The sequence below is a fragment of the Zingiber officinale genome, chromosome 3B (genome assembly GCF_018446385.1).
Source record: "Zingiber officinale cultivar Zhangliang chromosome 3B, Zo_v1.1, whole genome shotgun sequence".
Classification (NCBI taxonomy): domain Eukaryota; kingdom Viridiplantae; phylum Streptophyta; class Magnoliopsida; order Zingiberales; family Zingiberaceae; genus Zingiber; species Zingiber officinale.
In genome coordinates, this window is record NC_055991.1 from 125969164 (window position 1) to 126041252 (window position 72089).

General features: G+C 39.3%; 2 protein-coding genes and 1 long non-coding RNA gene across 3 annotated transcripts; 2 read left to right on the forward strand and 1 right to left on the reverse strand.

The window, feature by feature from the left end:
• Window positions 1-14287: 14287 nt before the first annotated feature.
• Window positions 14288-18459, reverse strand: LOC122055204. Its single transcript, XM_042616580.1, has 2 exons — window positions 16256-18459; window positions 14288-16117 (listed from the first exon to the last, which is right to left on the reverse strand). Exons 1-2 carry the CDS (start codon window positions 17456-17458, stop codon window positions 14291-14293), a joined length of 3030 nt encoding a protein of 1009 aa, XP_042472514.1. The 5' UTR covers window positions 17459-18459; the 3' UTR covers window positions 14288-14290.
• Window positions 18460-33190: 14731 nt separating this feature from the next.
• On the forward strand, window positions 33191-35705 carry LOC121968587. The gene is made up of 3 exons (XR_006108225.1): window positions 33191-33943; window positions 34030-34871; window positions 34946-35705. It is a non-coding gene; the product is annotated as an uncharacterized LOC121968587 (long non-coding RNA).
• Window positions 35706-38142: 2437 nt separating this feature from the next.
• On the forward strand, window positions 38143-38967 carry LOC122055205. Its single transcript, XM_042616581.1, has 2 exons — window positions 38143-38373; window positions 38677-38967. The coding sequence occupies exons 1-2, from the start codon at window positions 38143-38145 to the stop codon at window positions 38965-38967; spliced, it is 522 nt and encodes a 173-aa protein (XP_042472515.1).
• Window positions 38968-72089: the final 33122 nt, after the last annotated feature.

Here is a 72089-nt window from a genome sequence, read left to right on the forward strand (position 1 = left end):
ATAAAGGAAAGGGATGGATGACCTAGGGGAGCTGCAGGAGAGGCAAGGAGGTGTGTGTGGCAGTGGCTCGGCTGGGACGAATAAGACCTGCTATAATGTTTTGTTATGTTTGACGGGAACCATTGTATTTATGTTACATTCCAGTATAACTCTATGACATTTCCGCTGCTTTAAGTTATAAGAAAGAATTTTTGAATATGTATGTATCCTGGAATGGTTAAGTAAGTAAGTAGCCCCGTCCCTTTGAGTAGCAGGGAGGGCGGGCGTTACAGTTTGGTATCAGAGTCAAATTAGCCTTCCCACTGCACACACACCGAGTCTCTTTCTGCAGCTCCAAGTAAGAAATTATTTTTATGCTTAGTAAGATTTCGTTACAATGCTTATGCTCAGTCTAATTATTTTTTTTCTATGTCTATGCTCAGTTTATCTGTTTATTTCTTTATGATACTTATGCTCAGTTTATTTACTTATTTTATGATGCTCATGCTCAGTTTATTTAGTTATTTCTTTTATGCTTATGCTCAGCTATTTATTTATTTTATTCATAATGTTTATGCTCAGTTTATTTAATTATTTTTATTATGGTACTCTAATAGTATGCATGATTACTTATTCTTTTAAGTCACAATTTTAGTTTAGGTTGCATGATGGTAGGTTAGGGATGATAATAACACAACAAACTTACAACTAATTAGAAATGACATTGACCTTTCGTTAGTCCGGTTAGGAATGATAATAACTTACGCTAGCTATGTTGTCATTAATGAAGATAAGGATGACTAGAAGACTTAATACCAGAGCAGAGGAAACAGCGCCTCCACCTGATTTGATGCATGTAGTTACCGAGCTCCAGCGTCAAGTTACGGAACAGCAGCAAATGATCACTGCTCTGCTAAATCAACAAGGAAATCCTGTTACTCCACCAGGACACCAGAATGTAGTACCAGTAATACCTACAGTTGTTCCAGTACCACCAGCACCTGCACCACCGGTAGGCCCAGCTCCAGTGGTTCGTCAGGAGGCATATTTGATACAATGGCAGAGACTGAAGCCAGAAACTTTCTCCGGAAACTGTGAACCATGGGACGCACTGGCCTGGTTCAAGACGGTGGAAAGCATAGTAGAGTTACTGGATTGGCCTGAACACGAGAAGGTTAAATGTGCATCATTCTGCCTTACTGGAGATGCCAGAATGTGGGGGACAGAGTAAAGGCGAAAAGACAAGTAAATCAGATGATGTGGACAGACTTCGAAACAGAATTTTTCGAAGAATTTTTCCATATGCGAGTCACAAATAAACACTATGATGAATTCACCGAGTTCCGGCAAGGTGATCTATCCGTCAATGAAGCCGTTAAGAAATTCAACCGCTTAGCACGCCTGTGCCCAGAGTTGGTCAGTACAGAGAGAGAAAGAGTCAGACTTATGCTGAAGATGCTCAGACCTGAGATAGCCTTAAACGCAGCCGGCGGAGTTAATAGACCGCAGACCGCCGAAGAATTAATCAGCAGCGCCCTAATCACGGAACACTATTAGAAGGAAATGAATGAGGGCAAGAATCAGACTCAGTCAGGGGGACAGAAATCACAAAGTAACCGAACCAGCTGGAAAGGAAATCATAGTGGTAAGAGGAAGCAATGGGGTGAATCCAAGAGTGGTACAGCCAGCAAGCAACTCATGTTCCCCCAGTGTACTACTTGCGGAAAGAAGCACCTAGGGGTATGCCGTATAGGTACAAACAGATGCTACAACTGTGGAATGGAAGGACACATGGCTCGGAACTGCCCTACCCAGATCCAAACATCTATCCCTCTGCAGGTTCAGAACAAAGGAGTGCTTCCACAGCTACACATGATGCAAGTTGCAATAGAAGGCCCGCAGATAAGTCAAGGGAGGCTGGAAGCTCCGCCAGTAGCGACGGATGCCAGAATTTTCTCCATCACCAAGGAGGATGCGGCCAATGCTTCCACAGTCGTCACAGGTCAGCTGCCTAACTTTAGTCAGTATACTAAAGTCTTATCTAATACTGAAGGCGAATCAATAGTCAAAATTTTTGAGAAGCCGAGGAACATTACGCGTCGCAGGGTCGAAAACATGTCCGGACAACTCTCCACTTTGACCTTAGCACCGACATTGTTCGACAATATATTAGAGAAGCAAACTAGTGACCAAAGTCTCCAAAGAATTAAGCAAGAAACCTTAGAGGGAAAGAATGACGGGTTCCGTATCGCAGATAGTGGAATATTATACCTCAAGGACCGATTATGTATCCCTGAGGATCCCGAGCTGCGAAAGAAAATACTGGAAGAAGCCCATACAACACCCTACGTGATGCATCCGGGTTCCACTAAGATGTACCAAGATCTGAAAAAGAAATTCTGGTGGTCCGGTATGAAAAGAGATGTGGCTCAGTATGTCAGTACCTGTTTGACTTGCCAGCAGGTTAAAGCAGAACACCAGAGACCTGGAGGATTACTGCAGCCAATCCGAATTCCAGAATGGAAATGGGAAGATATATTTATGGATTTCATCTCGGGTTTACCCAAGACAACAAATGGCTACGACGCTATATGGGTAATCGTGGACAGATTGACAAAATCTAGCCACTTTGTAGCAATTAAGATGACCTATTCTGTTGAGCAATTAGCTCAATTATACGTCAAAGAAATTGTCAGATTACATGGGATTCCTAAGACCATTATTTCTGACCGAGATGGTCGTTTTGTTTCACATTTCTGGGAATGTGTTCAAAAAGCCCTTGGCACCAAGCTATTGTTCAGCACTGCCTTCCACCCCCAGACGGACGGACAAACAGAAACGGTAAATCAGGTACTAGAAGACATGCTACGGGCTTGCGCCTTAGATTTCAAAGGGAGTTGGTGTCGATATTTAAGTTTAGCGGAATTCGCCTACAATAATAGTTATCAAGCTACTATTGGAATGACACCCTACGAGGCCCTGTACGGAAGGAAATGTAGGTCCCCTATATGCTGGTACGAGGGTGGTGAAAAGAAGGAGATGGGAGTTCAAACAGAATTTATTGACAACACCACCCGTGCTATACAGAACATCCGCCAAAGAATAGAAACAGCTCAGAGTCGACAAAAGAGTTATGCAGATAAGAGACGAAGGCCATTAGAGTTCAGTGTCGGAGATGCAGTGTTTCTCAAGGTAGCTCCTATGAAAGGAGTGATGAGGTTCGAAAAGAAAGGAAAACTAAGCCCACATTATGTAGGCCCATATCAAGTTCTGAAAAGGGTGGGCAAAGTGGCCTACGAACTAGCGTTACCTCAGGAGATGTCTGCTATCCACAATGTGTTCCATGTTTCGATGTTAAAGAAATGTATTCCGAGCATGGACCAGGTGATTGAACCGCAAAACGTACAAGTACAAGAGGATCTAAGTTACGTAAGTCGACCGGTACAGATATTGGATCGAAGTATCAAAAGACTAAGGAACAAAGAAGTACCATTAGTAAAGGTTCTGTGGCAAAATCAACGGTTCGAAGAAGCCACATGGGAGCGAGAAGATGATATGAAGCAGAAGTATCCGGAATTATTTTAAGTTCGAGGACGAACTTTTATGAGGTATGGGGAACTGTAACACCCATGGAGTACTTAGAAAAATTTTAGATATTTTTATCATGAATAAAAATAGGCCTTATGTGGAATTTGCAAAAATAATAAAAAATAAAAATAGAACCAAAAAGAGAGATGACCAAGGCTTGAACCTTGGATCTCCTACTAGATATATACATGTGTTAACCAATAGACCAAGAGAAATTATTGTTAAAGAAAGAAGTGACAATATAGTTAAGGGTAAGAAAAGAGATTTTGTTTCATTGAGAAGGAGAAGTTAGAGTTGCCCTCTCCCTCTCAAAAGAAAAGAGGATTTTTACTTCCTCTTTTCATTAAGGAAAAGTAAAAGAAAGGAGAAGGAAAAATACATTTTCCCTTCCTCCTCTCATGATGAATAAAAGGGGAAATTAAGAAGAAACTTCATTTTTCTTCTCTTCCTCCTCCCTCCTCTTCCTCACCGTGACCAAGGAGCCTCCCTTACCTCTCCTTGCCGAAACCCAAAAACAAGGAAGACCCCTCTCTAGGAAGGCTCCACAAGCAAGATCCCTCTTTCCTTAAGCGAATAAGGATGTAAGTATTCCCTCACCTGTGGTACAAGTTGCTTACGGTTTTCTCGAAAGACTCAAACTCTTAGAATTTGAAATAAAAGAAGAGAAGAAACCATGCTTATGAACTTGATAGGTTATGATATGATTTTAGTTAGAAAGGAAATTATGTGTGTGATGTTAAGCTTGATCTTCTTATTGAGATGTTTATTAACTTTCTCTTTCTTTTTATAAGTTTCAGCCATGATCAAAAATATAGGGTTCATGAGGCTTAAAACCTAATCTAACTTGCTCTTAGGTTTATTTATGATGTGTTATAAAAGTTGCTAGAGATTCATGTTCATATGTTATCTAGAGATTTTGTTCTTGCTTGAAGAAGGGTTCGGCCATGATAGAAATATAGGGTTCATGAGGCTTAAAACCTAATCTAACTTGCTCTTAGGTTTATTTATGATGTGTTATGAAAGTTGCTAGAGATTCATGTTTATATGTTATCTAGAGATTTTGTTCTTGCTTGAATAAGGGTTCGACCATAATAAAAAATATAGGCTTCATGAGGCTTAAAACCTAATCTAACTTGCTCTTAGATTTACTTATGATGTGTTATAAAAGTTGCTAGAGATTCATGTTCATATGTTATCTTGAGATTTTGTTCTTGCTTGAAGAAGGGTTCGGCCATGATAGAAATATAGGGTTCATGAGGCTTAAAACCAATCAAACTTGCTCATAGATTAATTTATGATATGTTATGAAATTTGTTAGAGATTCATGTTCATATGTTGTTAGAAGCTATGTTTTGCTTGAAGAAGTTTCGGCCATGATGGAAACATTAGGGGTTATGAAACTCAAAACCTAATTTAGTATGATCATAGACCTCCATGTGATATGTTATGAAATTAACTAAAAAGATTTATGTCTACATGTTGTTCATAAGTTTATTTCCTAGTTGTGAAGTTTCGGCCAAGATAGTGATTTAGGGTTTCATAAAGCTCTAAACCTAATTTAGCATGTTTATAAGTTTCCTTGTGATATGTTATCAAATTGGCTAAGTATTCATGTTAAGAGATTTATTAGAAGTCCACTTCTTGTTGCATGATGTTTTGGCTATGATAATTTTTAGGGTTCATGAAGCACAAAAACCTAAGTTAGTATGCTCATAGGTTCCTTGATGATATGTTATAAAATGGGATAGAAACTTGTACTTATATGTTGCTTAGGAGTTCATTTTCTACATGATGGAGTTTCGGCCATGATGAATCCTTAGGGTTCATGAAGCTCCAAAACCTAATTTAGTGTACTTATGGACTTCTTTATGATATATGATGGAATTAGCTAGGTGTTCATGCTACATGTTGTTTAGAAGTGTACATCCTTGGCTTATGAAGTTTCGGCCATGATAATAATGTAGGGTTTCACAAAGCTCAAAACCTAATCTAGCATGCTCATAGACTTCCTTATGATATGTTAACAATGTGGCTAAGTATTTATGTTCATGTGTTGCTTAGAAGTTTACTTCTTGTTATGATGTTTCGGCTATGATAAGGTGTTAGGGTTCATGAAACTCAAAACCTAACTTAGTATGTTCATAGACTCCTTATGATATGTTATAAGATTTGCTAAGTATTCATGTTGTATGTGGCTTTGGAGTATTCTTTTGTTATGAACTTTCGGCCATGACTATAACTTAGAATTCAAGAAAGTTTTTAACTTAAACTTAGCAAGCTATGAATTTGCTTATGATATATTTTATGTTAAGTGTGCATGCTTTATGATAAGATCAGTAACATGTTGATTATGTATGTTATGAATTATGCATGATATGATCCTTATGATGATTATGTGCTCAAGCATGTATGATTTCAACATGTTGCATGCTCATCTATGTAAGCTTATGAACCAAGCATGATAATGGTTTTATATGATGGCCATGTGCCAAGAATGCATGCCTTATGATATGATAAGAAAATGACAAAGAGTTGCTTCCCTTAAGTTGAGATTAAGAGCACTCTTCATGTTAAGACAAGAGCATGACCTTATGATGATATGATGTGGCAATTATGATGATATGATATGCATGACATGTACTTTACTTTGTATGGCTTGTACCAAGGGTGGGCTCCATAAGCGCCTCTAGACCGACGGACTATGAACGGGTCTAGTAAAAAGGGATGGACTCCTTAGTACGCCCCTAGACCGACGGACTATGAACGAGTCTAGATCCCTAGTAGGTTTGGGGCTAGCTACCCTGTTCTAGGGATTGCGCGTATTTATGTATGTATGTGGTACAAGCCGGACCCTCATGATGATGATATTATGTTCAAGTATTAAAAGATATGTATAAAGACATTTTGCACTCAACATGACATATGTTTTAAAAAGGCATTTTGCATAATGCACCCATTCTTATATGATATGTTTCTTTCTATGTTCATGATATGTTATGCTTCCCATGGTTCACCTCATATGATTACTTTGTTTATGATATGTTAGAAACATGATTCATAAGAATATGTTATGATAAGAAACCATGCTCACATAGTGATGATTATGTTATTGTTCATTGATGATATACTTGTATGATTATGCTTGAGATACAGATTTTTGTGAGTAGGAAAGAATCTTATTGAGCCCGTGTGCTCATAGCTTACTTACTTGTACCACAGATAAAGGCAAGGGATGGATGACTGATGAGCTCTCTAAATAGATGTCACAAATAAACTCCCAAATTAACAATATGATCGAAAACCCACAACTACACAAAGCAATGTTTTAGTATAAGGCCCGAGTCGAATTTTCGAGGATTATGCTAGAACGTGCTTGTTTTGGATTAAGAACACACTTTTTGGGTTTTCTAGATATAAAATGGGGATTTGGTATTAAAATGCAGCAGAAAACAGAATTAAACTTGCTGACAAAAACCATTACCTACTGCAGAATTTACTTACACGTACTAAAATTCAAACACTTAACACTTACTTGCACTAAATAGAATTCAACCTCATTACTACAATCAAACCTTGTTTATTCTACACGTGCACAAAGCAAACTAGAACTCTAATTCTTAGCTATCAGAAATGGACACCAGACTAAACTTCCACATCAGCTAAACCTTCCTACTGGGACTGGATGCAGAAAGTTGACAAAATTTCACTCTTCATTTAACTAAATGCAGTAACCAGTAGTGCAGATAATAAACTCACTAACTAAACAGCTATCAATTAACTCTAACAGAATTCACAGTCACAAACGCAAGAAATAGAATTTCAGCAGTTTTTTGCTACACGAACAGAACTAATCAGCAACAAAAACAGAACTAAGCATATCAGATTCATGTAGCAAATGAAACTACAACTAAATCCAGACTATAAACTATCAGATTCAGAAACAAATCTGCAGGAATAAGAAAACCTAAGCTAGAAACAAACTGCAAAGAAAACTAAACATCCCTACACCCAAATCTCGGACCAAATTCGTCTTCTCCTTGCCGTCACACAAGGATCCGCAGAGAACACTCCAACAGAGATCGGTCTGGAGTCCTCAAGCTTCAAAACGAACTCAGATTCACTTGTATCAGCTCACAAACTTCAGCGAGATCAGTTCTGAAATGGTTCTCTGCTGCGTTTTCTGGAAATGGCGTCGAGAGCTGACGAAGAAGCTGGGAACGTTGAAATGCTGTCGGAAATGGTTCAGAATCACTGGAGGACCACCGCCAATGATTCCGTGAAGGAATGGAATCCCAGATCAGAAGAACACCGCTGGTCTGAGCTGGAAATCGCGCCCCACAGCTACAGTACTTCGCCTGCAAAAACGCTCGCTGGAGAGGTGCTGAAGGTCGGAACCCGGTTGCTGGAAGCTGAGGAACTCCACGCCGATGAGGACAAGGTTGCTCGAAGATTTGGAAGAAGGAAGGGAGCTTCGTCCGCGCCGTCACGAAAACTGGCACGATGAACAGTAGCGCGAGCTCACTGTTCACCGTGCCAAAAATTGCCTTTTATACCTAGGTTTTGGTCCAGCTGGGGTTTGACTCGAATCCAAGCTCAATTGGGGTCAGTTAGGGCTTTGGGCTCCATTTGGTTGAGTGAACCATGCCTCCACTTGAATCATGAACCCATTAGTACCCTACAAGACCAAATTCACATAATGAAAAATAAATCATGCATAAGATGGAAAAACCTCATAAAGCTCATAAAAACCTTGTTTGGGGAAACATGATCAAAATTGGAATTAAACATGTGCAAATATATAAAGAATACCAAATATTAATCCAAAATTAATGTATCAATTCATAACCTATCAAATCCCCCACACTTATTCTTGCACGCCTCGTGCAAGTGAGCCAACTAAAATAACATCTAAGATGGTACTTCCTACTCCCAACTATTCTTGATCATGTCCAAAAGAAAGTAAAAGGAAGTTATATGTAAGTATCAAGTTTCATAGACTCACACATTCATGACCTCTATTTTCACCTTGGTTCAATACTTAGTAATCTCATCCATCATGAATAAAATGAAAATGATAGCATTTCTAATCCTCACAAGGTAATTTGAAGTGGCTCTCATCCTAATCTCAATTTTGCAATGGTGGAGATCCCTCAAGCTACTCATAGCAAATCCACTACCATAAGCTTGCTTCTCATCTAATTGCCCTCCATCACACATATTAAGATGCACATTCATGAGAATTCACAATCCATTGGAAGAAAAACAATTTAGGATGTAAATGGAAGAATTAATTCTGTTAGAGCAAATAAAAAAAATAAAGTTCAACTCAAGGTAGAAGACATGGAATTAAAATGCTATGTGATGTTCAATTTCAGCCAAGCATGAAATTCTGCATTTTTTTTTTCCTGTCACTGCTTCTTGTTGCTGATTTGGTTTTTGCAAGCACACCAATCTGCACTCTTTCTTTTACTTAGCTCCATTTCCAGTGCAGATTGTATCCTCAATTTTCAGAAACTGAACTTAATAACTAAAATTCTGTTCCTACAACTCCATTCATTTCCTGTGTATGAATCTGTCCTTGGATTTTCAGATTTAGATTCAATGTCATTTCAGCCAAAATTTCCTAACTGTTAAGCCTTGGTAGTTAGCTTATTTAATAATAGATCAAGATGGCTTAACTCCATTCATTTCAGGCTTGAATAACCAAAAGTTTGGCACAAATCAGCACATTACCTGTGTCACAAAACTTTTCTGCATTTAAATCAGAATTCAGTTTCTTTTTCAGATATTCACTTCTTTTCTCTAAGCATCCTCTTCAACAATGGTACGAATTCAAGGCTCCACCTCTTGTTCTCCAATGGCACAAAAATTTCAGCTTGGATTTACTTTTTCTCACTGCATTAACAGTCCAAAATATCAAGCTGCAGTTTTGGTTCAATCTCCTTCAGTTTACAGCTTTATCTTCCCTATTTTGGTATCCAATTCCTTGCCTTAAATCTTGTAAACTCTGAGAAGAAGGACAACCATTTATCAAAACTAAATAGCAGCTGAATTTCAGATTTTCATGAATAAAGAACTTTGTACTCCATTCTGCATTACTGATTTTCAAATTTCCTTCAATGCTAGACTTTGTATCAATCTAACATGGTTAGCCACAAAAAATTTTCAATACTCCTTCCTCTTGTCTCAACAAACCTTTTACAATGCATATCCAAAGACCTTTCATTTTCCAGTAGCCCTGGCTCATCACAATTCTCATTCCAAATTGGCACAAAACTGCCATTTTTCTTGCAATTCTGCACCTTCTTTGTTTCTGCACCCTATGCATTCTATCATTCCAGCACCCTCCCCTTTTGATTTTCAATTGTTCTTGATACTAAATTTAGTTTCACTTCCCAACTTGAGAGCAATCATTGTCTTCTTTACTCTTCACATTCACCAAAATTCAACCTTTCAAGTACTATCAAATGTCTTGCCATTTCCAAATTCCAGTGATTGAATTAAATCTTTGTAGAAGTTATTGATGCTCAAGTTTCATTTGTTACTTCGTGTTTTAGCACTTCATCTGAGCTTAACTTATCCTTGAGATCATTACTAAATTCTTGATGCTCCATTCATTCCAAAGTTTCTGGATTTACAAGGCTTTTAACTCTTTCACAGCTTCTCACAGAATTCTGAAATTCAGGTTTGAACTCTTGATATCTTCATCTTATGCTACTGCTTACTCAATTCAAGCTTCAACAATTATCTCCATAAAGCTTCACAATCACTTAATCAAACAATAGCTTGATTTCCATCTTGTTTCAGCCAATAACACCACTTAGAAGGTTGCTGAAAATTCAGAATTTCAGCAAGTTGCTGCAACTTCAGAAAATTTGTAAAGAATGAGAATTTCAATTCATTCCAAAGGTTTCAAGGCTGATAACGAAAAGGTTGCACACTCCTGATACACACTCTTTTGAAATCCTGTAAACTCTATTCTGATTCCAACATTGTCCTTGTTGTTTAAAGTACCAATTGATGCCCTTTTCCTTCAAGTTTTCAAACTACAAATGAACTAAATTATGCTGTCCAGATTCTGTTCTGAAATCATGCTGTACTGCAATCATCCTTCCTTATTTACAGATGCCATGAAACAAGCATACCATTCATCTAAATCCTACATTCTGAATCTTGATACAAACTGATACAAAATTCCAGCACTGCACTTGAATCTCTGCAGATTTCCTCAGCTACTCAGTTTCCAGAATTCCAAGCTGATCATAATACTTCTTCTCACTCTCAAGTGTATCAATTACTGAAACAATGTAACACAGCCAAATTAATCCACAGAGCTTCTTTAATTTCTGCAGAACTCCATTTCAAAACTAAACACCTCCCCCACACTTACTCTTTTGTCCGTCTCGGCCAAAATAAAATCATCACATATCATCCAAGATAACCACATCCAAAGAAATAAAACATGAGAAAAGATCAAAGATATGATGATTTATAACAAGGAGAATAGCAAAAACAGGTGAGGGCAATGTGATAATGGAGTAAATTTCATAAAACATGACTCAATACTGCTCTAGAGGTATAAATCAGATTTGAAGCAAGTTCTAGAGTGAAATAAGCTACGAATGCATCACTTAAAATAGGCTCAAACCTCACTAGGTAAATAAAAGTTATCATACCATTACATCAATCAAGAATCCATCACTAGTATCAACCTCATGCAATCCTAGAGTTCAATCATGCCATAAAGTCTTTAAACATGATAATCAAATTTAACATTCCTTTTCAAATCCCTTAAAATGATACAAAGAAATGTCAAAAGAAGGAAGTACCATTTATTCCTAAAAAAAAAAACTAACAAACTCAAAGAAATGGTAACTATCATAAAACCTAAATTCCAAAACTATAACTATGCAAAAATAAAAATTACTAATGTAACTCAAAATTTATTTATGCAAGAAAATTCTAAATGAAACCGAAATTTTACCTAAACAAATAAGAAAACTACCTACACCTAAAATTTATTAATTTGCAAAGAAACAAAAGATAAAGTGAAACTCCCCTCTAAATCGGGTAGATAGCATCAACATGTTCCATTTCCTCCACCACCAAGCCCTTCACTTCTTCATGAAACTTTTTAAGCCTTTGTCCATTAACTTTAAAAACCCGACCAGTAGACAAATCCTGGATCTCAACCACTCCATAAAAAAAAACATTAGTAACACAATAAGGTCCTTCCCATCTAGATCTCAACTTACCTTTAATCAATTTGAGACGAGATCGATATAGAAGTACTTTGTCACCAATTTGAAACTCTTTCACTTCAATTTGTTTGTCATGAAATCTCTTGGCCTTTTCTTTGTAAATCCGTGAGTTCTCAAAGGCTTCCAATCTAATCTCTTCAAGTTCTTGAAGTTGCATTTTTTTTTTCTTCTCCAACCGTGTCACTATCAAGGTTGCATGCTTTAACCGCCCAATATGCCCTATGTTCAATCTCCACAGGCAAATGACATGCTTTTCCATACACAATCCTGTAAGGGGACATTCCAATAGGGGTTTTGAAAGCTGTCCTATATGCCCAAAGTGCATCTTCAAGTCTTTTGCTCCAATCTTTTCTATCCGGTCTCACAGTCTTTTCAAGAATTGATTTCACCTCCCTGTTAGACACTTCTGCTTGCCCATTTGTTTGCGGGTGATAGGATGTAGAAACTTTATGTGTAACCCCGTACTTATGTAGCAAAGCCTTCATGTGTCTGTTACAAAAATGAGACCCTTGATCACTTATGATCGCCCTGGGTACTCCAAACCTGCAAAATATGTGAGACCTGACAAAACTAACAACAACAGAAGAGTCATCAGTCCGAGTGGGAATGGCCTCCACCCATTTGGAAACATAATCAACTGCCAATAAAATGTAAACAAAACCGAAAGAGGCAGGAAATGGACCCATAAAGTCAATACCCCAAACATCAAAAATCTCACAAAATAATATGAATTGTTGAGGCATTTCATTTCTAAGTCCTATGTTCCCAGTTCGTTGACACCTATCACATGATCTATAAAAAGCATAGGCATCACGAAAAAGAGTAGGCCAATACAAACCACATTCTAATACTTTCCTAGCAGTTCTTTGTGGTCCAAAATGTCCTCCACACTCAAAAGAATGACAAAAAGTGAGTACAGACTGAAACTCAAAATCAGGTATGCATCTCCTAATGATCTGATCACTACAAAACTTCCACAAGTAAGGATCATCCCAAACATAGAATTTTGAATCACTTTTTAATTTATCTTTTTGAGCTTTTGAAAATTGTTTGGGATAAACATATGCAACTAAGAAATTCACTAGATCCGCATACCATGGAGACTCACCCTGCAGCTGTAGAAGCTGCTCATCCCTGAAATCATCATCAATGGCCGAATGGTCCAAGTCTCCTTCAATCCTGCTCAAGTGATCTGCAATCAAGTTCTCCTTCCCGCTCCTATCACGTATCTCTACGTCGAATTCTTGAAGCAGAAGCATCCATCTGATTAATCTAGGCTTTGCATCAGGCTTCTTGAGGAGATACTTCAAAGCTGCATGATCAGAAAAAATAATCACATGAGAACAAAGAAGATATGATCTGAACTTATCTAAAGCAAAAACAATAGAAAGAAGCTCTTTTTCTGTTGTTGTGTAGTTTGCTTGAGCTGAGTCCAAAGTCTTGGAAGCATAGCAAATAACATGGGGTGCTCCATCCACTCTCTGTGCTAGTACAGCTCCCACTGCATAATCTGAAGCGTCACACATCAACTCGAAAGGTAAGGACCAGTCTGGGGATCTGATAATAGGTGCTGAAGTAAGAGCCTCCTTCAATCTGTCAAAAGCTTCTCTGCACCTCTGATCGAAATCAAACAAAACATCCTTCTGAAGTAGCTGAGATAATGGTAGAGCAATCTTACTGAAGTCTCTAATAAATCTCCTGTAGAATCCTGCATGACCAAGAAAAGCTCGAACCTCCCGCACGCATGCAGGGTAAGATAAAGAAGATATAGCGCTAACTTTAGCAGGATCTACTACAATGCCCTTCCTAGAAACTATATGACCTAAAACAATGCCATGCTCTACCATAAAATGACACTTTTCAAAATTCAAAACCAAATCCGTGTCGATACATCTACTCAAAACTCTAGACAAGTTATCCAAACATGCATCAAAAGACGAGCCATAAACAGAAAAATCATCCATGAATACTTCCATGCAATGCTCTAATAAATCACCAAAAATACTCACCATGCATCGCTGAAAAGTACCTGGAGCATTGCACAAACCAAATGGCATCCTACGATACGCGAATGTCCCAAAAGGGCAAGTGAAGGTCGTCTTCTCCTGGTCCTCTGGGTCGATGCAAATCTGAAAATAACCAGTGTACCCATCAAGAAAACAATAATGGGATTTACCTGCCAGCCTCTCCAACATCTGATCAATAAAAGGAAGTGGATAATGATCCTTTCGGCTTGCTTGGTTCAGCTTCCTATTGTCCACGCATACTCTCCAAGAATTCTTCACTCTCGTGGGTACCAGTTCGTTCTCTTCATTAGCTACCACTGTCACCCCTGACTTCTTCGGAACCACGTGAATGGGACTAACCCATTTGCTGTCAGAAATCGGATAAATAATGCCTGCCTGTAAGAGTCTAGTCACCTCCTTCTTTACAACATCCAAAATCAATGGGTTTAGTCGTCTCTATGGCTGTCTCACTGGCCTCACATCCTCCTCTAAGTGAATCTTATGCATACAAATGGAAGGACTGATCCCAGGAATATCTGCCAAAGTCCATCCAATGGCCTTTTTATGCTGTCTCAGAATCTCTAACAATCGTTCCTCCTGATCAGATTCCAAATTCTGAGCTATGATGACAGGTAGCTGCTGATTTTCTCCCAAATATGCATATTTCGGATGTTGGGGCAATGGTTTCAACTCCTCTTGTGTCTGCTCCATAATAGGTGATCCTAGGGGTAATGCTGCTGAGCAATCCCCTACGCATTCACTTGAATTGACATCAGATTCCACATCTAAAACATCTTCCAATAATGCAACAAATTCATTCACTGTACCAAAATCAGAAACCTCTAAGTCTGAATCAACATCTGACAAGAATTCCATGCCATCCAACTCCTCTGAGATATCCACGCTAAGAATAGAATGATCCTCTCTAGGATGCTTCATAGCCTCAAAAATGCTGAATCTAACCACTGTGTCTCCTATCTCCATAGAAAGAGTTCCTGCATGCACATCAATCTTCGTTCTAGCAGTCTTCAAGAATGGACGTCCAAGAATAAGTGGGGCCCTATTCGCAAGCACATCTCCCTCCATATCTAAGATGTAAAAATCTGCAGGAAAAATTAACTCCCTCACTTTTACCAATACATCCTCAATCACTCCTGCTGGGTGTGCTTGACTACGGTTGGCCAACTGAATCACTACACCTGTAGGCTGCAAAGGTCCAATTCTTAATGACTGAAAAACTGATTTAGGCATCACATTAATAGAAGCTCCAAGATCTAACATTGCATCCTCAAAAATACAATCTCCTATAACACAAGGCACGGTGAAAACTCCTGGATCTTCACACTTCTGAGGAACTGGCTGAAGTAATGCTGAGACATTCTTTCCCATACTTATCAATTCATTCCCCTTTAATTTCTTTTTGTGCACACAAAGATCCTTGAGAAATTTGGCATATTTCGGAATTTGTTTGATCATGGTAAGCAAAGGCACATTCACTTCAACCTTGCTGAATAATTTCACCAATTCTTGATATTCTTTAGCCTTTTCTTCCTCCATCTCTTTCCTTGGTTGTACACTTCTTTGAGGGAAAGGTAATGGAATAGAATGCTCAACTCCTTGCTGGTTTAAATTTCTATCCAGATTCTGTCCAGAATTTTCTAGATTATCTGCTGAATTTTGAGCTGAATTTGAATCTGCTGTTGGAGTAAATTCCAAGCCGAAATCTGCTCCATCAATTTGATCAGAATCTGAAACTTCTGGTTGATTGAAATGTTGCTGATCAAATCCAGTAATCCCATTCTGTGCAGAATCTGGCTGCTCTGAATTTGCTGGAAAATTCTGGAAATTTTGTGAACTCGAAGCTGCAAATGGCCTGGAAATATTCTGCTGTGCTCCTGCTGTAAAATTCGGATTTGGGTCTAAAATTGTTTTACCACTTCGAAGAGTTAATGCACTCACATTTCCCTTAGGATTTGGAGTCGGTTGTGAAGGTAATTGCCCAGATCCTTGATTTTGCATCTGATTAATGTTGCTAGCAAGCTGCCCAATCTGCCTTTCAATGTTTTGCAATGCTGTATCAGTCCTCTGCTGATGTTGCTGCTGTTGCATCATTTGCTGTTGCTGTTGTAGCACTTGCTGCATCAAATCCTCAATTTTTGAGCTGCTAAAGTTCTGCTGAGGTTGCATTGATCTTGGGCTTGTAGAAGAAGGTAGTGCAAGCTGAGATTGGTGCTGATTCGCACTGCTTGGCTGCTGGAAATTCTGCACAGGTTGCTGAATTTGCTAGAAATGGTTTTGCTGATTCTGTGCATTCTGAAATTGTGGCTGAAATGCAACATTCGAATGCTGAAAATTCTGGAATGGTTGAAATTGTTGATTTTGGTTGAAGTTTTGCTGAAATTGTGGCTGCTGGAAGTGCTAATTTTGCTGAGAATGAACTACTGGATGGTTCTGGAAATAATGTTGATTCTGCTGATGCTGAAATGATGGCTGTCCAATCTGATTTTGTGTTGGCTGCTGATAAAATGTGTTCCCATACCTCAAATTAGGATGATCCCTCCATCCCGGATTATAAGTTGAAGAGTTGAGATCATACTTGTGTTGCTGAAATTGAGGTCTTGAAATGGCTGCAACGGATTCATCTTGATGTAGATTAGGACAATGATCCGAAGAGTGATCTTGGCTTGAACAAATTCCACACAACTTCATCATTGGTAAAGGAAAATTTGAAACATGACTTGAATTTTGCAACGCCATTTGCTTCACTAGAGAGGTCAATTCTTGCAAATTGTTTCTGATTTCTTGTTGCTCATTCGAAACCAAATGAGTTTCATTAACCACTCTAGTTCCAAGAGCTCTACTCCCGAATTGCTGTGAATTTTCCGCCATATTTGAAATTAGCTCTCTTGCTTGATTTGGAGTCTTATTCACCAAGGCGCCTCCAGCTGCTGCATCTATCATGCTCCTATCCATAGGAAGTAGGCCCTCATAGAAATATTGAACAAGAAGCTGATCACTAATCTGATGTTGTGGACAACTCGAACACAGCTTCTTGAATCTCTCCCAATAATCATAAAGAGTCTCTCCCACTACTTGCTGAATACCACAAATGCTCTTTCTGATAGTTGCAATCCTAGAAGCTGGGAAAAATTTCTCCAAAAATGCTTTCTTCATATCAATCCAACTAGTAATGTATCCAGCTGGAAGGCAATATAACCAGTCCTTTGCTGCTCCTGTCAAAGAGAATGGAAAGGCCCTCAACTTAATGTCTTCTTCTGAAATCCCCTGTGGTTTCATGGTAGAACAAACCACATGGAACTCATGTAGATGGCGGTTGGGATCCTCTCCTGATAACCCTTGAAATTTGGGAAGAAAATGAATAAGTCCTGATCTGAGTTCAAAATCTCCTGCCAAATCTGGATAAGTGATGCATGAGTACTTATAAGCCACATCTGGTGCGGCAAGCTCTTTCATAGTTCGATCCCCTTCTGTTAACTGATTATCCATCTCTGAAATTCTGCTCTCACAAGTTGCTGCTGACCTAGCTTGTCTCCTTAAAGCCCAAAAGGTTCTCTCAATCTCCGGGTCAAGTTCAAGTAATGTTGCAAAGGAAGACCTAGTCATGCAAGCCAATAAACAATCAAAATTTAGTAGTTATTCAATAAAATCAGAAAAATCAGCAAACTAAAGCTGAGAAAATTATTCACAATCCAAAACAAACAAACAATTCTAGCAAAGTTTAAAGTTCCCCGGCAACGGCGCCAAAATTTGATGAGCTCTCTAAATAGATGTCACAAATAAACTCCCAAATTAACAATATGATCGAAAACCCACAACTACACAAAGCAATGTTTTAGTATAAGGCCCGAGTTGAATTTCCGAGGATTATGCTAGAACGTGCTTATTTTGGATTAAGAACACACTTTTTGGGTTTTCTAGATATGAAATGGGGATTTGGTATTAAAATGCAGCAGAAAACAGAATTAAACTTGCTGACAAAAACCATTACCTACTGCAGAATTTACTTACACGTACTAAAATTCAAACACTTAACACTTACTTGCACTAAATAGAATTCAACCTCATTACTACAATCAAACCTTGTTTATTCTACACGTGCACAAAGCAAACTAGAACTCTAATTCTTAGCTATCAGAAATGGACACCAGACTAAACTTCCACATCAGCTAAACCTTCCTACTGGGACTGGATGCAGAAAGTTGACAAAACTTCACTCTTCATTTAACTAAATGCAGTAACCAGTAGTGCAGATAATAAACTCACTAACTAAACAGCTATCAATTAACTCTAACAGAATTCACAGTCACAAACGCAAGAAACAGAATTTCAGCAGTTTTTTGCTACACGAACAGAACTAATCAGCAACAAAAACAGAACTAAGCATATCAGATTCATGTAGCAAATGAAACTACAACTAAATCCAGACTATAAACTATCAGATTCAGAAACAAATCTGCAGGAATAAGAAAACCTAAGCTAGAAACAAACTGCAAAGAAAACTAAACATCCCTACACCCAAATCTCGGACCAAATTCATCTTCTCCTTGCCGTCACACAAGGATCCGCAGAGAACACTCCAACAGAGATCGGTCTGGAGTCCTCAAGCTTCAAAACGAACTCAGATTCACTTGTATCAGCTCACAAACTTCAGCGAGATCAGTTCTGAAATGGTTCTCTGCTGCGTTTTCTGGAAATGGCGTCGAGAGCTGACAAAGAAGCTGGGAACGTTGAAATGCTGTCGGAAATGGTTCAGAATCACTGGAGGACCACCGCCAATGATTCCGTGAAGGAATGGAATCCCAGATCAGAAGAACACCGCTGGTCTGAGCTGGAAATCGCGCCCCACAGCTACAGTACTTCGCCTGCAAAAATGCTCGCTGGAGAGGTGCTGAAGGTCGGAACCTGGTTGCTGGAAGCTGAGGAACTCCACGCCGATGAGGACAAGGTTGCTCGAAGATTTGGAAGAAGGAAGGGAGCTTCGTCCGCGCCGTCACGAAAACTGGCACGATGAACAGTAGCGCGAGCTCACTGTTCACCGTGCCAAAAATTGCCTTTTATACCTAGGTTTTGGTCCAGCTGGGGTTTGACTCGAATCCAAGCTCAATTGGGGTCTGTTAGGGCTTTGGGCTCCATTTGGTTGAGTGAACCATGCCTCCACTTGAATCATGAACCCATTAGTACCCTACAAGACCAAATTCACATAATGAAAAATAAATCATGCATAAGATGGAAAAACCTCATAAAGCTCATAAAAACCTTGTTTGGGGAAACATGATCAAAATTGGAATTAAACATGTGCAAATATATAAAGAATACCAAATATTAATCCAAAATTAATGTATCAATTCATAACCTATCAATGACCTAGGGGAGCTGCAGGAGAGGCAAGGAGGTGTGTGTGGCAGTGGCTCGGCTGGGACGAATAAGACCTGCTATAATGTTTTGTTATGTTTGACAGGAACCATTGTATTTATGTTACATTCCAGTATAACTCTATGACATTTCCGCTGCTTTAAGTTATAAGAAAGAATTTTTGAATATGTATGTATCCTGGAATGGTTAAGTAAGTAAGTAGCCCCGTCCCTTTGAGTAGCAGGGAGGGCGGGCGTTACACTAACTTCATCCATCAAGGGCTGGAAATCACGTTTCTTCTTCATAAAATTCCCTGACCCTATTTCGTGGCCCACGGCCTGGCAATCTTCTTTCCCCTCTCTCCCTGACATAAGGGAGCTCCATCAACAGCCAACTTTTCCTGCATACTCTAATAAATTGCTTGTCCATCGTTTCTTCATTCACAAATGGATATGTAGCGATCTTTTGTGCCTCTTTGGCTTAAGCCCCATTCAAAAGAAACTATGCTGATCCTTTGGTAAATTATGATCCTCTTCCCCTTGCTTTTTTACTAACTAAAAGACTTTCTGTTCTATGCAATGGGTGCTATATTTGAGGCTCTAGTTGAAAAAAGAATTAATTTATAAGAGGAGGCTATTCTAGCTAAAGAGCAAGAACTTCATATCGAGTGGGGCTTGCCCCCTGTTACCTCTATGGATGAAGCCCCCACCAACTAGGAAGCTGCTTCTAGTTCTGTGGCCATCTTTGAGGGAATGCTTGCAATTTTACCCCCCTCATCAGCCTCTATTCCTCCGCCAACACAAGAGGAAACACAAGAAGCTGCTCCCAAGAGAAAGCGTTCGGGGCGCAAATTGACTATGGCTCCCTCACCCAAAAGACGAGTACCTTCTACCTCTAAAGATGCGACTCACGGGGATGTTCAAGCTGCCTCCCCTGAGCCTACATTATCAACATTATATCCTTTTCTTACCTCACACTCTACTCGACCTCAGGGGGACGCCTTAATACCTAGAACCACTTTGGAGTCTGAGTTTGTTATTGTTGGTGCAATCGATCTCTAGGATTTTGATGTTTGACAATGTACCTAAGTCTAGTCAGTTTGACCAAGAGTTGATTCAAACAAGACTTGATGTTTGAAGAGAGAAGTCTAGTCAGGACTAGATGACTAGCAAAAGTAAGTCCTAACCGAAAGATAAGTAGATGAGAAGTCTACTAAGTGAAGTTAGACCCTAGTGAGTGAAGTTAGGTAGTGGAAGTTCTGGTGAGTGAAGTCAGACCCTAGTGAGTAAAGTTAGGTAGTGGAAGTCCTGGTGAGTGAAGCCAGACCCTAGTAAGTGAAACTAGGTGGTGGAAGTCATGGTGAGTGAAGTCGGGCCCTAGTGAGTGAAGCTAGGTGGTGGAAGTCCTGGAGAGTGAAGCTAGGCAATGGAAGTCTCAGTGAGTGAAGCTGGGCAACTCTAGGGGGAGGTAACCCTAGGTTATATGTGATCGACTGGTTTTCGATCAACCGTACGTGGCCGATCGGACCAGCAAATCTTGAAATTTGTTGACACTATTTTAATTTACTATTTTATCTATTTGTACTAACTCAGTGTTGCAGGGAAGTCCAGATAACCAGATATTTGGCGAGAAGTCCAGCTATGTCAACGGGCCGACCGAATAGCTGGCATGAATTCTAGGCGGGTCGACGGGCTGACTGGATGTCTGGTAAACTGGTAAGTTAAGGAAAATCACTGGAGGAGAGCGACCAAGTGAGGATGCATCCAAGTTGAAGGGACAGTAGGCGTCAGTCCAATTTAGGTCTATTTGGGATTCCTAAGCTGAGACCTTGACTAGTTCCTGGTCTTGGGAGGACATGAATTAATTAGTACTCTTTAATTATAATTATGCTAACACTTGTCTTGTAGGTTTATTGAACTAACATTATTTTGTAGGATAAAAGAGGAAAATTTGTTGGTTGCTACTCGGAAAACCTAGAGGTTCCACTGTACAAAATTTTTGTACAAAGGTCTGAACCTTTTCCTACCTACCATGTGTTCTTTTAAATTAAATTTTGGATCGCCTGCGGAACTTAACACGTTTGATCCAAAACTTAATCTATTTGTTCTTTTAGGTTTTGACTTGGATCTCCTGCGGAACTTAACACGTTCGACCCAAATCGCCTTAAGTTATTAATTCTATTAAATATTAATTTTCATAATTGGTTCCCAGTACTGACGTGGCGAGGCACATGACCTTCTTGGATATGAGAGCAACCACCACCGACTAGACAAAACCTTTTATAGAAATCTAATATTTAATTTCCTAAAATAACTTTAGGTTAACCGAAAAGAACAATCAAATCACAAGGAAAAAATAAAACAAAAGAACACAACTTCGAAAAATATATTCGAAATACTAGAATCGTAAGCCTCTTGTATTTGGTATTATTTCCATAAATAACTAGTATGATGCGGAAAAGGAAAAACTACTAGTTATACCTTCTAGAAAGACCTCTTGATCTTCTACCGTATTCCTCTTCTAACCTCGGACGTTGTGTGGGCAACGATCTACCAAGATGAGAAACCACCAACCACCTTCTTCTCCTCCTAGCTAGGTTCGGCCACAACAAGGAAGCTTCACCAAGGAAGAAAATCAAAACACCAACCAAGCTCCAAGAGATGCTAGCTTCCTCTCCTTCTTCTTCTTCTTCTCCAAGTAGTATCCAACCACCACAAGAGCTCCAAGCAAGAGATAAGTTTCAGCCACCACAAAGAGGAAGAAAAGTAGAAGATGGCCGGCCAAAATAACTTTCTTCAAGCATGAAGAATTTCGGCCACCACCAATGCTCCAAGGGATGCTAGAGACGAGACTTGCTTTCTCTCCTTCTTCTCCTTCCTTAATCCGGCCACCAACAAAAGCTCCACCAAGAAGATAGGTTTCGGCCATCAAGAGGAGAGGAGAGAAAGGGAAGGGCCGGCCACCATACCAAGGAAAAAAGAGGGAGAAAAATAATAGAGGTTATCACCATGAAGGCACCCTCACCCCTTCTTTTATATTCCTTGGCCTAGGCAAATTAGGAAATTTAATTACAATAAAATTTCCTTAATTTTCCTTGACATGAATTAATTTGAAGTATTAAATAAAACTTCCTTTTTATCCATGTATTGGCCGGCCACAATCAATAGAGAAAAATTAGGAGAATTTCAATCAACAAATTAAAACTTCCTAATTTATCTCCGGAAATTTTAAAATTAAAATTTCTCTTCAAAAATCCTTTCATGGTTAATAAAAGAAATTTCTATAATTTTATTTTTCAATATGTGAATAATTCTACAAAGAGAAAATAAAATATCTTTCCAATCTACAAATAAGGAAAGAGATCTAATCTCTTTCTTTAATCTTTTGTAGATCCTTTTAAGAGAGATATTTTAATTTTAATTTTCTCCAATAAATTATATCTTTCACATAAGAAAAATTAAAATTAAAATTCTTTTTATTTTATTATGGCCGGCCCCCTCTAGCTTGGGTTCAAGCTTAGGGCCGGCCACCTCATTAACCATGCTTAGGCCGACCCTAACTTGATCCAAGCTAGCTTGGCCGACCCCCTTTAGGTGGGTATAGAAGGTGGGTATAGGTGGGTATAGTACTCTATAATTAAGAGGCTACGATAGGGACCGAGAGGAGGAATTGATTTTGGTCTCCCGATAAAATTAAGCATCCCGTGTTCGCCCCGAACACACAACTTAATTTTATCAATAATAATTCATTCCACTAGAGAACTATTATTGAACTACCGCACCAATCCCAAATTACATTTTTGGGCTCCTTCTTATTATGAGTGCGTTAATCTCCCTGTGTTTAAGATATCGAATGTCCACTAATTAAGTGAGTTATTGACAACTCATTTAATTAATATCTTAGTCCAAGAGTAGTACCACTCAACCTTATTATCATGTCGGACTAAGTCCACCTGCAGGATTTAACATGACAATCCTTATGAGCTCCTCTTGAGGACATTATCAACCTAGTATCTCTAGGACACAGTTTCCTTCTATAATCAACAACACACACTATAAGTGATACCATTTCCCAACTTATCGGGCTTATTGATTTATCGAACTAAATCTCACCCATTGATAAATTAAAGAAATAAATATCAAATATATGTGCTTGTTATTATATTAGGATTAAGAGCACACACTTCCATAATAACCGAGGTTTTTGTTTCTTTATAAAGTCAGTATAAAAGAAACGACCTCAAATGGTCCTACTCAATATACTCTGAGTGTACTAGTGTAATTATACAGTCAAGATAAACTGATACCTAATTACACTACGACCTTCTAATGGTTTGTTCCTTTCCATTTTGGTCGTGAGCTACTGTTTATAATTTATAAGGTACTGATAACATGATCTTCTGTGTGTGACACCACACACCATGTTATCTACAATATAAATTAATTGAGCAAATACATTTATCATAAATGTAGACATTTGACCAATGTGATTCTTATTTCTAGATAAATGTTTATACTAAAAGCTAGGCTTTTAGTATACACTCTAACAATCTTCCACTTATACTAAAAGACTAAGCTGTTATATCTGCTGCCATACATCTGATTCCTAACCCTTCAACATGTCCATCAAAAGCTCTTGCCTTAAGGACCTCGGTGGGAGGATCTAGGGGTCATCACCGGATGCAATCTAGGCGGCAACAACTTCTCCTCGTTTATACGATTTCTCGTATTGGGTGGTACTTGCGCTCTATTATGTTTACTTGCCTTATAGACTTATGGTTTCTTCGAGTTTGCTACTGCACCAACATTATTACAATAAATTGTAATAATCTTTGGACAAACCAGAAATCATATCTAAGTCTATCTTGAGGTTATTAAGTCATTCATCTTTTATGGTTACCTCAAAGGCTTGCCATATACTAAGCTTCTATGATAGAGACCAGAAAAACACCTATGCTTATCACTCTTCCATAGTTATGACTTTACCTCCTAAAATAAACACAAAACCCCGAGGTTGACTTATTATTGTCCCTATCCGATTTGGAAGTCAAAATCCATGCAACCCACAAGGACCAAATTAACTGCCTTGTAAGCTAGCATATATATTCTCTAGTGCCTCTAAGGTACTTCAATATATGCTTTACTGCAATCCAATGTCCTTGTCCAGGGTTACTTTGATATCTGCTAACTATGCCCTTGGCAAAACAGATTTCTGATCTCGTGCATAGTATACATTAGGCTTCCGACAGCCGAAGCATAAAGAATTGCCTTTATTTCTTTTATCTCCTTTGATGCCTACAGAGACATATCTTTAGATAAAGTTACTCCATCCTGAAAAGTTAAGAAACATTTCTTGGAGTTTTGCATGCTTAAAACGAGCAGGGATTTTTATGATATATGAAGCTTGGGATAAGTAAAATATTCTTTTCTTGTGATCACTTATTACTTTGATCTCAAGAATATACATTCTCCCAAGTCCTTTATATCGAATTATTTGGACAACCATACCCTTACTTCTGACAACATTTTGATATTGTTTCCAACTACCAAAAATGTTATCTACGTATAGTACAAGAAATACCACCACGCTTCCATCACACCTTTTGTATACACAAGACTTATCCGGTTACTAAATCCATAGACTTTGATAAACCGGATGTTCTAAGACCTTGAAGCTTTGCCTCAGTCCATAGACTGATTGAGCTTGCACACAAGATGCTCTTAGCCCTTTGTAATGAACCCTTCTGGTTGCTTTATATGGATGCTTTCTTCAAGACTTCCATTAAGGAATGCTGTCTTGACATCCTCTTGCCAAATAGATAAAAGAATCCGGATAGACTTAAGCATGGCTACCAGTGAAAAAGTTTCCTTTTTCATCAAGCCTTGCTTTGAAAGTTACTACCTTCCTGTCTATCCCTCTTTTCCTATTATAGACCTTTTTACACCCAACGGCTTTTACACCATTTGGTGATTCTATAAGCTTCCAGATTTTATTAGAATACATATATTCTAATTCTGTTATTCATTACTCTTTGCCAAGATGCTACATCTTTATCTTGGAGTGCTTCATTATATGACCGGAGATCAGGTTCATGTCCTCCAGGGATCGAGTCCAAAAACTCTCCCAAAACATGAACCTATTTAGGTTGCCTAACAACCCTCCCACTACAACAAGGCACTTTCTGTAATTGTGTATCATTTGTGATACGTGTTGCAGTTTCCTTGTGGTATCTCATCTTGTACAGTTGGTACTAGATTAGACATATCTTTTATTATTTCCTTAAGAACAAATTTTCTTATGAGCACATGGTTTATTACATAGTCCTTTTCTAAAAATCGGTCATTGATGCTAACAATGACCTTCTGATTTTTAAGACTATAAACCTACTTTCATTTCTCTAGGATAACCCACAAACAAGTGAATTCCTGTCCAACTTATCATTGTCTCTCTTCTGCATATGTGCTGGACTACCCGAATCCGAATATGCTTGAATATTTAGCTGCATTACAATGATACTGTAGAGAGTTCGCCTTGAAGGTACTATATTCACTCGTTCCAGTATATCCTTAAAATGATTTTGGTAATATTCTAAATAACTCATCAATCTACTTATTTCCATAAGAGTCCTATACCTTCCTTTTTCTACACCATTCTGTTGGAGTGTACCAGGTGTAGTTAGTTGGGATTGAATCCCTACTCTTGATAAGTGACTCCTAAATTCTCCCAAGAGGTACTTGCCACTACGATCTTACCATAGTGACTTTTACTTTAACATTTCTCCGCATCAGCCTTGTACTCTTTGAACTAATCAAAGTACTTAGTCTTGCGGTACATTAAGTAAATTTATTTGTATCTTGAATAGTTGTCTATAAAATAGACAAAATATTCAATACTACCTCTTGTCTGGATAGTCATAGGATCACACAAATCAGAATGAACCGATATCTTTGACTCCATACCCCTTGGACTTAAAAGCTTCTTGGTTATTTTCCTTCCAAGTAAGACTCGCAGGTTGGAAAGATTTCCACTACCAATGAACCCAAAAGTTCATCAGCTACCAATAAATTCTACTCAAGTATAACTTAGCTTTAGATGTCAAAGATATAATTGGTTCATTTCCGAAGGTTGCTTTCTCTTAAAATTAGAAGATGTGTTATTAATTTCCATTTGTTGCATCGTGGGAGTTATTGGATTATAAATTGTCAATCATCATACCAGAATAGATAACTTCCCTATTTTTCTTGATAATAACTTTGTTATCAAAATAGACACAATATCTATAATAATTTAGAAACTGAAATCATGTTCTTTCTAAACTTGGTACGTAAAGACAATTACTTAAAATCCATATTTTATTCTTATCAAAGGATAAACATCTCCCACTGCAACAGCTACCACTTTTACAGTAGTGCCCATGTGGACGGTGATTTACCTTTCATTTAGTTGTCTGGTTTCCTGGAACCCTGCAATGAATTGCAGACATGATTAATGGCATCTTGTATCTACACTCCAGGTTCTGGTAGATAACACCACTAGACATGTTTCAACTAATGAATTAAATACACCTAAATTGTTCTTAGTTCTAAGAAGACAGTCTACCTTAATGTCCAAGTCCTATTTCCAATCATTACAATTGGGACTACTAAGTCTTTTTCTATAGTATGACTACTAGGGATTGACAAACATCCAAAGAATCACAAAAATATTTGGTCAAGATCAACTCCTTAAAATCTCCATGAATTTTGTGTATACAAAATCGAAGAGGAGATTTTATTCATTAATTTTATTATCTCGTCAACTTTACTTTATGACGAATAAAATTAATAGTTGATTTATCTTTGATCAAATATTTGGTCAAAACTCTTTGAATTTAAAATAACATTGATTCCTCAAACAATATTATTTAAATTCACCAACACCTCAAACACCGTGAATTTTGCATGCCACGTTAGTGTGGACGTATACAAATTCATCATTTGTAAGAGGAGGGTTTTACCCATTGACTATCTTGTCAATATAACTTTTTGACAAATAAAATTACCTCAAACACCATGAATCTTGTATGCCACGTTAGTGTGGACGTATACAAATTCTAACATTTGTAAGAGGGGTTTATTAATTTTATTATGTTGTCAATCTAGTTTTATGACAAATGAATAGTTGGTTTTCCTTTGGTCACACAAGTGATAGTAGTGACTCCGTTGGGGAGGATACTATTAAATGTGTCTAAGTGTATACCATTACTTGACACTAAGTCCATTAATAAGATTATGCCCCTTCCGTTGGGGAAGATCACACGCTCTTAATTAACTTCCTATAGTCATCCAAAAATGGAAGTCTATTCTAGTGATCCACAAACAAGCTCATCCGTTATGGAGGAAGACACTCAGAGCCAACGCGCAAGCTTGTTTGCATCACTTACAAACCAGTAATGGAGACCATGGGATTTATTTAAAAATCCCTCTCCCACTTAGTTATTTATAAACGAGGAATTTTAACTATACTAGTCTACTAGTCATGTATACTAAAATGCACACACAGTACAATATAAAAGCAATAAATAGAAAATCTAATTTTCAACTATTATGACTTTTATCTATTGTTGTCCTCCGTGTGTCACCAACCCTAGCTGCTGCCATCTTTGGCCACCGCCACCGGGTCTAGTTGTCGCATCCATCTTGCTCCTTGCTCCGCTGCGTCTCTGGTCCTCAAAAGGTTCCACGCCTTGCAAAATTCGATCTGCGACATATATAGAATTTTTACATTTTTCGATCCTATATTCCTCGAAGGAATGTACATGTAAACTAGATCGAACATAAAATAAAATTTACATCCATCGATCCTATATTCCGTAAAAGGAATGTACATGTTTCTAGATCAAAAAATAAAATCCTAATAAAACTAAATACAGTTCCTGCTGTATTTTATAGTACAATCATGCACACACAATAAAATGCCCTTGACATGTCCAAGGGTCCAATCACACACATAATAACTATAAGCCATAATAGTTGGATCCTGCATCCACAAAGTTAGCACATCCTACTATTAACCTGCCTAAATTATGTATGACATGTGCATAATTAAACTAATACCAAATACACAGAGGCAAATCCCTAGCTCTGATACCAATTGTTGGTTGCTACTCGGAAAACCTAGAGGTTCCACTGTACAAAATTTTTGTACAAAGGTCTGAACCTTTTCCTAGCTACCATGTGTTCTTTTAAATTAAATTTTGGATCGCCTGCGAAACTTAACACGTTTGATCCAAAACTTATCTATTTGTTCTTTTAGGTTTTGACTTGGATCTCCTGCGGAACTTAACACGTTCGACCCAAATCGCCTTAAGTTATTAATTCTATTAAATATTAATTTTCATAATTGGTTCCTAGTACTGACGTGGCGAGGCACATGGCCTTCTTGGATATGGGAGCAACCACCACCGACTAGACAAAATCTTTTATAGAAATCTAATATTTAATTTCCTAAAATAACTTTAGGTTAACCGAAAAGAACAATCAAATCACAAGGAAAAAATAAAACAAAAGAACACAACTTTGAAAAATATATTCGAAATACTAGAATCGTAAGCCTCTTGTATTTGGTATTATTTCCATAAATAACTAGTATGATGCGGAAAAGGAAAAACTACTAGTTATACCTTCTAGAAAGACCTCTTGATCTTCTACCGTATTCCTCTTCTAACCTCGGACGTTGTGTGGGCAACGATCTACCAAGATGAGAAACCACCAACCACCTTCTTCTCCTCCTAGCTAGGTTCGGCCACAACAAGGAAGCTTCACCAAGGAAGAAAATCAAAACACCAACCAAGCTCCAAGAGATGCTAGCTTCCTCTCCTTCTTCTTCTTCTTCTCCAAGTAGTATCCAACCACCACAAGAGCTCCAAGCAAGAGATAAGTTTCAGCCACCACAAAGAGGAAGAAAAGTAGAAGATGGCCGGCCAAAATAACTTTCTTCAAGCATGAAGAATTTCGGCCACCACCAATGCTCCAAGGGATGCTAGAGACGAGACTTGCTTTCTCTCCTTCTTCTCCTTCCTTGATCCGGCCACCAACAAAAGCTCCACCAAGAAGATAGGTTTCGGCCATCAAGAGGAGAGGAGAGAAAGGGAAGGGCCGGCCACCATACCAAGGAAAAAAGAGGGAGAAAAATAATAGAGGTTATCACCATGAAGGCACCCTCACCCCTTCTTTTATATTCCTTGGCCTAGGCAAATTAGGAAATTTAATTACAATAAAATTTCCTTAATTTTCCTTGACATGAATTAATTTGAAGTATTAAATAAAACTTCCTTTTTATCCATGTATTGGTCGGCCACAATCAATAGAGAAAAATTAGGAGAATTTCAATCAACAAATTAAAACTTCCTAATTTATCTCCGGAAATTTTAAAATTAAAATTTCTCTTCAAAAATCCCTTCATGGTTAATAAAAGAAATTTCTATAATTTTATTTTTCAATATGTGAATAATTCTACAAAGAGAAAATAAAATATCTTTCCCATCTACAAATAAGGAAAGAGATCTAATCTCTTTCTTTAATCTTTTGTAGATCCTTTTAATAGAGATATTTTAATTTTAATTTTCTCCAATAAATTATATCTTTCACATAAGAAAAATTAAAATTAAAATTCTTTTTATTTTATTATGGCCGGCCCCCTCTAGCTTGGGTTCAAGCTTAGGGCCGGCCACCTCATTAACCATGCTTAGGCCGACCCTAGCTTGATCCAAGCTAGCTTGGCCGACCCCTTTTAGGTGGGTATAGAAGGTGGGTATAGGTGGGTATAGTACTCTATAATTAAGAGGCTACGATAGGGACCGAGAGGAGGAATTGATTTTGGTCTCCCGATAAAATTAAGCATCCCGTGTTCGCCCCGAACACACAACTTAATTTTATCAATAATAATTCATTCCACTAGAGAACTATTATTGAACTACCGCACCAATCCCAAATTATATTTTTGGGCTCCTTCTTATTATGAGTGCGTTAATCTCCCTGTGTTTAAGATATCGAATGTCCACTAATTAAGTGAGTTACTGACAACTCATTTAATTAATATCTTAGTCCAAGAGTAGTACCACTCAACCTTATTATCATGTCGGACTAAGTCCACCTGCAGGATTTAACATGACAATCCTTATGAGCTCCTCTTGAGGACATTATCAACCTAGTATCTCTAGGACACAGTTTCCTTCTATAATCAACAACACACACTATAAGTGATACCATTTCCCAACTTATCGGGCTTATTGATTTATCGAACTAAATCTCACCCATTGATAAATTAAAGAAATAAATATCAAATATATGTGCTTGTTATTATATTAGGATTAAGAGCACACACTTCCATAATAACCGAGGTTTTTGTTTCTTTATAAAGTCAGTATAAAAGAAACGACCTCAAATGGTCCTACTCAATACACTCTGAGTGTACTAGTGTAATTATACAGTCAAGATAAACTGATACCTAATTACACTACGACCTTCTAATGGTTTGTTCCTTTCCATTTTGGTCGTGAGCTACTGTTTATAATTTATAATGTACTGATAACATGATCTTCTGTGTGTGACACCACACACCATGTTATCTACAATATAAATTAATTGAACAACTACATTTATCATAAATGTAGACATTTGACCAATGTGATTCTTATTTCTAGATAAATATTTATACCAAAAGCTAGGCTTTTAGTATACACTCTAACAAAATTACCTTCAGGTGAATAGTACCCGAAGGTGCCTTCCATGGCTACGGAAGGTGCCTTCGTAATGTTCATAGAAGGCGTCTTCTGCAGGATAAACTTGGACGTTGTCACGGATAAGAGCCGAGCCATTTGGGATAGAGTTTGACTAGTTGAAGGAGCCTTCCACGTCTATGGAAGGCGCCTTCCACAGCCTATATAAGGCAGGCTCGACCAACCAACAAAAAAAAAACACATATTCGAGCTACTACGTGTCCTTTTGAGGCTCCGACTACTCTGAGCTCCTGCTACGACTTTGATGCGGAGCTACTATGTCCGACAATTGCTCCGAGGAGTTTCGATCATAGCCGACAGACTGACATCGACACGAGCACTTCAACATCGATCTCTAAGTGTCGGTAACATTTATTTTGTGTATTTAATTACTGCAAAAAGGACAAGTGTAGGGTGTTGCACTTGTTCTAAATTTCTTTGTATTCGATTTCCTCTTCCGGATGTACCAAAAGAGATTTTTAGTGGATTATCCATCAATAAGTCCATGGGACTTGGGTCTTGGAGTAGGAGTCGCCAAAGGTTTCGAATCAAGTAAAATCGCCTGTGTTTTCTTGTGTTATTTTCTTTTTAAATTTCTGTTGCGCATACTCATGTTCTAAAAATGATAAAATAAGTTTTTGAAAACCACGTGATTCACCCCCTCTCACGTGCATATTCGATCCAACAGTTATGAACTTTCCTGAACAATTTCCTCTACCTCCACAAGAGACTCTGGGTTCTCCTCTTCTTATTTTCTCCCCCCTTCAATTCAAACTTGTTTATCTTCATCATCCACACCTTCCTCTACCCTCCTTATATTACTAGGAGGTTCTCTCACAGCTGCTTGGGCAGAGACCCATCATCAAATTGAAAGACTCTCTTCTGCAGAATTGGTAGATCACTTTTCTCTCGAGGAAACTAAGTTAAAGTAACCCTTATCTTTAGCACATTTTAGGTACATTATTAACAACTCATGTTATGAAGTGATGGATCACCAATATGAGTGCAGCTCATCAACTATATGATTTGGCTTGGGAGAATGAGCTACCAAAGCAATAATCTTCCCAGGCCTCCTCTCACCAAGCTTCTAAGCGAATAGCCGAGCTATCTTCACAACTCCAGGAAGCTCGTGGGTTAATTCAAGCCAATTCTGAGAGCTTAGATTAGTGGAAGAACACTGTGGGTGCCCTTGAATCTCAACTTTAGTCAAAGCTCAACCTTCGGGATGAATTGAAAATCAAATTGGATGGAAAAATTGTAGAGAATACTCAGCTGTCTTCCCAACTACAGACTTTAAAGGACATTCAAGCCTCCAAATTAGCTGCCAAACCTTTGGAACTAAACCTCAAAGACACTAAAATAAGTTCTCTATGCTCATCTTTAACTGGAGCTCAAGTGGATGTATCCACAAAAGAGGTTGAACTAAAAGCTTCTCAAAATGCTCTGGTAATTTACCAAGCGGGCGAAGACGATCATTTTACTAAAAGAAAACGACTGCTTCTTGAATCGAATGAGTTCAATAAACCCATTGCTGCATCCATCATCAGTGCCTTTACCTATGGAGCAGAAGGGGCTATAGAACAGTTGAAGGAGAAAGAGTATTTAATTTTCGACCCTCCTGCTAATTTTCTTGATTGTCGGAGGCTACTCAAGAATAGACCTCCCGATCTGTTTCCTAAGTTGCTATAATTTTTCTATGTTTAATCGTCAAGATGATATTATTTTAAAGTTTAAAGTTTGTTTAAACTTCTCTTTAAAGTTTGTTTGGTTAAGTGTGTTTTTGTTTTGTCCTATCTCCCACTTTCTAATTATTGATCGAGTTTATTTATACCACACATATCCAAAAATGATGAAGGATCACAACTCATGCTATTTATTTACTTAAGAATATTAGTAATCCACAAATATTATAACTGTTTAATATTCATTAGGTTCTCTGTATCTTGAACATAGTCTTGGTAATCATGATAATACCTTGGGCAAACAACCCTTTACCTCGATTATCTATATTGGTTTCCTACTGGTGAGGTGCTGACTTCCTATTGGTGAGACATGTGCTTCTAATACCTTACAAGTACCTATCTTACTGCACCCACCACCTTATTTACTCGTCCAACAGCTCCCCACTAGTCCCACCTTTCCAATTGCCATGATCCAACACTTCTTCTTAAAATGCATATTTAATAATTTAATAGAACTTTTAATCAAGATAATAAAAGAGGAAAAACTCTATCACCTCATCTTCTTCCTTCAGTTCGAGTACACTTCATTCTTAATATTTTGCCCTCTTCCTCTTCCTTTGGTTTAATCCTTCTTCCCAGTAATGTCAGGATCTAACTTGTGGTATACTCAATGCTCTTCTACTCTTTTCGATACACAGGTTTATAAACTGTAGGCAAACTATGGTGTTCCCTCCTACTTAGTTCTTCCTTCCCCAAAAGATCGTCCTCATCTTCCTCCCTCAAAAAGCATCACAGTTTTCTCGGAACAACTTTTCTCTAATTTTTGATTTTCCCTTCACCCTTATTTTATTGACATTAACTGATATTTCAATCTCCCTCTTCATCAACTCCTCCCTTAATCATTTGCTATCTTGAGTGGTTTTGTCATTGTTTCTCACCTACTAGACGTTCCCTTATCACCTCGTCTGTTCCATAATTTCTTCTTTCCTCTTCAAATAGAGGATAGTCTTTTTAAATTCCAAGCACGCCCCAAAGCTATCTTGTTTAACAGAATTCCACCACAAGGAAAATGGAGGGACAAGTACTTTTTTCTACGCCTCCCATTTCCTTCCCCATATCCTATAACATGGCAACAAAGCCTTCCCCCTCTAGGCAACATTTCTGTAGATACTACCCTTCACACTTTTGTAGGGAAATTCAAAGGTGCAAAATTTGATCTGTCTGCATTGATCACAGAGGGCTTACTATATGCTTTCGGACTTAGCCCCACAGACACATGACCAAGCGTATCCTTTGGTAAGTTTGTTTTTTTTCATGAATGTTTATTCATCATTTTTTGGTAACTTGTTATGAGAATTCTCAACCCTTATTTATTCTCCTAGTCGAGGCCATCCTTCCAGCCTTCATGTATAGAAATAATCAATTGACAAGAACAGTTTTAACTAAACTGGGAGAAGACTTATTGGAGGAGCGTCGCTTAAATCAAGCTTCCTCCTTGCTTGGTTTACTCCCTTTAAGTGAACCCACTAAGGAGCCTTCCTCTAGTTCATCTGAGCCAGACAACCCCTTTATCATCTGGAGTAAAAAGCCTCGCACAGGATATTTGGGTCCACCTCTGTCCATTGTATCTACTGTTGAGTAAGTTCCCATCACTTTATCAGAGGTCTCTTATATGCGAGGTAAAGAACCAGAGCCTCCAACACATACTCCTATTTCTGCACTTAATATGATGAGGCTAGGCCTTTGTATTCCTATGTCTCATGCTATTCCCCCAATTACTTTTGATGCAGAGCCGACACCAGATCTCCCCACAACCTCACCATCTATTCCACAAGCTTTCATTTCTCCTCTAACAAAACCTCGAGCCAAAATAAAACCATGTAAGAGGTCAGCTGGTCCTACATCTAAAGAGTCTTTGCTTGAGTAAAGTCTTGCATTAATTGAATCTACCTTACCTGTTCAACCTCCTTTGATCCCTTCTTTTCTTCCCGGGTCATCTCATATTCTTCTTCCAGAACCTACTGAATCTACTAGCTCCACTTGCCTTTTCAAGCAATCCTATAGGTTACCCTCTCAACAAGGACTAGATCCTTCTTCTCCTTTGGCCTATGGGATACTCAAACTAAAAGGCTCTTTATCAGAATCATGGCTCCAAGCACAAAAACAGATGCAAGCCAACACAATTGCTGAGCGTTTAGACGAGCATACCCGTAACACTACCGCTGTAAGTTTTTGATGAAATTATATTAACCTTTTCTTTTTTATCACAAAATGTAATTATGTTTCTATTCTATCCAGTTCTACGCCTAGCTATGGACCTAGAGAGAGCTAACAAAGTCATGAAAGATAAAGTGGAGGAGTTATCAACCACTTCCACTGTTTCTAATCATGAAATTGTTCAACTACGAGGGAAAGTGGATTCACAAGCTAAGCTCGTTACAACCTTGGAGACTACTTTACAAGGTTGCCGCCAATCTCTTCAGTCTCAAGTGACTCAGAGGGAGAATCTAGAGCTCACATTACAATAGACTGAGTCTACTCTTCGAGTGGAGATGGCTTTGAAAGACGAGGATCTCTTAGATTTGGGTCTCAAGACTAAACTTATAGAAGAGCTACAATCCTCTCAAGGTTCTAGGCCCCCCGAATTGACTCAGGAATTAAGTAGCAAAAATTTCCTGTTACTACAACAACAAGAGAAAATTTGAGCCCAAGATTCTCAAATGGCCTCACTTTTAAATGAGTTGGAACATTCCAAAGCAGAACAGGCTAGTCTTAAGGGCAAAAGGGACAACCTGCAATCTGAATTTCAGACATACAGGGCAAGTTAAGAAGAGCACTAGCAAAGCAAACATAGATCTTATTTAGACTCTCTTGAATTTGGTGAAGAATACGCTAGACGCATTATAGGAACTCTTACTCACTTAGTGAAAGGGGTTATTCAGCAACTGAGAGAGGGAGGCTACCTATTTAAAGAACCTCCTCCACTATTCATAAATCATAGATGACTTAACAAGGATCTTCCAAAAGATTTTTTAAGTAAATTTGAATGAACATGTAAATTCACACCATATTTTGATGCTATCTATTTAGTATTTAAAACAGTGACAAAGCTTTTTTATGCTAATGAAAATTAATAAGTACCTGTCGTTTGTTGCTTCGCATAACTTCATACCTTATGAACTTCATCATAAACTGATCAAACTTATACTTCCAACCGAAATAGATAAGCCTGAGGCAGTATGATCATCCCATATAGAATCTTCCGGATATAATAAGCCGATTGAGCATGTATCCTAAGTGAAATAGATAGGCCATCTAGGATATGACCATTTCATACTGAACTTCAAGAGCGCACCATAATAAATCAATCGGGTGTATATCCTAAGTGAGAGAGATAGGCCAAATATAATATGACCCTTTTATTCTAAACTTCAAGAGTGCACCATAATAAACTGGTCGGGGGTATATTCCTGTGTGAGAGAGATAGACTAGGTATAGTATAACTCTTTTATATTGAGCTTCAAGAGTACATCATAATAAATCGGTCGGGCATATATTCCCAAGGGAAATAGACAGGCCGGATACAATATGCCTGTTACTTATTGAACCTTCCAAATATAATAAGTCAAAGTCGATCGGGCCTGTGTCTCGAGTGAGATAGACAAGCCAAATATGATATGATGATGTGCACAAATATTATGATCTTCTACGCATGTTTTAGCGCACATTCACTTGACTTATGCATATATATTCTTCACATGTTCGCATCTTTTATCTTGTATTCATCATATCTATTGCTTTGTTCAGATATCTTCTCTTTGTTTGGTTTTATGTTGACAAGAAAGATTTTCAGAGCTTGAACGGGAAGTATTGATGCACTGGAACCAACCAGGCAACACGGCTGTGCAAACCTGCACGGCCGTGTGGCCCTGCACGGCCGTGTGGCCAAACAGAAGAGGAAGAGCACACGACCGTGCAACCCTACACGGCCGTGCAACCAAAACAGTAGCCAGTCAGCGCACGGTCGTGCAACCCTGCACGACCGTGCCACCCCAGGAAGAGAAGGAGACTTGCATGGCCGTGCACCCCTGCACGGTCGTGCCACACCAAGCAGAGAAGGAGACTTGCACGGCCGTGCACCCCTGCAGGGCCGTGCCTAGGAGACAGAGCCCAAGGGCTACATGGCTGTGCGACCCTGCACGGCCGTGCAGCCACACCAGAGTTGGAGAAGGGCACGGTCGTGCCACCCTTACACGACCGTGCCGCCGCGACCAAGCCCTAAGGCTATATAAGGGTTTCAACCCTTTTTGCCAGGGGGAAGGCGAGCTATCAGGGAGAAAGAGATCTTGGAGCAATTCTAGGCCATTTTAGACCTCCGTTCAGCGAACTTCCACCACCATATCGACTCCAGAAGCAGAGAATTAGATCCGAAGGTCACTCTTCGACACTCGATAAGCATATTCCGTCTTACTGAGAATTTTATGTTTGTCTACACTATGTTTTCGGATATTTCTCTAGCATTCATGGAGTAGATCCCTTGTTCTGGGAATAGGGAGTAGTCGTGGTACGGATTGATATAAAACTCGTATTATGTTTATACTTGTTGGATGAACTTTTATGCTTTGTTTCAATCGCTAATTTCTTGCTTTTAATCGTGAAGAACTTGTCAGTCTCATAGAGGATTACCTCTAGATCGTATACCCGAGGGGCCCCAATGACAGGGGTAACCCGTTCACGGACGTCTAGGATAGCTCCTTGAGAGGAAGGCAGATTCTCCTCAAGAGAGCGAGAGACCAGGCTTAGCTTTACTCTCTATTCTTAATCTACCAGTTGGAGTTGTGCCCTCAAGATTCACCGAGGTGCCCTAGTGACAGGGGTAAACTGTGGCAGGACTTCTTAGGGCATTATCCTTTTCTGGAGCTTAGGAATACCCGCTTAGCTTCCGGCAATAGCATGAATAAGGACAGCGAGAGTAAGACAAACTGAGACACATCAATACTACCACGACGAAACTGACCCCCTAGAACTTCTCATCACCAAGTGAATATTTCGACCTTGCGACTCTTGATTTTCTCCCTTGACCCTTTCTTTTTCCTTAGCCTATTCAAAGACCTCTGGTAGTCTAGCTAACCATAAGTGAGCGATTGCTAGTGCTTATAACCAGTCCCTGTGGGATCGATATTTTTATTACTAATGATGAATCCATGCACTTACGGAAGCGTAACAAGTTTTTGGCGCCGTTGTCGGGGACTGCGTCTATAACATTAGCATACTCATATTGGATTAGACTAGGTTCTATTCTCTTTATTTACTGCATTTTTATTCTTCCCCCTATCATCCTTTATTTCGTATTGCCATAGTCTGTACTTTGATTTTGCATGCGACGAGCTAACCTTTCAGGGCAGCTTCTTCCGTTCGATCCAGAGATTGACAGAACCTTTCTGCGGAGAAGGAACTTACAGAAGGCCTTCCAAGCTACACAGGAACCGTCAGAAATGGCCGACAAATTGCTGAAAGATTACGCGCCACCCTATGCACGAGGGGTTCGGTCCAGCATCACCCGACCTCCTATTGAAGCCAACAACTTTGAGATCAAGCCTGCAGTAATTCACATGGTCCAGCAGAATCAATTCAGAGGAGGACCGCACGAAGACCCGAACCATTATCTAGAGCTGTTCTATGAAATATGTGGCATGATGAAGGTGAACGACGCCCCTCCAGAATCAGTGAGACTACTTCTCTTTGGATTATCTCTAAAAGACAGGGCCAAGCAGTGACTGAACTCTCTTCCAGCAGACAGCATATCATCTTGGGAGCAGTGTGAGCAGAAATTCCTAGAGAAATTCTACCCACCAAGCAAGACGGCCCACACGAGCAACCTGATTGCCAGCTTCAAACAGATAGACTTAGAATATTTATTCGAAGCCTGTGACAGATTCAATAATATGATGAGATAATGCCCCCATTATGGCCTTGAGAAGTGGCTGGTTCTACACACCTTCTATAATGGAATTAACTATCACACGAAGGTATCCCTGGACTCTGTGTCAGGAGGGGCGTTGATGAACAAGAGCCTTGATGAAGCAGAAGAAATAATAGAGAATGTGGCACAGAACCACCATCAGTGGGCATCTAAAAGATCAGGTGGAGCGTTCTCAGGACATCAGATGAAGGCATTAGGAAAATTCGAGGTGGACGCATTTATGCTCATGTCTGCAAAGCTGGACGCCCTGACCAAGAAGTTTGAAACAATGGGGATCAACACAGCTAATGTCATAGCATGTGTTTGCGACATCTGTGGGAGCACAGACCACGCTTAAGACACTTGCCCCCTTGGGTCGATGCAAGCACAGATAAACCAACTTGAGTAGTGCGATGCAATAACTGGCTACAATCAGAGGTAAAATAATCCGTACTCCAATATCTACAACCCTGGATGGAGGAATCATCCCAATTTCTCGTACAGGAATAATTAAGATCAAGGATCGGCACATCATACATACTAACCTGGACAGCAGACTCATCAACAGTAGCAACCTACACAACTATCTAGGATTGAAAAGATGCTTGAGGAAGCTCTCTCGGAGCAAAAGGAGATGAAGAGTGAGATCAAACAACTGACCCAGAGGCTAGAAAATTTTGAGAAGCATAAGAAGATACAAGATAGCCAAATAGCCCAGATAGCTCAGTCCATCTCAAGAACACAGGGTACATTCCCCGATAAACCAGATTTAAATTTGGTAGAACATTGCAATCGCATTGAGCTGAGGAGCGGACGTACCGTGGGTGATCCCCAAATCATGACTTAGATGGAGCTTGACTCAGAAAAGGAACTCACTCCCCTAATGCCCAATCAGACGCAAAACAGGGGCAGAGGAGTGGTTACTAAAAAAACTGAAGAATCTTTTCAGACTACCCCACAAAATCACACAATTCCTTTTCTTCAGAAGCTTATAGCGTCCCAAAGGGATGAAGAGTTCCACCGGTTTCTGAAGAAAGTCAAAGAGATTTGCATTGAAGTACCATTGTTAGATGCGCTGCACCAGATGCCAAAGTTCGCGAAATTTTTAAAGGGAATCTTATCCAATAGAAGGCAGAAGGGCGACTTCGAGACTGTGGCACTGACAGAGAATTGCAGCACCCTCCTTATGGCGAATCCTCCACCCAAGCTTCAGGACCCAGGAAGTTTCTCCATACCATGCAAAATTGGTTCTGAACTTATACCAAGAGCTTTCTGTGACTTGGGAGCCAGTGTCAGCCTGCTCCCGTACTCTTTATGCAAGAAGCTGGGTTTCCAGAACATTAAATTGACCATGATGACACTGCAACTAGCTGACCATTCATGCAGATACCTGATGGGAATAGTGGAGGATGTGCCAGTTGAAGTAGGTGGATGCATAGTTCCTACAGTCTTCATTATCTTGGACATGGAGGAAGACCCCAAAATATCGATCATCCTTGGGAGACCATTCCTTGCCACGGATGGGGCCATCATCGATGTGAAAAGCCATAAGTTATCCTTGGAGATCGGCAAGGAAAAGATTGAATTTGATTTGTCCAATTCTTCCATATGCAACCCCTCTTCTCAGGAAAATTCTCACAAAATCGGCACATACAAAGAAGGGGGATACAGTTTCCATGAGAGTTCCCCTCCAGCAAGCAGTAAGAAATACATCTGTCATGCACGAGTGAAACTAAAGGCGCAGGCTGGAGCATCAACCCTAGAATGAGAGTCGTCCTCCTACGGGTTCAGCCCACACTGACTGAAACGGGGTCGAGCTAAAGACCTAAAATAAGCGATTCTTGGGAGGCAACCCAAGGGTTTTCTTTTCATATCGATTCAATGTCTCGTCATCCATTTTTATTTCCTTTTATTTCTTTGAGTAGATTCAGTCAAGTAGCATAACTTAATTCGTGTTCATTTTCAGGATGTGCACAATCTCCACGAGCTGGCCATGAGCATTTCATGGGCGTGGAGGCATCAGAGGAGCCAAAACAACAGAGGATGAGTCATCCCGCGCTTAAAGGAGGTGGTCGTGCGAAGCTTGCAGAGAGGCAGGAGCCACTGGCCGTGCACCCTTGCACGACCGTGTGGCTGGCACAGAGAAGAGAAGGAAAGAGGTCGTGCCATTTGGCACGGCCGTGCAGGAGAATCCAGAGGAGAGGAAGCCCTGGGTCGTGCCATTAGGCACGGCCGTGCGAGCCTATCCAAGGGGAGGAAAGAAGAGGTCGTGCCATTCGGCATGCCCGTGCAACCTGGTCTAACCCGACCGTGTCTATAACACACAACCGTGCCCCACCCCGTGCGGCGCCGCCTACCTCCACCAAGAAACCCTAGCCTCCACCTTCCTCTCTCCCAAAAACCTTCCCCTCCCCAATACACCTCATCTAACCTTAATTTCTCCTCCTAGAGTCCACTTTTCCTTAGGTCTACATCTAGATCTAACACATTCCCAAGCCAAAACTTTGGAAAAAGAAGCTAATCCCCTACTCCTCCTTTCCCCTACCCCTATCCTCTCACATGTCGTAGATCTTGAAGAAACTTCGTCGAGGAAGTGGTGGATCTGGAGAAGGAGATGCACCAGGAGGTGACAAAGGCAAAGGGAAAGCTTCGTCATCAAAAGGCAAAGGGAAGAGGGTAGCACGCGACGAAGGTAACAAAAATACATTCAATATTGTTTTCAGAAATCAAGATCAAAAAGCTAGATATGATAACCTTGTCGCGAGGAAAATTGTATGCACAAAGTATATGGATCCCACCACTATGGATATGCTAGGAATCAGGGATGATATTGATTGGATGATTAGCTCTTTAGATTGGAACGATATAATGTACTGTCACGCACCGACTTACCCTCATCTAGTCCTTGAATTTTTGAGTTCACTTGATATTAAATATTCATCTGAAGAGGATTACATAGGGATCATAACTTTTAGGATGATGAACAAAGAAGTTCGGTCGACTTTTAATGATTTTAATGATTGTTTTGGTTTACCTAGTGGAGGCGCCCGAGGATTTGATAGTGGGATTAGATGGAATGAATTTTGGAGGTCGATAACCAGATCGAATGACCCTTATGAACCCTCTAGAGCCAAGGCATCCCGCATGCAAAACCCGACCTTTAGATACATGCACCGAGTGATGAACAAAATAATTTTTTGTCGAGGAGATAGTGACGGGGTGATTAAAAGATTGAATTCTATCTATTATCTTTGGGCAATGTTGAAGAAAGTTGATTTTGATTCTGGATTTCATTTCCTGCAAACCTTAGTAAGGGCAGCTAGGGCGTCTTCGGGGACAATTATGTTTGGTGGATTGATTACTCCAATAGCACATAACTTAGGTTGCAAACTCGATGGACTAGAGGTTATTCATGGAAATGACAAGATTGACATCGATTCTTTTCTTGCAATGAAGATGATTTGTCGGGATGAGAATGAGTTTGCCTTTCCTAGGGCCTTTGGTTTCCCTCTACCCCTTCCTTATCCCGAGCGCACTTCAGCTCGCAATCCTGCAAATTGGGTGATCACTGATCCAGCCCCCGAGAATATACCTCCCATAGTAGAAGAACTCGAGTACCACCAGGAACCCTTGCCATCATGTTTCCCGTAGCCTCCCAGACATCCGGAACCTCCTAGGCACTCTTTTTCCTATGACACGGGACCCTCTAGTTTTGATTTTTCTGACTTCCGTACCTCCTTAGAATCACTTCACGAGAAGCACAATGCCCAACAACAGTTTTTGGAGGGTCGCTTCAAGCTTTCTGACGACCAATTTAGGGAGGTGCGAGATCATTTTCAGTTTACTAGAGACTTCCATAGTCAGGTGACGGGATTCGTACAAGATTATGAGGTGGACCAAGAGAGAATGGGGAACTTTATGGATGACATGGATATCACTCGACAGCAAGTAGACGCCTTGTATCAATATCATCAACACATAGGCCATATCCCTGGTTTTCCTAGATTTCCCCCGGGGCCACATCAAGGACCTCCTTATTCCCCACCCCCACCACCATATTGATTTTATCGAGGCGATGAAAAGTCTAAGTCTGGGGGGGTGTTGTTGCACAACCTGAGTCTGGTTGAGAGTCTTTCTTTTGTTTTTGCATATGTTATTTGCTTTCTTTTATCTGTTCAGTTTAGTTTTTAACTATTTGCATTTTATTTGTTTCTATTTGCACACCATTTGCATTTTCTTATATATGACATATTTGAGAACATCAATCGTCCACCTTTTCGGCCACTTGCCCAATAGCAAAATGTCTAGCACTCTCTTAGTTCATGAGTGGTCCAGATTGTGTTAGTATGTTTAGTGTATCTCCTTTCTCTATCTCTAATAGCATGAAATAAGCTAAGTATTGTACGGAGTTCGGTATAAGTTTTTGGCCTAACCTTAAGGACTTATTTTCACTACACTTAAGTACTTAAGCTTGAATGATAGACATACTTTTGAAATAGTTATGATTCATCCAAATTGGTTAGTACTTGTGTTCCCATGGTGATTCATTATTTACATTTTGATTACTGGATAACCTCGGATCATGGAAGCTCATTCAGAAAAATCTAAATCCCAACATATGCATCGCATGTGTAATAAGTGCTACACCTCTATAACACTATATATAAAAAAAATTAATAAGGGATAAAAAATAGTTGTCGTGAGTGGAAATTAATAATTCACCCCTTTGAGACCGAGTTAGGTTACTGGGGAAATGAATGTTACGTTTCTCTTGATTCCGAAAAGTACCCTTTGAGACCTTGTCTAATTTAAGGAAAATGAACCAAGTGTGTGACAGGTAAGTGCCTATCACTGGGAATATTAGGAACTCAATTGTATGATGACTTAAGTAGGACAGAAAATGGAAGCTTAAGAGCTTGAGCTACTACTGCACCAAGCACAGAGGATTTATGTTTAGGCCATACTTAGGTTACTCCACAGTCATGCTTATCAGTGAAACCAGTTGATAGAGTTAGGCGAATGCACTGAGGATTATGGAAAACTGCAGGATTTCATGGACATAGTTTGTAGCATTTTGCTTGAGGACAATCAAAGGTTCAAGTCTGGGGGTGTGATGTGCGCAAATATTATGATCTTCTACGCATGTTTTAGCGCACATTCACTTGACTTATGCACTTATATTCTTCACATGATCGTATCTTTTATCTTGTATTTATCATATCTATTGCTTTGTTCGGATATCTGCTCTTTGTTTGGTTTTATGTTGACAGGAAAGATTTTCGGAGCTTGAACGGAAAGTATTAATGCACTGGAACCAACCGGGCAACACGGTCGTCCGACCCTGCACGACCGTGTGGCTAAATAGAAGAGGAAGAGCACATGACTGTGCAACCCTGCACGACCGTGTGACCAAAACAGCAGTCAATCAGCGCACGGTCGTGTAACCCTTCACGGTCGTGCCACCCTAGGCAGAGAAGGAGACTTGCACGGTCGTGCAACCCTGCATAGCCGTGCCACCCCAGGAAGAGAAGGAGAGTTGCACGGTCGTGCACCGCTGCACGGTCGTGCACCCCTGCACGGTTGTGCCTCAGGAGACAGAGCCCAAGGGCTACATGGTCGTGCGACCCTGCACGGCCGTGCAGCCACACCAGAGCTGGAGAAGGGCACGGTCGTGCCACCCTTACACGACCGTGCCGCCGCGACCAAGCCCTAAGGCTATATAAGGGTTTCAACCCTTTTTGCCAGGGGGGAGGTGAGCCGTCAGGGAGAAAGAGATCTTGGAGCAATTCTAGGCCGTTTTGAACCACCGTTCAACGAACTTCCACCACCACATCGACTCCAGGAGCAGAGAATTAGATCCAAAGGCTGCTCTTCGACACCCGATAAGCATATTCCCTCTTACTGAGAATTATATGTTTGTCTACACTATGTTTTTGGATATTTCTCTAGCATCCATGGAGTAGATCCCTTGTTCTGGGAATAGGGAGTAGTTGTGGTACGGATTGATGTAAAACTCATATTGTGTTTATACTTGTTGGATGAACTTTCATGCTTTGTTTCAATCTCTAATTGCTTGCTTTTGATCGTGAAAAACTTGTTAGTCTCGTAGAGTATTACCTCTAGATCGTATATCTGAGGGGCCCTAGTGACAGGGGTAACCCATTCACGGACGTCTAGGATAGTTCCTTGAGAGGAAGGCAGATTCTCCTCAAGGGAGCGAGAGACCAGGCTTAGCTTTACTCTCTATTCTTAATCTACCAGTTGGAGTTGTGCCCTCAAGATTTACCGAGGTGCCCTAGTGACAGGAGTAAACCGTGACAGAACTTCTTAGGGCATTACCCTATTCTGCCGTTTAGGAATACCTGCTTAGCTTCCGGTAATAGCATGAATAAGGACAGCGAGAGTAAGACAAACTGAGACACATCAATACTACCACGACGAAACCAACCCCCTAGAACTTCTCATCACCAAGTGAATATTTCGACCTTGCGACTCTCGATTTTCTCCCTCGACCCTTTCTTTTTCCTTAGCCTATTCAAAGACCTCTGGTAGTCTAGCTAACCATAAGTGAGTGATTGCTAGTGCTTATAACCAGTCCCTGTGGGATCAATATTTTTATTACTGACGACGAATCCGTGCACTTGCAGAAGCGTAACATATGACAGTTATGCTAATAATAAGTTCCCTAATCGATTTGTTGATGATTTAAAGTCTTTGGTTGTCCCTTAAGGGAGCTAGTCCGGTCATCCCTTAAGGTCGCTGATCGACTGTTGGGGTTTAAAGTCTCCAGTCGCTTCTTAAGGGAGCTTGTCCGGTCACCCCTTAAGGTGGTCAATTTACTATTAGAGTTTAAAGTCTCCGGTAACCTCTTAAGGGAGCCTATCTAGTCATCCTTTAAGGTCACTGATAGACTATTAGGGTTTAAAGTCTTCGGTCGCCCTTTAAAGGGAGCTTGTCCGGTCACCCCTTAAGGTCGCTGATCGACTATTGGAGTTTAAAGTCTTTGGTCATTTCTTAAGGAAGCATGTCCGGTTATCCCTTAAGGTCACGGATCAAAAATTGGGGTTTAAAGTCTCCGGTCACTCCCTTAAGGGAGCCTGTCTAGTCACCCCTTAAGGTCGTCGATCGACTATGGAGGTTTAAAGTCTCCAGTCACCCCTTAAGGCCGCGGATTGATTAATTGGGGTTTAAAGTCTCCGGTTGCCCTCTTAAGGGAGTCTGTTCGATCACCCCTTAAGGTCGTCGATCGACTATGGAGGTTTAAAGTCTCTGGTCACTCACTAAGGGAGCATGTCTGGTCACCCCTTAAGGTTGCCGATTGACTGTGGAGATTTAAAGTCTCCGGTCACCCCTTAAGGGAGCCTGTCTGGTCACCCCTTAAGGTTGCTAATCGACTATGGAGGTTTAAAGTCTCTGATTGCCCCTTAAGGGAGCCTGTTCAGTCACCCTTTAAGGTTGCTGATCGACTATGGAGGTTTAAAGTCTCCAGTCGCCTCTTAAGGGAGCTTGTCTAGTCACCCCTTAAGATCGTGGATCGACTATGGAGGTTTAAACGACTCATTTGCTAGAAAGAGTATACGAACTTTTTGAATAATATTGCTTGCATTTTCTTTTTGTCATTCATACAAAAAAGGTTAAACAAAGTACATAAATGGGTTACAGGCGTACTTATTAAATTTTGTAAGGTTGCAAATGATTAGCACTTCAGGGTCCCTTAAGTTTTCTCTCTTCTGCGTCTTGGAGGAAATACGAACCCGAGACAAGTTTTTGTATCACCTTATAAGATCCCCCTACTGGGGCTCCAGTTTGTTGACATCCCCAACAGGTTTAATGCGCTTCCAGACCAGACTACCCACTTGGAAAAATCTTGGAATGACCCTCTTGTTATAATTTTGTCTCATTCTTTGACGATACGAGATGAGCTGAGTCGCCGCTTTATCCTGTGCTTCTTCTATTAAGTCAAGCTCTATAAGGCGTCGATCTGCATTGCTGTTGTCATAGAAACGCCTTCGGTCAAACTCTACTCCAACTTCAATCGAGATCACTGCTTCACCACCATAGACTAAATGGAAAGGAGTTATCCCCATAGACTCTTGAGGAGTGGTGCGATATGCCCATAATACACTAGTAACTCATCTACCCAGCTACCACTAACATGATCTAATTTAGTTTTGAGCCATCTGATACTTTCTCTATTGGTTACTTTAGTTAGCCCATTACTCCGTGGATATGCCACAGAGGTGAAAGCTTGTGTAATACCATACTCTAAACACCATTTTCGAATTTTCTTGCCTTGAAATTGTCTTCCATTATCAGCAACTAACTTGTGTGGAATACTAAATCTGCAAATAATATGCTGCTATAAAAATTTAATGACTACATGCTCAGTAATCCTGGCCAATGGTTCAACTTCCACTTATTTTGAAAAATAATCCACAGCTACTAATAAGAACCTTCTTTGAGCGAGTGCAATAGGAAATGGTCCTACTATATCCATGCCCCACTGATTAAAAGGACAAGATACTATGAAGGTCTTTAATAATTCAGTGGGGGTGATGAGGAATATTTTGATGCTTCTGACAAGATAGGTATGTTCTTACAAGTTGAGCAGAATATGCTTGTAAAGTGGGCCAAAAATATCCAGCCAATAATATTTTTCTAGCAAGAGACTGATCGCCTACATGATTACCACAAGAGCTTTGATGTACTTCTTGTAAAATATACTACATATCATCTAGTCCAATGCATTTAAGTAAAGGACTAGAGAAAACCCTTTTATAAAGTTGACCCCCAACCATAGTATATCGGCTTGCCCTCTTCTTAAATATCTGTGCATGTTCTGCATCAGTTGGTAAAACTCCTTGCTGCAAAAATAGAATAATCAGTGTTCTCTAATCACCCTATATCTCCAGATTAGCCTGTTGTTCAATACAAGATACTAGCAATGTTTGCTCTGCAGGTCTATCCAAATACCAGGGTATAATGGCAGAGGCTAATATGGCTAATTCATCTGCTGCTTGATTATTCGATCGAGGGATTTTCTTTATGCATACTTCTTGAAATTCAACTTTCAATTTATCAAATGCTTTTGCATACAACTTAAGCCATTCATTACTGATTTTAAAATTACCTGCTAACTGTTGTGCTGCTAATTGAGAATCAGAATGGATTAAAATGCGAGCAGCTCCTACATGTCAAGCAACTTGTAAGCCTACTATCAATGCCTCATACTCTGCCTCAATGTTAGTGGCTCTATAACTTAATCGGATGGATAGTTGTATTCGGTCATCTCTGGGAGATATAAGAAGAATTCCTATCCCACTACCTTGTTGAGTAGAAGATCCATCAACATATATGGTCCAGGTTTCTTCCGTCTCTGGACTTGGTATTTCTGTTATGAAATCAGCCAGAGCTTGGGCCTTGATAGTCATTCAGAGTTGATACTGTATATCATATTCACTAAGTTCGGTCATCCATTTAATTAATCTTTCTGATACCTCTGGGTTAACCAACCCAATGTACTATTAGTTAATACTATAATTGAATGCGGCAGAAAGTAAGAACGCAATCTCCGAGCAGCCAAGACCAATCCATAAGCTAAATTTTTGAGTGCAGTGTACCGACACTCAGTTCCTTTTAATAAATGACTCAAAAAATATACAGGTAATTATTCTTTCCCCTCTTGCCTCACTAACATTGAGCCTACAACATGTTCATTGGTTGATAAATACACTCACAAAGTTTCCTCGACTGCTGGTTTGGCCAATATAGGAAGAGTTGACAGATAGTTCTTCAGCTCCTCGAACACCTTGCTACAATCTTCATCCCAATAAAATTTGGTCTCTCAGTGTAATATCTTGAAGAAAGGCAAACTCCGATCGACCGACCGAAAGATGAAGTGAGACAGGGCAGTAATCCTTCCTGTTAATCATTGTGCTTCTTTCAAATTACGCGGAGGAGCCATGTCCTGTAATGCCCACACCTTACTAGGATTTCCTTTATTCCCCTTTCAGTCACCATGTATCCTAGAAACTTTCCACTTTTGGCTCCGAATAAACATTTGTTGGGATTAAGCTTCAACCTATACTGCCTTAATGTTTTGCAAGTTTCTTCTATGTTGGCACACAGATCTGCAGCCTTGAGGGATTTGATGAGGATATCATCCACATAAACCTTCATGTTTCACCCAATTTATTTTTTAAAGGCTTTTTTCATAAGCCTCTAGTAAGTAGCTCCTGCATTCTTTAACTCAAAAGACATTACATTATAACAATAAGTGTCTTTAGCATTTATGAAACTAACCTTTTCTTGATCATCTTTGGTGAGAGGGACTTGATGATATCCCTGGTAGGCATCCATTATACATATAAAGTCTCATCTAGCAGTAGAATCTACCACTTGGTCAATGCGAGGCAAAGGATAATAATCTTTTGGGTACACTTTATTGAGATCCTGAAAGTCAATATAGACTCGCCATTTATTTCCGGGCTTAGACAACATTGGCCAACTATCTTGGAAATTGTACTTCCCTGATGTAACCTGCTTCTAGTAGCTTATCCACTTATTCTTTAATAATCTTATTTTGATCGGCCTCGAAATCTCTTTTCCTTTGTTTAACTGGGCCAGCATCTAGATATACATGCAATACATGCTCCATGACTGAAGGAAATACTCTCGTCACTTCTTTGGGTGTCCAAGCAAATACATCTCTATTCTTTGTCAAACAATTCACCAACTCGGCCTTAAGCCCGAGCTCAAGGTCGGCCGCTATATAAGTAATGGCTTATGGTCGACCGTCTTGAATTTGTATCTCCTCCTTTTCTTCATATACTAGGATGAGTGACTTCTCTTAGATGGTGTTGACCTCCATCCTCTGGATTTTTCGAGCGGCATTAGCCTCTTCCCTTACTATTTCCACGTAGCACTTGCAATCCACCAATTGATCTCCTTTGACCTCCCCCACTTGATCATCCACGGGGAATTTTATCTTCTGGCAGAAAGTTGAAACGACCACCCAGAATTTATTTAGGGTCGGTTGACCCAAGATGACGTTATATGATGAAGGTGTATCTACCACCATGAAGGATGATCGGCATGTCCTCATTAGGTGCTCCTCTCCTAAAGATATGGCTAATTTTATTTGACCGAGTGGTTGAACTTCATTGCCTGTGAATCCATACAAAGGAGTTACCATGAGCTGAAGCTTACTCGGATCTATCTGCAGCTGATCAAAAGTTTGTTTGAATATAATATTAACTGAACTGCCAGTGTCAATAAAAGTACAAGAAATGTTATAATTGACTATAACAGTCTTAATTATTAATGCATCATCATGGGGTACTTCCACCCCTACTAAATCTCTGGGCCCAAAGTTGATTTATGGTCTTGCCGCCTTCTCACTGCTGCATCTGATGGCATGAATTTCTAGACGCCGAGCATGAGATTTCCTCGTTCAGTTGGAGTCACCATCGGTTGGTCCCCTAACTATTATGTTGATATTATCCAGAGCGGCATTATTATGATTTTCTTCTTGCCGAGCCGATGGTTGTTCTTGCTGCACCTGGTTAGGTGTCTGAGTTTGCTCGGTGATATTAAGTTTGTCACACCCGTAAATCAAATTAACAATTTATTTCCAATGGATCCCTTAACTACACATTGATGTTGCAATAAAGAGCCCAGGGTCGAATCTCTCAAGGAACTAATAGAAGGATGTCCGTTCAAGATTAAGGATAATTTTTGGGGTTTTCTTCATAAAAATAGGGGTTGTTTGATTTTTGACAAGTAAGAAACTAATCTAATGCATGAATTAAATCTAACTAAGTACCAACAATTAATCCACAATGCATTATCACTCTACGTGGGTTTAACCATTAACACAATTAAACTAAGGTACAAAATAGTAAGAATAAATGAATTCTAATCTAAAGCAAGAATTAAACTAAAGAATAAATTGAAATCGATCCAAATTAACCACCAACTACGCAAACATCACACTCTTGCCGTCACACAAGAGGCCGGAGATGAAACCTCCCAACTTTGGTCATCGGTGTTGCTACCCCAAGGTTGTTTTGATGTGATCAAACAAGTTAAGTTAGGTCCTGTTGTGTTTAATCTTTGTGTCTAAGTGTGTAGGAGCTTAGGAGCACAGGAAGTTGAGCGGAAGACTCGGCTAGAGAGAAGGATGACATGGAAGAGAGCCGACGGGCTCGGTGTGTCTGAGGGATGAGGCGCCGCGGAAGAGTACACCGGTGGACGAGAAGAACGTGCGCGATGTTCGGGGGACGAGAGACCGGAGCGGAAGCCTGCTTGATGAGAAGATCAAAATTGAGTTCGGGTGAGCCTTATTTCGATTGGCCGAAATCACCCAAGCGAGCGGAGTTGGAGAGGAAGACCCGAACTGAGGCGAGCAGCACTGGAGCAGAGAGCCCGGACCCATTCCGGGCACTCGGACCCATTCCGAGCGCCTGGACTAGTCCAGGCGCCTTGAGCGATTCCAAGCGCCTGGAACCTAATTCTATCCAAATTGCGTTTGACCATGATCCGTTGCGGAGGGGATAAAGTTTTATCCCCCTCCAGGCACCTGGAACCCTTCCAGGCACCCCGACCAAAGCTATAAATATAGCCTTAGTCCAAGAAGCTAATGACAATAAGCAATATGCAAATAACACTTGTACACGCTTTAGTTTCCTTTTAGTTTCTCATTTTCTGTGCTTCATTGCTGTAAAGAGGCTTCTCCACTTGAAGGAGATCTTTAGTGAGCGTTCACTTCCTTGGATTAACAACCTTCCCAGTTGTAATCAAGTAAATTCTCTGAGCCTCTGTCTTTCAAGTTTATTTCTTGTTTTAATTAGTTTTATGCAGGTGTTCTTTTAAAGTCCGAGAAAGAGTTGAGTTTATTTTTGTAGGGCAATTCACCCCTCCCCTCTTGTCGGCCACCAAGAGACTAACAAGTGGTATCAGAGCAAGGACACCTCAGAAGGACTAACCACCGATTGAAGCAACGAGATGGCCGGAGTGAACATCTACCCACCAATGCTCGAGGGGGAGTTCGCATTTTGGATGCGACGAATGGAGGTATTTCTTAAAATAGATTTTAATATTTTATTAATAATGAAATATGGTTATGAAGCACCAAAGAATATGAACATAGAAGAAATAGAAAAATGCCTCTGGACCAAAAAGTAGCGTGACGATTTTACGTCAAATGGTAAGGCTGAATTTCATATCTTAAATGTACTTCTGGTTAAAGATCTCGATAGAATCGGAAACTACCAAAGTGCAAAATAACTTTGAGAAAAGTTCTTGAAGCTCTACGAAGAACCAATTGAAGTCGATTCCAACTCCTTGATGGACATCGAGTCGTCATCAGAAGCTGAAAATGAGGAAATTGCCGGAACAACTCTCATAGCCGAGTACCTACTAGAAGACGAAGTTAGCTCTTCCTAATGAGTATCGAAAGCATCGATGAAGGGGGAGCAACATCAGTGGAAAGCAACTCTATAGGGGGAGGATCAGAAACTGACAAGGTAAGTCAGGTACGGAATTTGTCAAATTATTAACTAAAGATGGTTGTATGCTAGAAAAAGAAAATAAAAAGTTGAAATTAATTTTAGATAAATCTTGTCTATTAGAAGATTTAAAAAGATTAGAATTAGAAAATGATAAATTAAAATTAGAAAATGATAATTTGAAAATATAAATAGATATTTTGAAAAATCATGCATGCTCAGATAATCAACATATTAGAAAATTCTATGGATTAAATTGGTATCTTAGATACCATAAGGGAAAAATAAGAAGAATTTCAAAGAAATATATTACTAAGAAATTTTTGGTTAATCCTGTAGGAAGGAACTTATATTGGGTTCCAAAGTCTTGTCTAACTTGAACTTTAATTTAGACTTAGCGCTTTTCAGTGAAAAAATTAAACGATTGAATTTCTTTAAGAAGCTTTGTCTAGAAGTGGTTGATGATTCAATAAACAAGAAGGCCTAGTGTCTCGTCACAGTTGGGAAGCCAATTAACGAAATAAATTGTTTAATTGACTAACTGATAAAGCATTAAATTGAAATTGAAATTAGATAATGCTTTAAAATAGTTACTCAATTTTTTTAAAATTCTCAAATTTTTCTTTGCAAATTTGTTTAACTTAGAAAATTTTCTCATCTGTTTAACTTAAAGTTTTAAGTTATTATATAAACTTTGATTTACTAAAATTTATTTTATAAGTCGCACAATTTTTTTAAGAAAAGAAAACTTTGAAAATTTTTCTACTTGAAATTTTTTCTACAACAATTAAAACTTCAAAACTACTGCAATTTTTTTTTACCCTTAGATTTTTATGAAACCCCATTTTTTATGTGATCAAAGGGGGAGAATAAAAAAATTAAGTCTAAGGGGAGGTAGCTTCAAAATCAAATTTCCTACTTTTTGTGCTTTATTGTAAAATTTATTTTTGCTTTAACTTTATTTGTTTACCCTAGCTTAACTTGGGTTGCTCACATCAAAAAGGGAGAGATTGTTGGTACCCCAAGGTTGCTTTGATGTGATCAAATAAGTTAAGTTAGGTCCTCTTGTGTTTGATCCCTGTGTCTAAGTGTGCAGGAGCTTAGGAGCACAGGAAGTCAAGCGGAAGACGCGGCTAGCGAGAAGGACCGCACGGGAGAGAGCCGACGGGTTCGGTGCGTCTGAGGGATGAGGCGCCGTTGAAGAGTACACCGGTGGACGAGAAGAACATGCATGACGTTCGAGGGACGAGAAATTGGAGCGGAAGCCTGCTCGAGGAGAAGGTCGAAATTGGGTTCGGGTGAGCCTTATTTTGGTTGGCCGAAATCACCCAAGCGAGCGGAGCTAAAGCGGAAGACCCGGACCAAGGCGAGCAACACCAGAGCAGAGAGCCCTAACCAAAAAAGTCAACTTTATTGACTTTAAGGGTTCGGGCGCCCGTACCAGTCTAGCGCCTGGAACGATTCCGAGTGCTCGAAACCCGATTCTATCCAGATCACATTTGACCGTGATCCGTTGCGGAGGGGATAAAGTTTTATCCCCCTCCATGTACTTGGAACCCTTCCAGGCGCCCCGACCAAGGCTATAAATATAGCCTTGGTCCAAGAAGCTAAAAACAACAAGCAATCTGCAAACAACACTTGTACACGCTTTAGTTTCCTTTTAGCTTCTCATTTTCTGTACTTCATTTCTATAAAGAGGTTTCTCTGCCTGAAGGAGATCTTTAATGTGCATTCACTTTTTTGGATTAACAACCTCCCCAGTTGTAACCAAGTAAATCCTCTGAGCCTCTGTCTTTCAAGTTTATTTCTTGTTTTAATTAGTTTTATGCAAGTGTTCTTTTAAAGTCCGAGAAAGGGTTGAGTTTTTTTTTGCAGGGAAATTCACCCCTCCCCTCTTGCCAGCCACCAAGGGACCAACAGTCAGAAGAGAAGCACAAGTAAGCTCTGAACTCTGGAATCAATCATCATGCTGTCATACAAAATCGCTCCTAGAAAACCATCTGAAAACAATCGATGAAGAAGATTCCAACTCCCAGCTAAGAACAGATTATGCTCACAGCTCCTGGGAAACACCCTTCAAACTTGCGAACAACTCTGTGGATGATGGAAATTCAGATCAGGGAAACCCCCTTTGATCTGTGCAGGGAATGGAACGTAGAAATCAAGATCGTAGATAGGGAAAACTCCTCCTGTCGTGCTTTGATTTTCTGATCGTCGGACGTCGGTTGCTTGTTGCTCAAATTTCACAGTCGACGAGTGAAACTAGATCTCTGAATCTGAATGGAAGTCATGGATAGTGATGGCCATCTAAAGGAGCTCAAAATTTAGCAAACTCGTAGTCGGAACGTCCCTCCGGTGAGTTTCCAACTGATCTAGAAATGGATCAGAAACTGCCTTAAAGCTCACCCTCTAACATCCGAGCTTGAGAAGAAGGAAGGAAGTGGAATTGGGAGCTATGGGAGAAGAAAATTGTGGATGAACAGTAACTTAAGCTACTATTCATCTGCGAGAAACCTGGATTTTAAAGCAAGTTTGAACCGGGTATGAACAATAACTTTAGGTTTGGTTCAAGTGGAGTTTTAGGGATTTGCTAAGGAGGATTTGACTTGGGTTAAGTTTCTTGGGATGGGTTGAATCGAATAGGATTTGGGCTTCTCCATTTATTGAATGAACCAAGCATGTTGATCCTTGATTATGCACCACTTGGAGTCAATTTAAGGTCTTACAAAACAAGAATCAAATTATGAAAAAATATCATGAATTAGAAGAGAAATGCACTTAAACTCAAAACAATCATCCACATATAAACATGATAAAAATGGTATATCAACACATGCAATTAAATCCAATAAGCCCAATATCAACCAAAAAGAATATGCCAAATAAATGAGTTATCACCCGGTCGGGAGAGGTAAGATTCATGCCTGTGGCCCGCTTGGCTGATATTCAATCTTGAGCAGACTATTTTGTCGTGGATACAGTAAGTGATTTGGGATTGGGTAACGTCGACGGTAATGAGGGTTACCTGTTTGTTGATTCCTCAGAGTATAACAATTTTCTGTACTATGAGTATTTGTTTGATGATATGTGCACCACCTCTGTGGAGCACCTTGGGGAACCTCCACATGCTGTACAGCTTGGAGTCGCAATTCTGGATGACGATATTGAGGATCTGCCCGAGGCCCCTTGGGAGGCTGGGCAGGTCCCATAGGGCGTGCAGTAGCAAGAGTGGGAGTGGGAGTAGTAGTTTCCTTCCTTCGAGCAGCTTGAGCCTTCTCCACATTAATGAACTCAGATGCCCATTCAATTAGTAGATCAAAATTGGTAGGAGGATTTCTGACTAGATCTTTAAAGAAATCATTATCATTAAGTCCTTGAGAAAAAGACGCTTACCAAAATCTCTGTGGTGGCCGTGGGAACATCGATGGCCACTTGATTGAATCTCTTAATATATGCTCTAATGGATTCTTTAGGCCCTTGCTTCATTGAAAAAAAGACTCCAAGGGATTTTATGATATCTCCTGTTACTAGAGAAATTATGAAGAAATTATTTGCAGAAATCCTTGAAGCGGTGAATAGAGCTATCCGACAACCGTTTAAATCATCTTTGAGCTGCTCCTCCGAATGTGGTAAGAAACATCTGGCATTTAACGCCATCAGTAAATTGTTGAAGCAGAGCAACATTTTCAAACTTAAGAAGATGATCTTCGGGATCAATTGTTCTCGAATACTCCCCTATATTCAAGTTCTGATAATGTTTTAGTAGTGGATAATCCAGCACCCGTTGAGAGAATGGAGTAACCATTCATTCTGGGGAACTGTCGCTAGCCACGATCTTTCTCTTGCACTTATCTCGCACAGGCGCTTCTCCAGAAGATTCTTGTACGGCTTCCCTTCAACCTCCTTGCTCTAGAGGAGTGCGAAAAATGCTCGAGGATGTTGGGTTGGGGAGAGAGGAGCGGGGAACAAATGAGCAGGATCACCCTCCTCAACCCCTCTTTCCCTCTGGTGAGCAGCCATTAATATTGCTGGATTTGGAGCTACTGGCAATGTACCTCCAGTATTAGCTTATTGTTGCTACAAAAGTTTTTGTGCTTTGTCATGGATGAGCAACTCCAGATCCTCCTGTGTTAAGGTAACGATGTTGAGTTTTCCAGCTTCCTCCATCTCGCAGCTTCAGATTGAGGCGAATGTTCCCACAGACGACACCAAATTTGATCTTGTCTGAAATCTGTGAGATGGCAAACTAGCTCCGGTGAATGATTGATCCGAAGAAGATGAACTTCCAAGGGTCTGGAGAAGTTCCTCCGCGATCCTACGCACAATGAGACGAGCCAATGAAGTGTCAGTGACCTAAGACCAGGGTGGGAATCCCTGGCTAAGCCCTCTGACACTCAAGTCAATTCCTCTCTCAAGTGGAAGAAGTATAGTTACGAAGAGATGAAGATAAGTAGTGTTTTAGTTGAATCACTTACTTTGCCAGTGGAGAGGATTCCCCCTTTTATACTACCTCATATAACCTCCATGATCATGAGATGGTCCCCGATTTGTTAGAGTTTGTTAGGAGATGGAGAAAGTCAACCTAGACGTCGTGCGATAATTCTTCAAGGAATCTTTTTTGTACCCTAGATGTACCTCTTTTGTTGTTTATAATCTGCATTCTTGATGACATATGCAAAGGAATATATTTATGTATTCGAGGAAGCTTTGAGAGAATATTTCCCGCCATACTTGCTAGGCTGTTATAAAGTTGTATATCACTTGCATGTTATATGTATCTTGACCGGTCATCCAAGCCAATCATGTGTATCTTCTACTAAGCATGTCTCGCCTGGTTATTTACTAGAAGCTTTATAAGGCTTAGTGCCTTTACGCTCGGTCAGACTTTAGCCGTCCGAGCGTATACAAGCACACTCATGCTGGTTCAGCCTTCACTCGACAGATCATATACTAACAGCTTTATAAGGCTAAGTGTTTTTACACTCAGTCAGACTTAGCCACCTGAGCACATATGAGCACCCTTGTGCTTGTTCAGCCATCGTTCGGTCGATCATATGCTACAATCTTTATAAGGCTTAGTGCCTTTACACTCGGTCAGACTTAGTCGCCCAAGCGCATACGGGCACCCTTGTGCTCGTTCAACCCTCATTCAGTCGATCATATGCTACAATCATTATAAGGGTTAATGCCTTTAGGCTCGGTTGGATTTAGTCGCTCGAGCACCTACGAGCACCCTTGTGCTCGTTCGGCCCTTGCTCGACCGATCATATGATATAATCTTTATAAGGCTTAGTGCCTTTATGTTCAGTCAAACTTAGTCGTTCGAGTGCATACGGGCACCTTTGTGCTCGTTCGGCCCTCGCTCGGCCGGTCATATGCTACAAGCTTTATAAGAGTTAATGCCTTTAGGCTCGGTCGGACTTAGTCACCCGAGCACCTACGGGCACCCTTGTGCTCGTTTGGCCTTTGCCCTACTGATAATATGATCCACTAAATATGCTCATCCCTTCATCCTCTCAACCTTCACTCTCACATTACCCAAAGGGTTCGGTCATCTTAACCCATAACAGAGGGGATCTCCAAGATTTATTCCCTTGGTGTGGTGAGTCCTTATCACAATTATTTAGAGAAAGAATTTCTTCGACTGATCCTATTGTAGAAGAGAAATGTGGTAATGTTTCATGTACTGAAGAGAACTTAGATTAAGAAGAAATGGTACAAGAAACTGAAGAAATTTCAGGAAAAGAGATAGCAAGGGAGGAAATAAAGTTATTGGAGGAAGATCCAACTTTGCCTGAGATCATGCTGCCTCAACTAGAGTTAAAACCGCTGCCACCCAACCTCAAATATGCATTCCTTGGTCCAGATTCTACTTTTCCAGTAATAATTAATGTAAATTTAACTGAGCTAGAAACATAAAAAATAATCAATGAGCTAAGGTTGCATAGAAAAGTGATCGGGTACACCATTGATGATATTAAAGGAATCAGTCATTCCCTTTATATGCATAGAATTCTACTTGAAGAAGAGTACAAAAATTTAATTGGACATCAAAGGAGATTAAACCTAAACTTGAAAGAAGTGGTGAAGAAGGAGGTGCTAAACCTTCTAGATGCTGGGATTATTTACTCTATCTCTGATAGTGAGTGGGAAAGCCTAGTGCATGTGATTCCAAAAAGAGGAGGAATGACTATAATAAAAAAATGAAAGCAATAAATTTGTTCTAACACGAACAATCACAGGATGGTGGATGTGCATTGATTATATGAAGGTAAATAAAGAAACTAGGAAGGATCATTTCCCCATACCATTTATTGATGAGATGCTCGAAAGATTGTCAAACACTCTTATTTCTGCTACTTGGATGGGTATTCGAGTTTCTTTCAAATTCCAATTCACCCCCCAGATCAAGAGAAGACTACCTTTACATGTCCCTATGGGACCTTTGCTTACAGTTGTATGTCGTTTGGACTTTGTAATACCCCGGCTACTTTCCAACGGTGCAATGATGATAATTTTCTCAAATCTAACAGAGAAAATCATGGAGGTATATATGGATGATTTCTCAATTTATGGAAATGATTTCTCAATTTATGGAAATGATTTCGACACTTGTCTACTAAATCTTTCTATAGTTCTTCAAAGGTGTGAAGATGTGAATTTGGTATTAAATTAGGAAAAATGTCACTTCATGGTTAAAGAAGGAATTGTCTTGGAACACAAAATATCAGAAAATGGGATTGAGGTGGATCAAGCAGTAGAAGCGATAGAGAAATTACCCCCGCTAATTAATATTGAAGGAGTAAGGAGTTTCTTAGGCCATGATGGATTCTATAGGCACTCTATAAAGGATTTTTCAAAGATCTCCAAGCCATTAATTAATTTATTGATTAAAGATGCTGGATTTTATTTTGATGATGACTGTTTGGAGGCCTTCAAAAAGATTTAAATTGCTCTTATCACAATCCCAATAATTTAGGCCCCAAACTAGGAGCTCACATTCGAAATCATGTGTGATGCTAACAACTTTATAGTAGGAGCAGTTTTGGGGAAAAGAAAGAATAAAATTTTGCATGCAATTCACTATGGTAGCAAGACATTAGATGCAACCCAAGTAAATTATTCTACTACAGAAAAAGAATTCTTAGCAGTAGTCTTTGCATTCGACAAGTTCAGATCATATTTAGTAGGCTCAGAAGTAATAGTGTATACTGATCATGCTGCCATTCGATATTTTCTTAGCAAGAAAGATGCCAAACCACGACTTTTCAGATGGATTCTGCTTCTTCAGGAATTTAATTTAGAGATCAGAGATAAGAAAGGGGCAGAAAATATAGTTGCAGATCATCTATCCCGAGCATGACAAAATGGGCAAGAGGATGTAGAGTTTGATGCACCCATTAATAACACTTTTCCGGAAACCTTCTGGCATTATCTTGTGTAAAGGCTCCGTGGTATGCATACCTTGTTAATTATCTTGTGAGTGGAGTTCTACCTCCAAATCTCACCAAACAGCAAAAAAAAAAGTTCCTTTCAGACGTCAAGCATTATGTTTGGGATGAACCATTGCTATACAAAAAATGTGGGGATGCAATCTATCGAAGGTGTGTGCCCGAGGAAGAAGTGAAGACATTTTGTTCCATTACCATTCATCATCTTATGGAGGACATCTATGGATTTCAAAAACAGCTACAAAGAGTTTACAAGCAGGATTCTTTTGGCCAAATTTATTTAAAGATATACTAAAATTTGTGTAATCATGTGATCAATGCCAGAAGATCGGGAGCATCACTAAGAGAAATGAGATGCCACTAAATTACATTCTCGAAGTTGAGTTATTTGATGTATGGGGCATATATTTCATGGGGCCTTTTCCTTCATCGTGTGGAAACAAGTTCATTTTAGTGGCACTGGACTATGTGTCAAAATGGGTAGAAGCCATAGCTTCTCCTACAAGTGATGCTAGGACAGTCATTAAATTGTTCGAGAAGATGATCTTTCCATGATTTGATGTACCTAGGGCAGTCATTAGTGATGGAGGTTTTCATTTCATAGAAAAATAGTTTGAAAACTAACTCAAGAAATATGGGGTAAGTCACAAAGTGGCAACACCGTACCATCCATAAACTAATGGGCAAGTCATTGTTGGATCGAGAAGAGCTAGGGGGGGGGGGGGGGGAATAGCGCTCGTGACTATTTCGTTCGATTTAAAACGTATCGAGTAGATAAACGCAGCGGAAAGGAAAAGAACAAGTTCTAACACAAGTTGGTTACTTGGTTCGGAGCCTATGGCGACTCCTACTCCAAGGCCCGCGATCGTTGATCGCTTCCGGTGGGCAACAACTATAAGCTCAGAAAATGTTATTACAAACTAAGTACAATGTAAAAGCAGTAAAGAAACTTTATACCGACAACAGAATACTAAAAACTAAAGCTCTGGGTTGTCGAGATGTTGTTGCAGCACTTCGGGATCGTCTCGTTAGCAGCTTGTAGCAGAGGAATATCTTAGAATGTGATATGTCTAGTTGCTGGTCGAGACCCTCTTATAAAGGGTGTAGCAGAGGAATAGCTTAGAATGTGATCGGTCCGAGGCGGCTCAGTCGATTTCGACGGGAATTTTCCCCCCGATGCTAGAGGGCGCCTCTGCCGACGCAGAGGCGCCTTCATTTGGCGCCGTTAGAATTTTTTTTAATTTAAATTTTAAAAGAAGTTAAATAAATTTTAAAAGAGTTTTTAAATAAATTTTAAAAGAGTTTTTAAATAAATTTTAAAAGAGTTTTTAAATTTTGAAAGAGTTTTTTAAATAAATTTTAAAAGAAGTTTTTAAATAAATTTTATAAGAGTTTTTAAATTTTAAAAGAAGTTTTTTGAAAGAGTTTTTTAATTAAATTTGAAAAGAGTTTTAAATAAATTTTTTAAGAGTTTTTTAATTAAATGTTTAAAAGAAGTTTTTAAATAAATTTTAAAAGAGTTTTATAATTAAATGTTTAAAATAAGTTTTTAAATAAATTTTATAAGAGTTTTTTAAATTTTAAAAGAAGTTTTTTGAAAGAGTTTTTTTTTTAATTAAATTTTAAAAGAGTTTTTAAAATAAATTTTTTAATTTTAAAAGAAGTTTTTTGAAAGAGTTTTTTTAAATTAAATTTTAAAAGAGTTTTTAAAATAAATTTTGTAAGAGTTTTTTAATTAAATGTTTAAAAGAAGTTTTTAAATAAATTTTATAAGAGTTTTTTAATAAATTTTAAAAGAGTTTTATATTTGATTTTAATTAATTTGATTTGATTTAAGTTTGTTTTGAGCTTAATTAACTAATTTGATTTTAATTTGATTTAATTTAAATTTGATTTTAATTTGATATGAATTTGATTTGATTTTAATCCCTAGTCATCTCACCCGATCTATATTTCAAATCAGGAAGTCTTATAATTTTATGAGATGAATTAGATACAATTATAGAGTTTGATTTAACTTTGTGTTAGATTCAGATTTAGCTTTGGGCTAAGCAAATATGCATTATTTGGATAGACTTCTGGGCTTTGGCGAGTCACCTGGACTTCATTAGAGTAATCATGCCTTCGAAGTTTTCCAAATAATCTTATCCACTGAACTTAGTACAAAACCATGGTCTAACTAGTTAGGATTCGTAAGGGGTAGCTTCGTCAGTTCCACTTAGCCAAATGCACCAGGTCGAAGCCATATATTCCTAGACATGCATAGACTAAGCTTCCCTAACGTACTATCATCCAAAACTTCACCAATACCACAGGTTAAGTTAAACTTCTGTCCCTTTTTATTCTAATCCTAATTACCTTGCCGGGTAGACTACTTTTGATTACCCTTATCGGGTAGATTAATTTTTGGAGGTGCCAGCTATTTTGGAGCCTCCCCTTGCATTATTGATTTTCTTTTTAACTTGTTTTTATTTAATTAAAATTTTAATTTTGAATTATATTCCTTTAAATTTATTTATTTATTTATTAAGATAATTTTTCTTTTTACTCCCCCTGGATCATAACCTCGATAAGGTCTATCAAGGTAATGTACTTGATCCTTGGGGACCCAATATTGACCAAGTCCAACTTGATTGACCAAGTTGGACTTGGGTACCCATGCTTGGATCACTTTTCTATTTGTTCTGTGTACAAGTGATAAATACAATCTATACTTCTTTTTAGGCTTGAATCCAATTCCTGATCTGTTGTATACGACCTTTTGTTTTCCAAGTATCAAGTCAAGATTCTTGGAACCCAAAGTGAACCGTTCCAACGCGGTCTTCAAATCCTTGACTTGAATTTTCATGTTGGAATTCTCTTCCTCAAGCTTTTGGACTTGAGTCGAGGTTCTAGTTTGAATGGATTCAGACAAGGATTTGGGGTTGGTCACTTCTTTAAGGGTTGTTACCTCTTTCAGAAGTGACTTGATCCGAATATTAGATTTTTCTAATTTGCGTAATAAATAATTAACCAAATTGTTTAAACACGGAATACTCACAGTGGGGTCAGACCCTTCGGAAAAGGATACGGATCCGTGGCTTCTTTCCGATTCATCTTTTGATTCGCTCTCGCTCTCGAACATATTGATCTGGTCCCGGGCCATCAGTGCAAGGAGACTCGTCTGATCGAGTTCGTCATCGTCGTCTTCCGAGGAAGATTCTTCGAATGTTGCCTTCAAGACCTTTTTCTTTCTTTGTTTCTTTACCTCCTTTTGGTTGGGACAGTTGGCCTTGATGTGTCCCTTCTGGTTGCAGCCATAACACGTCACTTCAAATTTTACCTTCGAGCTTGATTGGGCTTCCTTGGACTGAATTGCCTTCTTGAGGTCCTTCTTGTTAAACCCCTTCTTCTTCTTGTAGAGCTTCTTTACAAGGTTGACGAGCTCAGTCGTTAGTTCGTCGTCTTCATCGTCTGAGTCAGGATCTTCTTCCGATTCTGGTTTGATTCTACGCCTTGGTCTTGGTTTGCGTGTTCTGCTTATACCTGCAACCAAAGCAATGCCCTTCTCGGTTGGTTGTGCATTAGTCTACTCATGTAATTCAAACTCAGAGAATAACTCATCTAATTTTATAGAAGATAAATCCTTGGAGACTTTGTAAGCATCTACCATTGATGCCCACAATGTACTCCTCGGAAACGTGTTGAGAGCGTACCTTATTATATCTCTGTTCTCGACCTTTTGCTCGATCGCGTGGAGGGAGTTGAGAATATCTTGAATACGTGTGTGGAGTTGACTTGCCATCTCTCCTTCTTGCATCTTGAGATTATATAATTTATTAAACAATAAATCTCTCTTGCTTACCTTGGTGTCGGAGGTGCCCTCGTGCAGTTCGATCAGCTTCTCCCATAGCTCTTTTGCGGTTGAAAACAGACTAACTCTGTTGAGTTCCTCCTTGGTCAGTCCAAACTGGAGGGTGCAGGTCACTCTGGCATTGACTTCCACCTTTTTTATTAGGGCTGGTTCCCAGTTCTAGGTTTAGGCTTGCCGTTTTCGTCGGTTGGCAGTTGGAATCCAGTTTTGACGATCATCCACATCTCGAACTGGACCTTTAGGAAATTTTCCATTCGTCCCTTCCAGTACCCAAAATCTTCTCCGGTGAAGAGCAGGGGACGAACGGTGCTGTATCCTTCTTGTTGGGCCATTTAGTTAATATGCAAGTACAAAATAGAACGAGATGTCCCAAGACTAGGTCTTGGATTAGTAGTGCAGGAATAAAGTTAAAATAACGAGCTCGAGTGATGTTGCACCAATTTCGAGCAAAAAATCAATTCGTAAACAGAATTAGAATGTAACTATTAAGCTAATTCTAATTGACTCTGTAAAATTGAAAATAACCACAAAAAAATATGCTTGATTGGTGGTTGCACCAAATAGAAGCGACCCCACTCTGATACCAATTGTTGGATCGAGAAGTGCTAGAGGGGGGGTGAATAGAGCTCGTGGCTATTTCATTTGATTTAAAACGTATCGAGTAGATAAACACAGCGGAAAAGAAAAGAACAAGTGCTAACACAAGTTGGTTACTTGGTTCAGAGCCTGTGGCAACTCCTATTCCAAGGCCCGCGATCGTTGATCGCTTCCGGTGGGCAACAAATATAAGCTCGAAAAATATTATTACAAACTAAGTACAATGTAAAAGTAGTAAAGAAACTTTATACCGACAACAGAATACTAAAAACTAAAGCTCCGGGTTGTCGGAATGTTGTTGCAGCACTTCGGGATCGTCTCGTTAGCAGCTTGTAGCAGAGGAATAGCTTAGAATGTGATATGTCTAACTGCTGGTCGAGACCCTCTTATAAAGGGTGTTCAAGGCGCCTCCATCAAGCTCCAAGGCACCTCCAACCCGAGATTTGATCCCGAAATCAACTCTGCGATAAGCCTTTGCTCGCTGCCCATTATCCATCTGAAGGCGCCTCCAACGCCACTCCAAGGCACCTCCAAGCAGCGGTTTAAGGCGCCTCCAATCCCCATGAAGGCGCCTCCAGCTCCACATCGCAGCCAGCTTCAGCCTTGCACCCGAGGCGCCTCCAAGCTCCATGGAGGCGCCTCGGACACTGTTCATCCGAAGTGTGACTTGCTCCTTTGTTCCTGCAAAATGTGTTAGTCCCAAACACATACCCTGCAAAACAAAGTTAGCACATAATAGTCATAAATAAAATATTGACAGTCTCCGGACTGTCCGGGTCTGACTTCGAATTTCCTACCGAAAACCCTAGGTCGACCCGACGCCTATCGTTCCCTCTGCAGGGAACGCGTCCTCACCTAATCCTCTCAGGAGAGTTACCTATTGCCAGTGCGATCCTCCAGATCGACTGGATTTTTGCTCAGCGCTCGATGCTTTTGGACTTTCTGCTAGACGCCCGCTCCCCGACCCGTCCAGTCTTCCACTTGGTTCACGACACCAGGACTTTTCACCTAGGGTTACCACTCCCTATGACTTTTGCCTGAAGCCCTTGACCCGCCAAGACTTTCCGCATAGGGTTACCACCCCCTATGACCTAAGGTTACCACCCCTAGAGTTTTCCACCTGCCTAACCGCAGCTAGGACTTTTGCATAAGTACACTTAGGACTTTTCTGCAAGCTCATTCAAACTTTTAGATCATAAAACAACTTAACTTTGACCCCTTTGCCATTATCAAAATATGGGTTCGATCGTCGAATGTTTCCCGCACCAACAGAGATCTCTAATCAAGAAATTAAAGAAGTAATATTAGAGAAGGCAGTGTCCACCTCACATAAAGATTAGTCGTTGAAGTTAGATGATGCTTTATGGGCATACCATACAACTTACAAAACTCCAATTGATATGTCCCCATTCCGGCTAGTCTACGGAAAGTTTTGTCATCTCCCGGTGGAATTGGAACATAAAGCCTATTGGGCAATTAAATAGTTTAACATGGATCCCAAGGTAGCAAGAGAAAAAAGGAAACTCCAATTAAATGAACTTGATGAATTAAGGATGGATGCTTACGAGCATGCCAAATCCTATAAAGAAAGAATAAAGAAATGACATGATCAATATATACTACGCAGGGAATTCAAGGAAGGAGACTGAGTCCTACTATTCAATTCAAGGTTAAAACCTTTTCCTAGGAAGCTGAAATCTTTCAAACTGGACTAGTTCTTCCTGCATAGCTATGATCCAGTCTGGGTCAAGTAGGGATTCTTCTACTATTTTTGGTTCAATTTTAGAAATCAAGGATATTTGACTTAAGTTTCTAAAAGATGATCTAGCTTGAACTCTTAGGTCTGGGTCACCTATAATTTTTTCAATTGGGTGGTTTGAGCTAACTCTTATTGTTCTAGGCTCAGTTTGTGTTTATTCATTTTCTTGTGATTGATTTTGTTCATATTCGTCTATTGGATTTTCATTTTCTCCCCCTAGATTAGTGATAGCTCTAATGAAATCAATTAGTTGGTATTGAGGTTGAGTTGAGTTAGATTCTTTAGAGTTAGTAATTTTACCGAATTTTACATTGGTTGTTTCCTCAATTCTTAGAATAGTTTCATTGTAAACTCTATATCCTCTACTATTTAGGAGTACCCTACAAAGATTCCATTTTCTACTTTTGAGGTAAATTTTCCTAAGTATTCTCTTGTGTTTAATATGTAAATAGGACATCCAAATACCTTAAGGTATTTAATATTAGGTAATTTATTATAGTAAATTTCAAATGGGGTTTTATTATGTTGTTTATTTATTGTTGTTCAATTTTGTACATAGCAAACTATACTGACAACTTCTGCCTAGAGATATTTTGGTAAATGGTATTCATTAAGTATTGTCCTAGTGGCTTCTTGGAGAGTTCTATTTTTCCTTTCAACTATTTCATTTTGTTGAGGTGTATTAGGACACGTGAATTTTTGATGGTACCTATTTTGTAAGTAAACTCTAGTAAACCTATGATTTTTAAATCCTCCACTGTTATCACTCCTAATTCTTTTGATTTTTGAGTTTTTTCATTTTTAGTTTGTTTGCAAAAAACACTAAATATTTCAAATGTTTTATCTTTATTTTTTAAGAATTTTACCAAAGTAAATCTTGAGTAATAATCAATTATTACTAGACAGTATAAAGTTTCATTAATAGATTTAATTCTGTGTGAGTCAAATAAATCTAAATATAATAATTCAATTGTTGAATTGGTTTAAGTTTGATTAGTTGGTTTGTGAGTTGATTTGGTTTGTTTTCCTTGTTGACAAGCATTACAAATTGTTGAGTTTAAGTTAGGTAGTTTTAGTAATCCTCTAACTAAGCCATTTAGCTTGGTGAGGTTTCTAAAGTTAGTGTAGGACATTCTCCTGTGCCACTACCAGATTTCCTCTTTTTGTGTCAAGTGACACTTAAGTAAAGAGCTGGCTAGGTTAATTGTATAAATATTATTATTCCTAAGTCCTTTTAATTTTATTGTAGGGTCTTTTATATATTTAATTAAGTATTCAGTGGATGTAAACCTAATTTTATATTCTGAATCATGCAATTGACTAACACTAAATAAGTTAAATTTAAACTTTTCAACAATGAGAACTTTGTAAATAATGAAATTGGATTCTAGTTCAATGTTACTTATTCCAATTACCTTCAGTTTGTTGTTGTTTCCAAAGGCAACTATTCCTAATCTTTTGAATGTCAAGTTTGTGAACATTGTTTAATCCCCGATTATGTGTCAGGAGCAACCACTGTCCACTATCCATTTAGATTCCTACAAAAGGTAGAAGTAAAAAAGTTTAGCTTAAGTGTTATCTTTTATTTTAACTTAAGTTTTAATTTTCAATTTAATTTTAATTTATTTTATTTTTATTTTAATTTCATTTAAATTAATTTTAATTTAATTTCTTTTCATTTCATTTAAATTAATTTTATTTTATTTTAATTTAATCATTATCCATCTCACCCAATCTAAGCTTTAAGACAAGGGGGTCCTATGGTGAGTTAAGTTAAATTTCAGGGTTTGGTTTAACTTGTATTAGATTCAAGTTTAGCTTTGGGTTCAACAAACAAACATTCTTTTAATAAACTTCTAAGCTATGGCGAGTCACCTAGACATCATTAGAGTAATCACACATTCAAAATTTTTCAAATAGTCATATCCACTAAACTTAGTACAAAAATTTGGTCTAACCAGCTAGGATTAGTAAGGGGTAGCTTCAGTTAGTTCCACTAAGTTAAATGTACCAGGTCGAAGTCATATCTTTCTAGGCATGCATAGACTAAGTTTCCCTAACCTACTATCAATCAAAACTTCTCCAGTGTTGTTTGTCAGGTTAAACTTTTATCCCTATTTAAGTTAGTCCTAATTACGCAGTCGAGTAAACTATGATTTTTGGAGGTGCCAACTAATTGGGAGCCTTTTCCTGAATTGTTGAATCTGGTTTTAGGTTTTAGGTTTATGTCGACTTATTTTATAGTTATAGTAAACTTGATTGTAATTTAAATTAACTTTGTAGTTATTTGATTTATTTTTTTATTTGAATTTGGTTTGTTTGATTTTATTTTATGTTTTAGGTTTGAGTTTGAATTAATGGGTTTAGTTGGATTTGGTTTTAGGTAATGAATTTTAGTTCGAGGTACATAAAATTGATTGAGTCCTACTTGCGTGGTTAGACACGCTTTCGGAACCTAGGTTTTGGTTAATTTCTTGTTCTGACTTATTAGAGAGATAAAAGTATTATTTGCAGAGTAACATTTATATACGATCCCGGACTTATTGTATCCTTTTTTTTGGGATTTAAGAATTAATTCCAAGTTTTTTGATCTAGTGGTGAAAGTTCTAATAATCCTTTTAGTTTATCAATTTCACCTTTTAAGATTGTATTTTCCTCCTCAAGTTTTATATTTTGATTTGGATTCCTATTTTGAATTTGTTTTTTGAGGTGTTGATTTTTCTCGAGAAGTGTTTCAGTTTATTTTTCCAATTTAATTAATTTTTATTCAAAGATGCAATTATTCTAAAAAAAATTAAAGGTTAAGATAGAAGATACCTCGTTCGAACCTTCGTAAATGAGTGTGGACTCATGGCTCGATTCATATTCGGACTCGTCATCTTGTTCTGTCTCGCTTTCTAATTCCAGTCCGGATGCTATCAGTGTGAGGTAGTTGTGTTGCTTCTGATCTTTGATGTCCAATTCTTCGGAGGACCCTTCATCCCAAGTCATATTTTCTTCTCCCTATATTTTGATGTTAAGTAATTTATTCAAAAATGAATCCTTTTTAGTTACCTTTGTCTCGTTTGTTCCTTCATGTAACTCGATGAGTTTATCCTAGAGGTCCTTTGTATTTTTGTACGAGCCGACGCTGTTCAGTTCTTCCTTCGTGAGTCCACACTAGATCATGTTTAATGCTTTGAAGTTGATTTACGCCTTCTTTTTCATTTTTGGAGTCCATCTTTCAAGGTCCATTAGAATTTTGGTATTGCTGTTGATCGGAAACTTATATCCCTTGCAGATATTGAACCATTGGTCGAAGTCTATCTTCAAGTATACCTCCATCCACTTCTTCCAATCTGGGAAGTCATTCCCATTGAAGAGGGGCGGACAGACTGTGTTGTATCCTTCATTTTGGGCTATTTAGAGATAAAGCCTTGCACACAAAAAGAATGAAGAAAGAAATCCCAAGATTAGGTCTTGGATTAGCACTGTGGAAGAAAAAAATATTAGAACTCAATTGGTGTTGTACCAATTCAAAGTAGTTTTCAACGGAAAAAGTTATCCAAAGAGGTAATTGTACCAATTTGAATTTTATCAAAAAAAAACTCAACTGAAAAAGTAATATTAAAGAAATTTGAAAATCACCCTCTTGCCTGATTGGTGGTTGCACCAATTCAGAGTCAACTTGGCTCTGATACCACTTGTAAGATCGTAGAGACGCTAGAGGGGGAGTGAATAGTGATTATCGAAAATCATGAATTAAAACTAGTTATGCAGCAGAAAAGGAAAATAAAAAGAACAATGCTAACAAAGCTAAGTTTTACATGGTTCGGAGCCTTCGACGACTCCTACTCCAAGGCCCACACTCGTCGAGCTAGTGCTTTCATTGGGCAATCCACTAATAGTTCAAATAATTAGAAGATTTAAGTATAGGAACTATAAAAGAAAATGTTACCGACAACAGAGAAAAGAAAAAGATATTGATTGTCAGTTGTCGAAGGAGCGTTACAGCATCGTAGGAGCTTTTCCAGAGCAGCGCACAGGAATGAAAGTTGTAGAAGATTATGTTGTGAAGTAGCTGGTTGAGGCCTTTAAATAAGCCCATTCTAGGCACCTGGAACCCCTCCGGGTGCCTGGACCTTTGCCAACATGGCGAGTTCTCGCCGAAACTTCATCCGTAAAGTTTATCCACCTCTGGGTGCCTGGACCCTCTTTGGGGGCCTGGACCGTTGATGTGGCTCAGCAAATCGATGTGCTCTAACTCGGTTCCTGGATAAGTTCTCTAGTCCGGGTGCCTAGATCGGCACCGGGCGCTTGGATGGCCCGGGGGCCTGGCACTCGCCCAGGCAACATTGGTCCGGACACTCGGACCAGCTCCGGGCGCCTGGACCCCAAGCACCCGATCCCTTCCGGGCGTTTGGACCCTCTTTTTCCATAAACTTCTTCCCTGCAAAATAGAGTTAGTCCTGGTAGATAAAAAATATATTTATCCTGCAAAACAGAGTTAGTATAATAAAGCAGGATAGAAGTAGTAATTAGATTCTGTCTCCTCAAGACCAGAATTTAGTCAATGTCTCAACTTAGATTTCCCAAATAGAACCTAAGTTGGACTGATGCCTACAGTTCGCTCAACCGGGAACACGTTCTCACTGGATCTCTCCTCCAGTTACTTACCTCCACTTACCAACTACAATCGCTTGACTTTCCTTTGACTCACCAGGTCTTCCCGCCAGTTGTCAGGTCCCGCGGATCCAACTGGGCTTTAGCGAGTTGTTAGGTCTCACGGACCCAACCAGACTTCTTGCCAGATGTCGGGTCCCACGAACCTATCTGGACTTCCCACCAACTATCGAGTCCCGCGGGCCTAGCTGAATTTCTGCCTGGTGTCAAGTCCTTCAGACCCATCAAATCTTGCACACTTAGTAAAGCAATTAGACCACAAAACACTCTAACTTTAAGACACTTGTTATTCATCAAAACATGAGTTAGATCATTAGTACAAATTACACCAACAGAAATTTCATAGTGGATGTTGTGATTGTGGTGTGGATCCATGAATTAGTTACCTCACGGAGTTGGATACCAAGTAAACACAAGGAGTTAGCATTGCTTCAAAGTTTCTGCAGTGAAATAAAAAAGATCAAGAAATCGACACGAGCTATTTACACCCTCCCCCCTAGCTCAACCGGTCCTAACACAAACCAATAAAAAAATGGTTAAATTTAATTCATATATATGCATAGAACCAATACATAGAATCATTAAGAAATAAGAAAAATAAATTTTCTTTGTTTGAGGAGCTTCAATTGATCGACATACTAGACCAGTCAATTGATTATTGATATGTTACTCAACCAGTCTACAATTGATTTGGGAAACTGGATCTTGAGCATTAGCTTGGTTTATTGTCCTCATTAGAACTAATCTAATTGAACATGGATCTTATATACCTATGTATTGCTATTGGTTAACCTAAGCTCATTTAAGTCAAACTCAGACTTATTGACCAAACCAAAGCTCATTGGATTGAATCTGACCTATCTGATTCAATATGGTCTCACTTGGACAAACTAGTTTGACCAAACTGGTATGGTTAAACCAACTAATGGTTTTAACTAGACCTAGGTCTGTTTGAACCAAACTGGTTCAAACTAAGTTGGTTTGAACCAAATAGGTTAAAAAAAATTCTTACACTTTTTTTTATTTTTTTTTTACTTGAGAAAACTTTTCTTGTTTTCTTTTTCTTTTGATTTAATGAAATCAAACATTTTCTCGCATCATGAATTCCCCACTACGACGAAGCGGTCGTCGGCTATAGATTTTGATTGCTGACCATCCGACGCAGTCGTCAATGCTCGCTTGTCACGGATGCCGATTGCCAGCTACCCAATGTGGTTGTTGGGGCCCATAACTTTCGTTGTTGCTGCGACAATCTTTGCCGCCATTTAACATTGTTGTCGACCAAAGGCTCAGTCGCCGACCCTCCACATAGTTGTCGACATGCAACATAGTCGATGGCACCCGACACAGTCGTCGATAGATAACATAGTCGCTAGGATGCGCCGCAATCGCTGGTTCTCGCAGTGATAGATCTTGAGTCATTCGTTGGCTCAAGAGGAAAATCGTCGACACAAGGTCATGATTTCTAGGTGACTATGCAAAGAAAATGTTACACTCAGTCATGATTTCCATGCTCTTGTGTCATGCACTGCCATCTAGGGTTCGCGAATGCGCTGTCGTCTTATCCTCCGCGGTTATTGGACTCTGCCAACCCTCGGTGACTATAGAAATCATTTGAAGCGAACAATAGGGTTTCACGATTTTAGAACA

Coding starts and splice junctions, on each gene's coding strand:
- LOC122055204 (XM_042616580.1), bottom strand. CDS start 17,458: ATGACTAGGTCTTCCTTTGCAACATTACTTGAACTTGACCCGGAGATT. Junction 16,118..16,255: donor TAGTTCATTCTCAGCAAAAT/TAGCACTTCCAG, acceptor AACCATTTCTAG/CAAATTCAGCAACCTGTGCA.
- LOC122055205 (XM_042616581.1), top strand. CDS start 38,143: ATGGCCGACAAATTGCTGAAAGATTACGCGCCACCCTATGCACGAGGG. Junction 38,374..38,676: donor ACGACGCCCCTCCAGAATCA/GTGAGACTACTT, acceptor TATCACACGAAG/GTATCCCTGGACTCTGTGTC.